General features: G+C 43.3%; 1 protein-coding gene across 1 annotated transcript; it reads left to right on the top strand.

Moving 5' to 3' along the window:
- The first annotated feature begins 23,307 nt into the window (after positions 1-23,307).
- LOC147422716 (uridine 5'-monophosphate synthase-like) lies at positions 23,308-69,353 on the top strand. Its single transcript, XM_086503217.1, has 6 exons — positions 23,308-24,219; positions 28,773-28,856; positions 28,957-29,039; positions 29,176-29,263; positions 29,351-29,605; positions 68,850-69,353. The coding sequence occupies exons 1-6, from the start codon at positions 23,413-23,415 to the stop codon at positions 68,979-68,981; spliced, it is 1,449 nt and encodes a 482-aa protein (XP_086359343.1). The 5' UTR covers positions 23,308-23,412; the 3' UTR covers positions 68,982-69,353.
- The last annotated feature ends 2,736 nt before the right edge of the window (positions 69,354-72,089 follow it).

Below are 72,089 nucleotides of genomic sequence, written 5' to 3'. Positions count from 1 at the left end.
TGATTAATCATAGAGAGTAGTGGAGTGAGTCTAACATAGCGAAGTTGCCGAGGGATAGCTCCTTTTGGACTTCTTATGGCTCAATAATGGTAAAGCCGTAGGCAAGTCTAAAAAGACTCCATTATTAAGACCAAAGCTCCCAAGGTGTGCACCATATCCCACATAGTGGGCTCAACAAAACCGATAATAGATCAAAGTCCCACTTACCCTAATATAATTAACAAAATCAACCATTAATAGGCTACTTAAGGACCTCTCTTCTTAAGCAAGAAAAGAGAAACCTAATGCTCTGATACCAATGTAATGGAAATGGCCTATGAACTTTGAGAGTAGCGGAATTAGGAAATTAGGTGAAGCACTTTTGAGAGATTACGTTGTGAGCATAGCGGGTGAACTTAATGGATGGTAGCAACATAAACATGGTACCTAGTTAGCTTGGCATGAACAATACTTTTGCAAGAGAGAGAGAGTTTAGAGAACATGACAATAGCTGAGGACCGGATTCATATGGAGGCGGTCCCCCCTCCAATAGGCATTTGTATTATAGTTTCTCCCATCAAGAGAGACTTGGTACAATAAAATCTTTGTGTTCCTTGTAACCTAGGTGATGCAGTGAAGATGGAAATCTTCATGCACCACAAGCATAACATAAAATTGAAGAAAGCATTAACTATCCCAAGCCTCAGTCCCAAGGCCTCAAACACCTTCGAAGGTGGAGAGAGCTAGCGAGGAATGAGGATAGGGAAGAGGAAGAAGAAACATTCCATAGGAGAAGAAATAGTTCCTCACTTATCATTACTCTTCTTGCTAGCATACATAATAGCATAGTAATGAAGATGGAGAAGATGGCAATCTTAAGCATTGAAGCATGACTCTTGGTTGGATTTGCATTCCATAGCCAAGAGTGTTGGTGTAGGATTTCACTCTTGGCTATGGGTTTGCATTCCATAGCCAAGAGTGTTGGTGTAGGATTTCACTCTCACAAGCTTGGAGAAGGGAGATGGTGTTCCTCAACTTTCACCAAGTGAGAATGGCCTCCCAATTGAGTGTGCGTGTGTGGAGTATATTCCCCTAGCACCCCCCCTCCTTGCGTTGGGCGAGTTGTGAGCTTTCTGCATGTTGCAATCTCATTGGACCCCTCCCCCTAGCCAATCACATGCAGCATGCAGTCAAGTACATGGGTAGTCTTTTGACAAGTGTCCTCCTTACCCCTTAGAGAGAGAGAGAGAGAGAGAGTTTGAAAATATCTAGATATTTGTTAGATAGAAGTAGAAGCTCATTGGACCCCTCTTTAGCCCAACCAATAGCATTCAAGGACACCATGTGGTTAAGCTTAGTGAGAGTCTGACATGTGTCCCATGTGCTCTTTTAGAATTCCCCTAACTTTGAGATTTTTATGCATAGGAAGTTTCTCAAGCAACTTCCTCATTAAGTGAGTAGGTTCTCTTTTTGACTCAAGCATCTTACCCCCATGCATAAGAAGCTTCTCAAGCAACTTCCTCATTAAATGTGACAAGTACCTCAAGTACCTTAGTCATCAAGCATGACAAGCACCTTAGGTGGGTTCCCACCTCAAACACAGCCTTAGCTTACTTAAGTTTAGGTCGGGTTCCCACCTCAAGCACAGCCCTAGCTTGCTTAAGTTTAGGTCGGGTTCCCACCTCAAGATCAGCCCTAGCTTGCTTAAGGTCAAAGGACTTTTAACACTAACCATTGGAGGTCTTTAATGAAGCTAACCCTAAGGTCTTTTAAGCTTCATTAGTTGCACATTGCTCTTTGATAGACTACCTCCTTTTGGACCCCTATTGAGATGTAACCATCTCTCCTCTTGGTCCCCTGCTGAGGTAAGTATAGAAGCACTTATTGCACATTGCTCTTTGATAGACCATCGCCTTTTGGACCCCTATTGAGATGCAACCATCTCTCCTTTTGGTCCCGCGTTGAGAGAGGTCTAGAAGCACATGTCTCTATTCTAACTCTTGTTCCCATTTATTCTCCCACATTAAATGATCAGTTTAATATTAGAAAATCATTTGATAAAGTTAGATATTATATTTTATGACACAAGAAAAAGTTCTCAAGGATAATCGTAAGCTTTTGTGCATCTTCTAAAGTGTGTGCTAGAAGCACTACATCATCTGCATACAACAAAAGCATGATTATTGCATTGCAAATAGTGACCTCTTCAATGACTTCTTCTTACATAAAGTCAAGTACCATTTGTTTCAATTAATCGATACATAGACCAAAGAGAGTTGGTGACAACGGACATCCTTGTTTAACCCCAATAGTGCTTACAAAAATTTCGGAAATTTCTCTTCCCATGCGCAATTGACAAGTCACCTTCTCATAGATTCAAGAAACCGCAAGCATTAACTTACTTGGCACTTAGAGTTCTTCCATCGTTCTCCACAAATTGTTACGTGGAATCATATCAAAGGCTTTCTTAAAGTCCACAAAACAACAATACAATCGCTTGCCTTTCAACCGACTTTCCTCCATGAGAACATGAAGAGTGACAAGATGATCAATGGTGCTATGGCATCGACGAAAACCCGCTTGTCCCTTTGCACGCCTGTTATTATCTTCATCCCAATCACTCAATTCATCTCCATTATGCACCCAAACAACTTTCCCATGAGAGATTCAATCATTATAGCACGGTAGTTGTTTACATTCTTTACATCCCCTCCTTTATGCAAAGGCTTAACCCAATTAGTACTCCAATCGTAAGGCATACCATGTTGAAGTGCAAGGTTGAACATATCACACATCCACTCATGGGTAAAATCTCCCGTCCAGATCATCTCCGGCTTGATACCTTGAAGATCTCCCGCTTTGCGAGTGGCCAACTTTTCAAGCCCACCGCATACATCCTCAATACTAAAAAAAAACCGGCATACATGGGAGTGAACCATAAAATGGCATTTTTTCAGCATTTGCTTGATCATATAATTGCCTACAATGTGTGTACATATCCACAAGGCTCAAGTTACCAAAATTCTCAACCCGCTTGCCCCTCAAGTTTTTCCAAAATCTTCCACATGCATGTGCCTTTTCTTGGACTTGAAAAAGTTGTTGCTTTACTTCCCATCTTCTTCTCTTCTTTTGAATCAATGCCTTGTATGTATGCAAATGACTTTGATAGTTGTCTTTGTCCATAGTTGCATCAAGCTTTATCAAGGACTTTCGAGCATCTTGACATTCTTTATCAAACCACCTTTTGCGTGATCTATCTTTGTTGATACTATGGAGATGCTTTATAGCAAAGCATTCTTCAGCACAAGAACAAAGAACTTTCTTGAAAGCTTCCCATTTAGTTCCAATGGTGCATCATATTGAAGCTTCTTCATCCATAAATTTTGCTCAACCATTTCAATGTACATTGGTGCCCGTTTGAAATCCATACATAGTGATAATTTCTCTTTCCTTTGGCTGAGATTATCATGCTTAGTTGCTTCTCCACATGAAAGGTCAACACATAAGGTGCGATGGTCGGATTCCGGGGTCCATTGGCCAAACATAAAACTCTTTATGCGATACATGATGGCTTCGAAGAGTAGCATATAGTCAATCACACTATCCCCATTATGTCTCCTACATGTAAATCTATTGGTTCCACTCCACAAAGATACACCATTGGCAATGAGCATACCCGTGCTATTACACATGTGTAAAAGTAACTTTCCATAGTGATCCGGCTCTTTCTCATCCATTGAAGAACGATCATACAAGTGAACTGCCTCCAACTCCCTTGAAATCTATGGCAAATCAAATTGTTGAGTATCATGTTGCAATGTTTTTGTGCGAGCATTCATATCCCCAAATACAATAACATCACCTTCAGCTTTGAAATAAGCAATGTCCTCTTCTAAATCAAAAAATGGTTGATCTCTATCCATGCAAGCATAAAAGGGAGAATCATGATGAGGAATGTAGCAACCGGCTACAAAAATGGGTGCCCTTTTTGGTGTCATAATTTTCAGCCATACATAACGATTGTACTTGTCATCTTTCACAATTGATACAAAATCTTCCAATCCTTTCTTAACCATGCTCCCTCCTTGTCCTCTTTGTTGCTTAAGATTCTTTGACCGCATCAATGAATGTACATTGTAATTCTCCAAGCCGTTAATCCTTTGTGTATCATGCTCCCAAGTTTCAACAAGAAGTACAACATCAGCTTTGCTTGTTAGTTCATCAATGCCAACCCCCGCATTCCATGGGTATCCATTACAATTCCAAAAGCATATTAACTCGGTCTCATAGGTCATGCATCCCTATTTGCTCGAGGGACTTGCCTCCTCCTTGGGCACATGTTCTTCATGAGAGACCTCCTTGTTTTACTTATTCTTTTTCTCATATGCCTTGCGACGCATATTTTGTTGCTTAATAGTGCGATCCTCACATACAAAACATTTTGTATCTCTCAAATAGATCCAACTATTATCAAGGATAATCTTTCGCTTGGTCTCATCCGGCATGGTTCATACAATTGGCCGTTCTCCCGAGCGAGAAGCTCCTTGCTTCCCCACTCTATGTGCTCCATAGACCATAACTCCAGACATGCGAAAGTGGGTTTTGGAGAAATCTTCAATAACAATGGCAAGATAAGGAGGTGTCTCTAGCTTCTCTTCGGGAATTCCACGAATAACGATGTTCTTGGAAAGTCGCTCCCGTTCCTTCAACTCCTCCACATCCACATTCTCAACATTCTTTGTTTGAGCCATATCTTGCATGAGTGAGGAATTAGCAACCACATTGCTACCACATACATCAGCCCAAGACTTGTTTGTGCATACATTTTTCATGTCGCATACATCCCGGCTCATGGTGTCAAATTTCTACTCTTTCAATACATGGTCATGCTCTACTTTGCTCATCCGCTCCTTCAAAGCATTCAAGTCCACAAGAGAGCGTTTACATTCCTTGGTTCCATCTCAAGTGTCCTATTGAGATTCTCATTCTGAACCACAAGTACCCTTAGTGTGCCATTCTTTATTGCAAGTGCTCGTAAGTCTTCGCCTTGTTTGTTTACGGTCTCTTGCAATGATACCAAGTATGTCATGATCATGGTTTCCGATGTTGTTGGTTGGGTGGTTGTGTTGCTATCTCTACACTTAGGAGATCTTGGATCATTTTCCACAATGATTGTGGACCTTGTTGAAGAAGAACCCTTGCGAGTGCCAAAAGACATTGTAAGTAAAATAAGAGATGAGAGTCAATTTTTGTGAACCTGTTCACTTCAGAAATGCTATTACAAAAACGCCTTCCATAACTCTGAAATTTTTTGTCTTTACATCAATGCATAGAGGGATTTGTGCTCTTTGATTGAGGCTATAGATCACCCAAATTGGAGTTCGGATGAAGAAGTTATGATCAAAAGAGTGAACTATTGTCTACTAGGTCAAAAAACGGCTACGTTTTGTGTGTGTGTGTGTGTGTGTGTGTGTGTGTGTGTGTGTGTGTGTGTGTGTGTGTGTGTGTGTGTGTGTGTGAGAGAGAGAGAGAGAGAGAGAGAGAGAGAGATAGAGGTTCCATCTCTTCAGCTTCCTCATTCGACCGTACCCCTGCAATGGTCGTTCCACGTGCACCGCTAGCAAAGAAATCTCCAAGAAGACATGCGCTGTGGATACTGCAATTGAAGGTGAAATGGCATGACCACACATGCGCACACACACAAAGGTCAGAGCTTGAAAGCTTCAATGGGGGTAATAGCTAGTTAGCTTTTAGGGGAGGGAGACGCCTGGGCGAAGAGTGCATAGAATGCGCAAATCTTGAGGTGTCTTTTATAAATTGACATGTTCTTGTGAGAGACACAGAGAGCACAGTCGCAAGAGAGAGAGAGAGAGAGAGAGAGAGAGAGAGAGAGAGAGAGAGAGAGAGAACGACACTTTTCCTCTGGACTAACTTAAGAAACCAATCACCAAAAAGTTAAAACCTTTTAATTTTTACAAACCGAACAACTTGGTCATGGAGGTTGCACGAGAAAAGCGGAGCTAGTTGCCAGACTCTAATTTCGAGCATATTCAATAATATAATCTTGAAAAAAATCTTACCTCGAGATCTTTTGAGAGAAACCCACTACTGCCACTCGTAGCATTCTGATGAGTGCTCACTACAATACTCACCAATCAAATTTTCATTTTTCACTATGTTTTTTTAAAAATACATATAAGATTTTTTGCTAACAAAAAGAGAACACATCGCTATGGCCTTAGCCCTTTGGGCAGGCCAAAAAATACATTCCTCCCTCTACTTGGCCGACACTAGCAAGAAGCAACTAGCCTTTCTATGCCAACACCTAATAACTAGCAGAGGTGACTCCCAAAATGAGCATTCACTTCATATTTCAAAACTCAAGACATGTTAATCATTAGATTTACATTCTTTATTTAAATGAGTGCCCACTATCATATTTCAACCAATCATCATTTTTGGCCTATCAAAAAATGCTTGAAAATACAACTCAACTTTTTTTTTTCTATTTTAGTCAGCAAAAAGAGAAGGCATCTCTATAGCGTTTGCCCTTTGGGCAGGCCAAAAAGCCACTTATTAAAATGATGCCCTACAAATATTTTGGTCCCCCCTTTTCACGTCTACCCAGGTCCAAGCTAGAGAGAGAGTGTGTGTGTGTGTTTTATGAAGGTGAGCTATGTGCACTTGGCTTAAATGCGCTACATCTACTTTGCTCTATCCTACAATCCCTCGCACGCAGCCTCCTCCTACCCTCTGGTTGCTTTAGCGCATACAGAGGAGTCAAGTGTTTAGAGGTAGCCACCGGTAACATGAGATGGCGCAAGTGCAAAATAGAGCACAAGAGGGCAGCGAGGTAGACAACGGAAGACAAGCTCGAGACTCCAAACTTGTTGTGTGAGCAAATAGCAAGCAAGAAAGTGGGAGAGAGAGCACTACATCACCCTTATGGTCCTACACCGAGCGGTGAGAGAAAGAGTGAGAAGTATGCTCTCTGTTGGAATTAGGGTTGCAAGGAAACGCACACAACTTGGAGAAGATGAACGAAGCTCAAGGCACACAATAGAGAGTGATGGGCGTATATACAATGCACGGGGGGTAAAACCTCCTAAAGAGGGAAAAAATGCCCCCGCGGTCCTAGCGTGTTCATGCACATCACTACCACGTGTATATGGTAACAAATCCTCCCTAGAGTGATGCAGTGAACGAGAGCTAGCACATGAGTAAAGGGAAGTGCCGTGCCCTGAGGACGGGATCAGTCCACAAAGGGGAGTAAGCCCAAAGCTTTGCAGAAAGCTTCAAGCTTCTCACGAGACAATGCCTTTGTGAAAAGATCTGCAAGGTTGTCCTGTGTTGGCACATAAGCCAAGCTGATCTCTCTTGTTGAGAGCCTCTCCCTGACATAGTGGTAATGCACCTCAATGTGCTTTATGCGAGCATGAAAAACTGGGTTCCTCGCAACTGCCAATGCACTCTGATTGTCAGTCTAGATAGTGTTAGTAGTGTCCTGTCCAACACCCAAATCAACCATAAGGCGCCTGAGCCATACACACTCAACCGTAGCTATGAAGACTTCCCTATACTCAGCCTCACAACTCCAAGTGGCCACAATAGGTTGCTTCTTGCTCAACCATGATATACATGAACTGCCAAGCATGAAACAAAAACCACTTGTGGACACTCGCTGCTGTCAAAACAACCAGCCCAATTTGAGTCTAAAAAAGCATGTAAGTCTGGTGGCAATGATCCCCCCTTGGGATAAAACAAGACAAGATGTAAAGTGCCACTAAGGTATCGGAAAATCCTCTTGACAGCCTGTCAATGCTTAGACCCTGGGCTATGCATAAATCTGCTGACCTATGAGACTGCAAAGTGAATATCTGGCCTCATGTTGCATACATAAACGAGGCATCCAAAACAGTTTGGTAAAGAGTGACATCTGCAAGATCACCAGCATCATGAAGACTCAATTTCAAACCTGTTTCCATGGGAGTGGCAATAGGTTTACAATCCTCAAGTCCAAAGTTACATAGCAATGTCTCTATGTAACTTTTCTGACACAAGGCAATACCACCATCACACTGCTTAAACTATATACCCAAGTAATGATGCAACAACCCCAAATCTTTCATCTTGAAAGTAGCATTCAAATCAACCTTAAATTCAGCAATATGTCTCTCATTTGGTCCACTGATCAACAAATCATCGACACAAAGAACCATGATGAGAAGTACATCACCCTCATGCTTTACATACAATGTGCTTTCTGTTGGATTGTATTACGAAAGCCTTGTTTGACAACTGAGTGTCAGCTTTTTGATACCACGCATGAGGAGATTGCTTCAACCCATACAAAGCCTTCTTACATTTGCACACTTTGTCCTCTTGTCCTTTCTTGACAAAACCGCAAGGCTGCGTTACATAAACTTCCTCAAATATGTCACCATTGAAGAAAGCAGTAACAATGTCTGATTGATGTACATCCCAACCAAAATCAACTGCCAATGCACATAGAAAATGCACAGTAGTCATACGACAAGTGGGAGCAAAAGTCTCTTCATAATCTATGCCTTTTTGTTGTGTATAACCCCAACAAGTCGAGCCTTATGGCGATCGATCTCACCATCCGGCTTGCATTTCAACTTGCAATGGACTTTGTACCAATGGCCTTTTTTCCAGGAGGCAAATCACATAAAGTCCACGTGTCATTTTCTATAAGTGCATCATATTCTGATTGCATGGCAGCCATTCAATTTTCTAAATTCTGTGCTTCATCAAAAGACAGAGGTTCATCGACATCATGTAAGCTAGACACTACCAAAGCATAACAATTTGATGCATAAGATGCATGGCGAGAGCCTGAATGAGTAGGACTAGACAAAGGTGCATCCAATTTATTGTCACGTAATGTATGCACCAGCCATTTTAGCATACCTCTAGCTTACTCATTTTCTGCCCTTTCCTTTTGCATCAGTAATAGGCTGATCTGTAACATTTTAAGAAACCCCCATAGGCTGTACATTTGCCTCATTGGACTTTACATTCGAACTTCCACCACTGAAAAGAGGCAACAAAGTGTCATACATGTCATGTGACCTTACATTACTGTCTCTAGTACATGACAGCAAGGGCTGAACAAAATTTTTCCACAAACACTACATCCCGTGAAACCAGAATATGCTTTGTTTGCGGATGATACAACCTGTAACCTTTGCTTTTAGCACTATAACCAACAAAAATACATTTGACAACCTTATCATCCAATTTTATGCGCTATGTTTGTGGCACCAAAGCATATGCCAAACAACCAAAAACACGCATGTGCTCAATAGAAGGCTTTCTATCATGCCATGCTTCATATGGAGTAATAGACTGCAAAGCTTTCGTAGGACACCTGTTAAGTATATAAGTGGCACGCATGATGGCCGCAAGCCAAAAAGAATGCGGCAAAGTTTGATTTTTGACCATACATCGTGCCATTTTCATAAGTGACCTGTTTTCCCTCTCAGCAACACCATTTTCATGAGACATATACTCCCCCCCTCGATCGGAACGGAGGTTGCCCATAGTATATTTCAAGACATTTTCAGCCATAACAAGAAATTGTTTGAAGCACATAAAAACTTCGGACTTTGCTTTAAGTAGAAATACCCATGCATGCCTGGAGTAATCATTAGTGAAAGTCACGAAGTAAAGGTAATTGCCCAAGGACAGAGTTTGCATGGGCCCACAAATATCGCTATGCACAAGCTGCAACATGCATGTGGCCCTAACTGAACCATCCTTTGGAAACTTCGAACGCTGCATCTTACCCAAAATACAACCTTCACAAACATGTTTGACAGGTGCTTCAAGAGGCGGCAAAGAAGCAACCATATCAGATTTCTGCAAACGCAGCAAACTGGAAAAATTCAGATGACCAAAACGTGCATGCCAAAGTTTTGCATCTAAAATAGCCCTTGAATCTGCAACAACATTTGCAAAATTTTGTCCACACTTGTCATACAAAGTGAGCTTATATAGCCCATGACAGAAAAGCCTAGATGCAACAATTTCATCACCAACACTGAGATCATGAATTGTACATCTGTCATCCACAAATTTGACTACAAGTCCAAGAGTCTAGCAAGTGCAGATACAGACAAAAGATTCTTCTTGATCCTAGGTACATAAAGTGCATCAAAAAGTGTGAAAGAACTGCCATTTGCAGCAGTAAGCACAATCTTTCCAACTCCTTGAACCGGATAAGAGGCATTGTTGGCACAAGTGACTGAATTCCCATAAGGGACAGACTCGAGAGAGGTGAACAATTCACGATGTGAGGTAATGTGCTTTGTAGCACCAATGTCGAAATACCACATATGTAAATCTGTAGCAACTGACATGCATGCATCATGGACAACAGGATTGTAAGTGCACTCTGCACTAAAAGCCCATTCTGCATCAACATTAGCATCACAGTCTCCTTTCATAGAAGACTCAACAATGGCTGCATTTGTAGTGGAACCACCCTCTTTCTTCCTAGCCTCTTTGGCCTTCAACTTAGGACACTGCTTGATCAAGTGATCATTAGCTTTACAATAACGGCAACGCATCTTCTTTTTGCCCTTATCACCAAAATTGCCAAACAAAGTGCTGCTAGCAGAAGCATTTGGAACATAAGTTTTACCACTCGCAGCAGAACCATAAGAAGTGGCTGCATTGTTGTTACAACCCTTTCTTTGAGAAGCAATAAAAGCATGTTCAACTACACGCTGCCTAGTCCTATTTTGAAAGTGACTCCTGCAACAACAATGGGCATAAAACATCAAACTTGACAACTTAAGGATTTCCTTGGGTCATAAGTCTCCAAGTACTAGCAAAAGTCTGGTAAGAATTTGGTTAGGCATCAAGAAAAGTCTGCACAAGGGAACTGTCTGAAATGACTTCACCTGTAGAAATAAGTTGCTCATTGATATCCTTGACACCAGCAAGGAAAGTGTCCATATCATCTTCCTCATGCATAATCTTTGACTCGAGCTCTTTACGTAGCAAAGCAATTTTAGCCTCATTGCGACTTGCATAAGGACCAACCAAAATATCCCAGGCCTGTTTTGTAGATTTTGTTAAACGAATGTGAGAACAATGGTGCGCTTCACAAACAACACAATCAATGCATGAGCCTACGCATCCTTTACATCGCAAGGAGATTGTTCTGCCGTAGGTAAAACAACTCTAATAGCAGCAATTCTTGCAGCAAGACCTGCAACATCCTCAACGTCGCCTGCATCCTCAGAACCAGCACGTACATCAATGCCTTGCACAATATTCCATACGCCTTTTGACACAAGAACATGTTGCATCATGTAAGCCCACATAGGGTAATTGTCCCCATCCAATCTGTCCTCAGCAGAAAACATCTTGAACACATCTGTGTTGTTGTCAGTCATGGTAAATGTTGCACCTAATGTGAAAGCTGTCTGAAAAGAGGAGAAACAAAGCGGAAACAACACGTGCTATATAGTACAAACCATAGAAGATTGTAAGGCACTTGTTATGCAAAAAACGGCACTGACAAAAATTCTACACAAAATGACAAAATAGCATGTGCAATACTGCATGTAGTGGAAACAGAGGCCGAAATGAGCTGGAATCAGAAATTTGAGCAGACTTAGTGTTACGAGCTATCCCGAAATATTTGTCGACCTGCGAACGCTCGGCAAAGCTCACTTAAATCGAAGAAAATGAGTAGGCGTGTGTTGGAGCTGCTGGCGACTAAGCCCGGGAGGACACAACCTGCTCTGATACAAATTGTTGGAATTAGGGTTGCAAGGAAACACAAACAGCTTGGAGAAGGTGAAGGAAGCTCAAGGCACACAATAGAGAGTGTATTACTAAGTGTGCAATGGAAAGATAGATAGCCCTAGAGTGATGGGTGTATATACAATGCACGGGGGGAAAAACCTCCTAAAGAGGGAAAAAATGCCCCGGCGGTCCTACTGTGTTCACACACATCACTACCACATGTATATGGTAACACTCTCTAGACGTCACGAGAATAGTACATGATGGGGGGGGGGGGGGGGGGGAGGAGAGAGAGAGAGAGAGAGAGAGAGAGAGCATTGGCATGGCACACCCATACATAATGTGTGCGCGCATACACACACACACACATAGAAGAGAGAGAGAGAGAATATCTCATTGCAATGAGATTCGCCCAATTTACCTTTTTTTGATATCGTGCACACATTATTGCGATGTCTGGTGCTATTGGCTTCGTCTCCATTATATTATTTTATTTGCAAGGTTCCTCCATCTCCCAACATTTCTTTATACCCCCCACACAATAATGGGTGCCTAATGCTATATAAAACAGCCCATCAATGATTCGAACTTCCTCCCTGCAATTTAAGTAGTTCACATGCATTGCTCTATGCTTGTCAAACTACAGTACGAGCTCGATGAAATGACACCATGTTATTAACATGAAACATCTCACCTAGTCCTGCCTTCTCACGGTCGCTCCAACCATGCAAAAACTTGCAATCCGTTGCCCCAATGCTAGCACCTAGTCTCTTTCCACTTACCCTTGTAGGTCTTGACTCTTATCCCTACACTCATATTTTTCTATTGGATTGTTGTTGGAATTAGGGTTGCAGAGAAACACACACAGCTTGGAGAAGACGAAGGAAGCTCAAGGCACACAATAGAGAGTGTGTTACTTAGTGTGCAATGGAAAAGATTGATAGCCCTCGAGTGATGGGCGTATATACAATGCACGGGGGGAAAAACCTCCTAAGAGGGAAAAAATGCCCCGGCGGTCCTAGTGTGTTCACACACATCACTACCACATGTATATGGTAACAAATCCCCCCTGGAGTGATGTGGTGAACGAGAGCTGGCACATGCGTAAAGGGAAGTGTCGTGCCCTGAGGACAGGATCAATCCACAAAGGGGAGTAAGCCCAAAGCTTTGCGGAAAGCTTCAAGCTTCTCACAAGACAATGCCTTTGTGAAAAGATCTGCAAGGTTATCCTATGTTGGCACATAAGCCAAGCCGATCTCTCCTGCTGAGAGCCTCTCCCTGACATAGTGGTAATGCACCTCAATGTGCTTTGTGCGAGCATGAAAAACTGGGTTCCTCGCAACTACCAATGCGCTCTGACTGTCAGTGTAGATAGTGTTGGCAGTGTGCTGTCCAACACCCAAATCAGCCATAAGGCGTCTAAGCCATACACACTCAACCGTAGCTGTGAAGACTGCCCTGTACTCAGCCTCACAACTCGAAGTGGCCACAATAGGTTGCTTCTTGCTCAACCATGATATACATGAGCTGCCAAGCATGAAACAAAAACCACTTGTGGACACTCGCGTGTCAAAACAACCAGCCCAATCTGAGTCCGAAAAAGAATGTAAGTCTGGCGGCAATGATCCCCCCTTGGGATAAAACAAGCCAAGATGTAAAGTGCCACTAAGGTAGCGGAAAATCCTCTTGACAGCCTGCCAATGCTTAGACCGTGGGCTTTGCATAAATCTGCTGACCTGTGAGACTACAAACTGAATATCCGTCCTCGTATTGCATACATAAATGAGGCAGCCAACAGCAGTTTGGTAAAGAGTGACATCAGCAGGATCGCCAACATCATGTAGACTTAACTTCAAACCTGTTTCCATGGGAGTGGCAATAGGTTTGCAATCCTCAAGTCCAAACTTACATAGCAATGTCCCTATGTAACTTTTCTGACACAAGGCAATACCACCATCACACTGCTTAAACTGTATACCCAAGTAATGATGCAACAGCCCCAAATATTTCATCTTGAAAGTAGCATTCAAATCAGCCTTAAATTCAGCAATATGTCTCTCATTTGGTCCAATGATCAGCAAATCATCAACATACATCACCCTCACGCTTTACATACAATGTGCTTTCTGTTGGACTGTTACGAAAGCCTTCTTTGACCAAATGAGTGTCAGCTTTCTCATACCAAGCACGAGGAGATTGCTTCAACCCATACAAAGCCTTGTTACATTTGCACACTTTGTCCTCTTGTCCTTTTATGACAAAACCGCGAGGCTGCGTTACATAAACTTCCTCAAATATGTCACCATTCAAGAAAGCAGTAACAATGTCTGATTGATGTACATCCCAACCAAAATGAGCTGCCAATGCACATAGAAAACGCACAGTAGTCATACGACAAGTGGGAGCAAAAGTCTCTTCATAATCTATGCCTTTTTACTGTGCATAACCCTTTTCAACAAGTCGAGCCTTATGGCGATCAATCTCACCATCCAGCTTGCATTTCAACTTGTAAACCCACTTCGTACCAATGGCCTTTTTGCCAGGAGGCAAATCACATAAAGTCCACGTGTCATTTTCTATAAGTGCATCATATTCTGATTGCATGGCAGCCATCCAATTTTCTGAATTCTGTGCTTCATCAAAAGATAGAGGCTCCTCAACATCATGTAAACTAGACACAGCCAAAGCATAACAATCTGATGCATAGGATGCATGGTGAGATCCTAAACGAGTACGACTAGACAAAGGTGCATCCAATTTACTGTCACGCAAAGTGTGCACCAGCCATTTTGGCATACCTCTAGCCTGCTCATTTTCGGCCCTTTCCTCATCAAGTACATCATGTACATCTGCATCAGTAATAGGCTGATCTAAAACATTTTTAGAAACCCCCATAGGCTGTACATTTGCCTCATTGGAACTTACATTCGTATTTCCACCACTGAAAAGAGGCAACAAAGTGTCATAAATGTCCTGTGAGCTTACATTACTATCTCTAGTACATGACAGCAAGGGCTGAACAGAATCTTCCACAAACACTATATCCTGAGAAACCAGAATACGTTTTGTTTGCGGATGATACAACCTGTAACCTTTGCTTTTAGCACTATAACCAACAAAAATACATTTGACAGCCTTATCATCCAATTTTCTGCGCTGCACTTGTGGCACCAAAGCATATGCCAAATAGCCAAAAACACGCATGTGCTCAATAGAAGGCTTTCTATCATGCCATGCTTCATATGGAGTAATAGACTGCAAAGCTTTCGTAGGACACCTGTTAAGTACATAAGTGGCACACATGATGGCCTCAAGCCAAAAAGAATGTGGTAAAGCTTGACTTTTGACCATACATCGTGCCATTTCCGTTAGTGACCTGTTTTTCCTCTCAGCAACACCATTTTTGTTGAGGCGTATAAGGCACTGTACATTGGTGTTTTATCCCACGACTAGCCAGAAATGCATTAAATTCATGAGACATATACTCCCCCCCTCGATTGGAACGGAGGGTGCCCATAGTACATTTCGAGACATTTTCAGCCATAGCCAGAAATTGTTTGAAGCACATAAAAACTTCGGACTTCGCTTTAAGCGGAAATACCCATGCATGCCTGGAGTAATCATCAATGAAAGTCACGAAGTATAGGTAATTGCCCAAGGACGGAGTTTGCATGGGCCCACAAACATCACTATGCACAAGCTGCAACCTGCATGTGGCCCGAACTGAACCATCCTTTGGAAACTTAGAACGCTGCATCTTACCCAAAATACAGCCTTCACAAACGTGTTTGACAGGTGCTTCAAGAGGCGGCAAAGAAGCAACCATATCAGATTTCTGCAAACGCAGTAAACTGGCAAAATTCAGATGACCAAAACGTGCATGCCAAAGTTTTGCATCTGAAATAGCCCTTGAATCTGCAACAACATTTGCAAAATTTTGTCCACACTTGTCATACAAAGTGAGCTTATACAGCCCACGGCACAAAAGGCCAGATGCAACAATTCCATCACCAAAACTGAGATCATGAACTGTACATCTGTCATCCACAAATTTGACTACAAGTCCAAGTCCAGCAAGTGCAGATACAGACAAGAGATTCTTCTTGATCCCAGGTACATACAGTGCATCAACAAGTGTGAAGGAGCTGCCATTAGCAGCAGTGAGCACAATCTTTCCAACTCCCTGAACTGGATAAGGGGCGTTGTTGGCACAAGTGACTGAATTCCCATGAGGGACAGACTCGAGAGAGAGGTAAGCAATTCACGATGTGAGGTAATGTGCTTTGTTGCACCACTGTCAAAATACCACACATGTGAATCTACAGCAACTGACAAGCATGCATCATGGACAGCAGGATTGTAAGTGCACTCTGCGCTAAATGCCCATTCTGCATCAACATCAGCAGGATTGTAAGTGCACTCTGCGCTAAATGCCCATTCTGCATCAACATCAGTAACACAGTCTCCTTTCACAGAAGACTCAACAATGGCTGCATTTGTAGTGGAACCAGCATTTGCAGTGGAACCACCCTCTTTCTTCTTAGCCTCTTTGGCCTTCAACTTAGGACACGACTTGATCAAGTGATCATTGGCTTTACAATAATGGCAACGCATCTTCTTTTTTCTCTTATCACCAGAATTGCCAGACGAAGTGCTGCTAGCAGAAGCATTAGGAACATAATTTTTGCCACTCGCACCAGAACCATAAGAAGTGGCTGCATTACTGTTACCACCCTTTCTTTGAGAAGCAATAAAAGCCTGTTCAACTGCACGCTGTCTAGTCCTGTTTTTTCTGGACAGTGACTCTTGCAATAGCAATGTGCATAATGCATCAAACTTGACAACTTCAGGATTTCCTTGGGTCATCAGTCTCCAAGTACTAGCAAAAGTCTGGTAGGAATCTGGTAAGGCATCAAGAACAGTCTGCACTAGGGAACTGTCTGAAATGACTTCACCTGCAGAAATGAGTTGCTCATTGATATCCTTGACACTAGCAAGGAAAGTGTCCATATCATCTTCCTCATGCATAATCTTCGACTCCAGCTCTTTACGCAACAAAGCAATTTTAGCCTCATTGCGGATTGCATAAAGACCTGCTAGAATATCCCAAGCTTGTTTTGCAGATTTTGCTGAACGGATGTGAGGAACAATGGTGCGCTTCACAGACAACGCAATCAATGCATGAGCCTGCGCATCCTTAACATCCCAACGAGCTTGTTCTGCCGTAGGCAAAACAACTCTAACAGCTGCAATCCTTGCAGCAAGACCTGCAACATCCTCAACATCGCCTACATCCTCAGAACCAGGACGTACATCAATGCCCTGCACAATGTTCCAGACACCTTTTGACACAAGAACATGTTGCATCATATAAGCCCACATAGGGTAGTTGTCCCCATCCAACCTTTCCTCAGCAGCAAACATCTTGAACACATCTGTGTTGTTGTTGTCAGCCATGGTAAATTCTGCACCTGATGTGAAAACTGCCCGAAAATAAAAGAAATGGAGCGGGAACAACCTGTGCTATATAGCACAAACCGTAGAAGACTATAAGGCACCTGTTATGCAGAAAACAGCACTGACAAAAATTCTGCACAAAATGACGAAATAGCCTGTGCAGTATTGCCTATAGTGGAAACGGAGGCCGAAATGAGCCCAAATCTAAATTCTGAGCAGACCAAGCTCGTCGAGCTTTCCCAAAAATTTTGTCGACCTGCGAACGCCTGCCAAAGCTCACTGAAATCAGAGAAAGTGAGCAGGCGTGTGCTGGAGCAGCTGGCGACTAAGCCCGGGAGGACGTGACCTGCTCTGATACCAATTGTTGGAATTAGGGTTGTAGAGAAACACACACAGCTTGGAGAAGACGAAGGAAGCTCAAGGCACACAATAGAGAGTGTGTTACTTAGTGTGCAATGGAAAAGATTGATAGCCCTAGAGTGATGGGCGTATATACAATGCACGAGGGAAAAAACCTCCTAAAGAGGGAAAAAATGCCCCGGTGGTCCTAGTGTGTTCACACACATCACTACCACATGTATATGGTAACAATTGTGAAGCCATCTATACTCCTTCCTCCCACAAATCTATGTAGAATCTCCTGGATAATGAATATGTATAGCAAGTATGTGCTACACATTTTGAAAATAGAAAGAGAGGAAAAAAATTCAATCAAATTCACTCTCTTACTTTCTATACACAAAAACGAAAACTGTCAAGGCGCATGAAGAGATGAGAGTCCTCTCTCTCTCTCTCTCTCTCTCTCTCTCTCTCTCTCTCTCTCTCTCTCTCTACATTTATGTCTCCACAATCTTTCTCGCTCTCGGTGTCTCACATGTAAAGGACGGTGCAAAGTGATTTTGGAGCCTTATAGGGGTGTTTCATGTATTGAGGACTTTAGGTTGAGCTTGTGGAGTGTTGCAGACAAGGTACTACTCCCCCTTGGCACGATCAAGACTTGCTAAGGAGAAAGTATGGTGGAGGGAGAGAGAGAGAGAGAGAGAGAGAGAGAGAGAGAGAGAGAGAGAGAGGACAAAGAAACACTGCATGTGATCCCAGATCCCCTATGCATCTATATTAGAGAAGCGGAGAAGAGAATATGGCTTTACACACACACACACACACACACACACACAGGACAAAGAAACACTGCATGTGATCCCAGATCCCCTATGCACCTAGATTAGAGAAGCGAAGAAGAGAATATGGCTTTACACACACACACACACACACACACAGCTGGAAGGAAATCCTCTCACAAATTGAAAGTTTCTTTTTTTGTTAGCTATACACAAACATTTAAAAGTATAGCACCCCGTTTGTCCACGTGTTCTGTTTTCCTATAAGGACACAAGTCCTGCGGGCAAGGCCATCGGCACGGCCGGACAGTGTGTACGCTAGAGGGAGGCTATAAGATATCATTGTTGGGTGGAGACTAGCACACGACATTACTCCCCTCCTTTCAGCGGTATCCGAGCTATTTCGGAAAAGGGGAAAAGCGGGTTGCATGTGCATGTGACGCACATCTCCTCTCCCACGATCCGTAGGCAACAAGTGGGAAAGACGACGGCCCACAACCCAACAAAAGAGAAGACAAGAACAACGCCCCGTGTGCAGCACGAGGGAACAGACAATGAGCAACAACATCCGCCCATCCACAAAATCCAACCAAGGCTACCGTCAATGGATCAAGGCAAACTTGACTAGCAACTCTACGGCACCAAGGCTCTGTTGATGTCATTGGTTGCATGCGTAGGAAGGCCCTCTAAACCATTGCATGAAGGAGGGTTGAACCCAACCCATGAGGGTAAGAGGCCAACACTCTGCCATCCAAGCTATCGAGACTTGTTGTATACATCAAGGAAAGATAGCATACTTGAGTTGACAAAGAAAGCTAGAAGGAAAGTAAAGCTATAAACTTCAAGGAAGTAGTTTCATCCTTCCTTTTCACTCCTTAGAGAAAGGCAAGTTTTGTTCCAAAATTCCTTCTTCTTCAAGAAAGAAGCTTCACAAGTGAACAAAAGCCTTCACAAAAAACGAGTTTTTGTGAAGAATCAACGAAGGTCTTACGAAGAACAAGACGTGAAGCGCTACAAATTTTGCAAGGCGAGGATTGCATCAACACAAAAGTTGTCGGGCATAAAAAACACAACAACTTCAAGCTTTACAAGGTACAAGTTGACATTTTTTTCTCTCTCTACATTAGCGTGTGTTTACCATGGCCGACAAGGATATCCCACAAACACACACTTTTGATTTTGAGCACGAACAACAAAATCCGGTAACCACGAGCACTACCAACACTAATATGCATGATGATGATGGTCTAGGAGATCATGGTCTTGTAGGTATGCTTTCTTTTAAGACTTTGGAAAATCACCAAAGCATACTTGAATGCAACCTCTCTGCATTAAATGCAAATGTTACAAACCTTAATGAGCTACTTATGAAATTTATGAATTCATAGATGGCTCAAGGAGCCCAAGCTGACATGGTTCAAGGAACCCAAGCTCACACGGTTCAAGGAAACCACGTTCGCACGACTCAAGGAGTCCATGAGGCAAGTGCTTCAGAAGATGCAAAGGGAACCTATGCATCACAAAGAATATCACCATTCCTGAGTTTCACGATGAAGAGCGTGATTGCAACAAGGATGTGGTCAATATGTTCTTACACAAATGGAGTGATATTCATAGGCTGAGACACACCCCATGTATTAAGACATCTGTGGAAACAAGTGTATCTCTTGAAGACAAGGCCTATAAGTGGTGGATGACATTTCCAATAGATGCTCGTCCTCAGTCTTGGAACGCGTTTCAAGCTTCTTTCTCCAAAGAGTTTTTGGACTCCAATGAAGAAGATAACAATTGGTTAGCATGGGATGCATGCCGCATGTTTGGCCTCTCTCTCACTCAGTATCTTTCTAAGTATTGAGAAATCATATTAAAACTAGAAGGTCCAGACGAATTTCAAAAGATATAGGGTTTCAATAGGGGTCTTGACAAATACTATCATCTTCATGTCAAGACCCAACATCCAAAAACTTTGGAAGAAGCCATCGCTCATGCCCAAATGTATGATGATGACCAAGAGAGGAAGGAAAATGTTCCTTACTCTAAGAATAATTTTGCTAAGAGCAATTCGGCTAAGAGCCAATGGCGAGGTAGATCTCTCACACGTTCTAAGAGGAACAAGAGACAATCTACCTCTCCACGCCCTCAAGAGGCTAAGAAGCCTAAGAAATCACAAGATACTCCATGTGGGTCTCTCAGCACTGCCAATTTTGAGCGTGCAAAGAAACACAATTTGTGTTTCAAACGTCTTTCGGACCAACATAACAAGAAGGATTGTCCTCTTTTGCAAGGCAAAGAAAAGGCCATGCACACGGTGCAATGCCTCACATTAGATTCATCTCCTAAATATTGTGTTGTAGAGGTTCTTCATATGGAACAAAAGCACAAGTGTTGTGTGCCTGCTTTAAAGTGGCAGCCCACCTTTGGCCCGCATGAGTTGATTCACATGCATGACACTATTAACGTGTTCGTATTTTAGTGAACGATGGTGCAACTCATAAGTTCTTGAACTATAAGCTAGTCAAGAAATTTAGGCTTACACAAACTCCCTCCCACAAGTATGTGGTAGAACATATGTCTAGAAATGATAAAGAAGTATAGGACACGGTAGTTCAAGGGGTTGAACTTATTGTTCAAGATCATACGAAGACCTAACACATTATCTTGGCCAGGCGTACATTATGATGTTCAAGAGTACGTACTAAACTGCCAACAATGCCAAGTTAATAAGGTAGAGCGCATCAATGTAGGTGGCCTTTTACATCTTTTTGAGATTCCACAAGGTGAGTGGAAGAGTATCTCTATGGATTTTGTAGTAGGATTACCTAATACAAATCGTGGCCATGATGCCATATGGGTAATTGTAGATCGTTTAACAAAGATCTGTCGATTCATTCCCACTAAAACTACGGTTAAGACACCGAAATTAGCATGAATATTTATAGAGTATATATATAGACTCTATGGTCTTTCAGCTAGTATCATTAGTGACAGAGATCGAAAGTTCAATAGAGTATATATATAGACTCTATGGTATTTCAGCTAGTATCATTAGTGACAGAGATCGAAAGTTCAATAATCACTTCTGGAGAGTTGTGTTCCAAAAGTTGGAAACTACACTTCATCCTAGTATGACCGATCATCCACAAACAGATGGTCAAACCGAAAGGGTTAATCAAGTGCTAGAGGATATGCTACAAGCGAACGTTAGCAAGAAGCAAACCAATTGGGAAGACTACATGCCTGTATTGAAATTTGCTTAAAATAGTTCAAAGCATGTGTCTATAGGGTTTAGTCCATTTATGCTTTTATATGGTTTTCAACCTAGATCACCCGTTACGGTGCAGTTGGCTACAGAGAAGATACAAAAAGTGAAGGATTTTCTCCAAGACATTTTGATATGATTCGAGTTGCTCTACAGAATGTTAAGCAAGCTCACGATCGATATAAGAAGCACGCAGATGAGCATTGCCGTCTTGCTACTTTCCAAGAAGGAGATAAGGTTTTTCTCAAAGTTTCGGAGCATTCAGAAAGTCTGAAGATAGGAAAAGTTGCTAAACTTTCACCATGATATTGTGGACCCTTTACTGTTCTTAAACATATAGGTCAAGTGGCATATAAATCAGCTCTTCCCGAGCACTCATGAGTTCATCTTGTTTTTCACGTTAGCCGTTTACGAAAACAACTAGGATAGAATGATAATGTCATTGACACATGTGTGTTAGTTGACATTATAGAACCGCCAAGCATACCTCATGAACGTGAAAAGATTGTGGATTCTCACGAGCTTCGCACCAGACATCATGTTAGACGATATGTGTTGGTAAAATGGCTAGATAGACCTGAAGAAGGTTCTACATGCGAGAATGTCTCCGCACTTAAGAAACGTTTTCCTATATTTATTTTCGAGGACGAAAATGATTCTCCAAGGGGGGGGGGGGGGGGTGGTAATGTAAGGACAGGGGTCCTATGGGCAAGGCCAACGACACAACCGGACAGTGTGTACGCTAGGGGGAGGCTATAAGATAACATAGTTGGGTGGAGACTAGCACACGGCATTACTCCTCTCCTTTCATTTCCAAATGACACCTTCACTATTTTTATTTCATTAGCAACGCGGAGAGATGATTTTTGGCACCATCAATATTTTTATCACTGTTTGTTGTTGTGCGCACTCGTTTTAAAGTAAAGCAAGTGCGTGCCTCTGATTTTTGAAAAATCTCCATCAAGGGGAATCTTGCAAGATCCTGCTTGAACTGGTGGGTAGGAGACGGCGACACGTAGGTCAAGCTGAGCTGCGGGAGGGAGACGGTGATGATGATGCGCATCAGAAGCAAGAGATGAGGACGCACAGGCAGGCTGAGGAACGTGAGGGAGATGGTGAAGCAACAGGAGTAGTGGTAAACGAGGGTTTAGGTTTTTTTTCTTGCAAATGACACTCACTTGTGAGCAATGTGAACTGCTAGCTTGCAAGTTGCAGGTGAGCCAATCATTTGCGTGCCTGGGTTCGAACATTGAAACTGCATTTCAGAGAAAACTAAGAGGCAAGGGAGCAAGAGAATATGTGGAGATTCCACTAAATAAAACGCTCGTAGGGTAAAAGCCCTCATAAGTGGATAGGCTCCTGTAAGAAAACATACCACCCCCCAGCAAGCATCAGCCTTTGTTTGAATTAGTGGACAAGGAAATCTGACTTGGAGCATTCCTATTCACAGGGAGGCTTGATCAAATCCAGTGCGCAACTGTCTTGTAAATGACTCCGGTGTGTGCTAAATCAATTATCTCCCTTTTTTTGCGTCAGGAGATGTGAACTGCTATCGCAAAACCTCCATCCTCCACCGCAAACGAAACCGCCTAGTTTGCAAGGAAGAGGATGATCCGCTGGACCTTTTGCGCATCTGCCAGTTAGTGTCGTCACAGTGTCGCTCTAGCAAGTGCCCGTGCGATTTCAGTGTCCTTACCCTAGGCTTTTACCCTAGGCAAGCTCGCACTTTTTACCACTTCAAGCTTTAGCTGGAGTGTCCAAAAACTCATTCGCGCTGCGCGCACCAACTCGCGCTTCCCTGCCCTCACTGTTCTGCGTATGGCTTCGCAGCAGGTGGAGAGCTTGATCTTGGCCCTGCACGACGCAGAGGCTGTGAAGTTCGGTAGCTTCAAGCTGAAAAGTGGAATAACCTCGCCGATCTACATCGACCTGCGGGTCATAGTCTCCTTCCCCCTTCTGCTGCAGCAGGTCGGCGAGGCCATTTGGGCAAAAGTTAGCTCCCTCAAGTTTGATGTTATCTGTGGTGTTCCCTACACTGCCCTCCCCATCGCCACATCCATTTCTCTCTCACATGGTGTACCCATGGTTATGCGGCGCAAAGAGGTCAAGGACTATGGTACCCGTAAAGCTATCGAGGGCATCTTTTCTGAGCGCCAGACATGCCTTGTGATCGAGGACCTTGTCACCAGTGGTGCCTCAGTATTTGAGACCGTTGCCCCCCTCCAGGAAGTGGGCCTTAAAGTTTCAGATGCTGTTGTTCTCATTGACCGCCAACAAGGTGGCGCAGCCAACCTTGCACAGAAAGGTGTCCAGCTACATTCAGCTCTTAACTTAACACAGATGGTTCAGGTTCTTGTGAAGCAAGGCAAGCTTACAGAGGATGTCGCTTCATCAGTTCAGCAATTTATTGCAGATAACCAGACTTCCCTTCCAGTTTCTGCCCCATCACTGCCACCACAAAGCTTACCAGCACATAAACAGAGATTATCTTATGGTGAGCGAGCTCATCTTGCACAGAATCCTACTGGAAGAAAGTTGTTTGAGATAATGGAGCACAAGAGAAGCAACTTGTCCCTGGCTGCAGATGTGAATACTGCCGCTGAATTGCTTGCCATTGCTGAAAAGGTATCATTGCGCTTTTTGAGTGTTAGTTGTTCTATGTCTGTAGTATCATGCACGCTTTCACACTCACACATCCCGTACAAAACATTTGTACGTAGTCACAGCTAGATGTACATTGTCTATATTATTTCATGCACTTATACAATGTTTCTCCTTCTCTTTCTCTTTCTGTTTCCTCTCTCTCTCTCTCTCTCCACACACACACACACACACACACACACACACACACATACTATCATACATATATTTAATATTTGTGTAACACCCTTGCAAAAATGGCATGCACGCACAAAAGAACATGCAAACATAGTGTTTTACATACGTGCGTATCAAACTCAAAGGTTTTGAACAAAAGAACTATGTTTTTTTAAGACAAGAATATGAGTGCTGTAGGTTTTGACAGGTGGGCATGTTTAGCTTTTTTATTGTTACAATATGTTTTTGTGGGTCTATATAACCAAAAACTGCAATGTAAAGAATACTTGAAAAAATGTTAGAACCTCAACATGCTTCAGGAGGGAGTCATTGTCTCTTGATGGCTTATCGTAAATAGAGTAGGTTTTATATCTAACACTTTAGATCACAAAATATCTAAATTGCTTAGGATAGTAGTTAGTCTAAGTGTTTTTAAATTTGACATGGATCACAACTGATAGGATCAGTGACACCTGCTATAAACATATTCAAAATGAATCGTCTGAATGTTTTACATGGATGCAAGTGAGAGTTCTATCCTTTCTTAAATGCACTTAGGGTAACTATTGTTCGACATTGAAGATGAAGACCAATGAGGTCTACTTTTGTGATTTTAAGTTCTTGATATATAGGAAAATTGGAATGCACCTCCATTCTTACTTTGAAGTATAAAATTTTGAAATACAAAAGGAGTTTTGTATTCACTGTCTTGAGGTTGGGAGTCGTGTCTTTTGAACATATAAAAGTGTTCTTTTGTGTTTAAGTAATACAATTGATCCAAAAACCTCACAATAGTACTTAGAAAGATCATTTCTTATATGGCGGTCACAAGATTACCATATTTTTTTTCCTTTTTTCAGTCTATTTTGTAAGTCGACGCCTAGCATTTTAGAATTTATTTGTGCCTTTCTTTTAGTTGCAACTCGGCTATGTACTGATTGTGTAGTTATTATGTGCACAACTAACCGTATGTGCATGTGAATAAGCTGTAATTCACATTTCTAGGGTTTAGAACAACCTAGGAAGTGTTCTAAACCCTTGTGAGCTTGTACGTAGGACGTGCATGTCCAGCCACTCTAGAGTAGCTGTATACTTTTGATTGCACATGAGCACAATTAGTGTCTGCTAGGTGTAGGCACTGGAGAGTGTTCCCATATAGTAGCATCAATATCTAAGCGTAGATAGTATGTGCATACGAAGCACCTCTTATTGATAAGTCATTTATTATTAAGTGCACGCTTGCTCATGCTCACTGTCCAAGGCTACCTTTCTTTCTTTGCGCTCGCAATCCAATATTGCTTTCCGTTCTTCGCGTTCGCAATCTAATTTTGCTTTTCTTTCTTCGTGCTCACGATCCAATTTTGCTTTTCTTTCTTCGCGCTAGCGATCCAAGATCGCTTCGCGCTCGCGCTCCAAGGTGACGCGTTGTGCTTCTTGCTGTAACATCATTTCCATCATCGTCTTGACCAAAGTCTCCATAGGATTTGGTGCAATCCTTGGCGTAGATGGGGAGGGGGGAGGGCCGGGAAAACCTTATGGTGGGGAAATTTCTTCTTCGCCACTTTCATGCTCATAACCTTCATGCGAACTATCCATTCCGCTTCGGGTGATGACCATACTTTGAAGTCTTGGGTTCTTAAGTTGACGAGGAACTTGGGTTCTTGTGGTTCTTGAGTTCTTGAGGTTCTTCTTTCGCTTGCAATTTGTGTTAGAGAAGGATCTTCTCTTACCCGAGCTCTACTCTTTCCTGCGGGCGCACCCCTTGGCGACCTTGCGCTCACACCAAGGTTGCTTTTTCCCACCTCACGTTGATTGGCCTGCCGCTAAGTGCACGGTCCGCTCTCAATGAGTGAAAAGAGGCACAAGGGGAGGTTGGACAAGCCCTTCTTTCTTGGGTTTCGTGTCACTCTTCAAAAACACGATCAGGAATCGACACCACGTCCAAGTGGACTTGGGTTATGTGCGACCGCAACAAGCAAAAAAAATTCTTGTGGTTCTTTCCTTGAGTGATATAGAACACTGCCAAAGCTGTGATACTGCTTGTAAGATGCAGCGGATGTGAATCTTGGACTTTGCTCAAGATGAGTGCTCCGAACTGTGCTCAAGGGTTCATTTTAATTACGGAAGGGAGAGCCTTCCGTTCCTTTAGTGAGAGAGTGCAAATGATCACAACAAAGTGGTGAACACTGTTAATGAAGGTGCTGAGACAGAGAGAGAGAATACGACACCAGAAATTTTTGTCAAACCCTCCTCCAAAGGCCCCACTCTCTATTTTGACTATGTCAGTGCCGATAGCGATGATGACGATGAAACCCTGAAAACGTAGATGCTGAAATTTGCGAATAGCGGGCTGAATCTGCAAATGTTGGCTGATCTGACCGTGCGGCGAGGATTTGCTGCGGGAAGGTGAGATCTGCGAGGTTTGAGAGCTGCGGTAACGGAGGCTAACTGCTGAAAACTGAAAACGCTGACGCAAATCTGGGATCTGCTGCGGCGAGGTGAAGATGTGTTGCGGGAAGGTGAGATCTGCGAGGTTTGGAGGCTGCGGCATGGAGGCTATCTGTTGAAAACTGAAAACGCTGATGCAAAGTTGGGATCTGTCGTCAAGGAACTGCAAATGCTAGGGTTGATCTGCAACTCCAAAAACGCTAGGGCTGATGGGACATCTGCTGCAAAAATGCCATGAATTCTGCTATTGCCAGGCTGATCTGCAAGTTGCAAAACGTTGGGACTGATCTGCACTTAAAGGAAAACGTTTTGGTGAACGCTATGTCCTCTTGCCACTCTTCAGATGGTGTCTGCTGCCTCTTCTGCCAGAAAACACTAGCGCTAGCTTTTCTTATATACCTGCTTGGTCAAATTGCCCTTCCCAGTTTCCCAACAAAGTCACTTATTAATAATAAGCGAAAAATGACTAAAATAGGGAAAATAGGTTTTTTGCGTTGTAAAATGCTTCTGATGGATTCTGATGGTATTGATGATGATCATGTTGTGTGCAACCAGAGGATATGCATCTACTCTAAGTGCGTGGACATGCATGGTCTGCGAACAGACTCACAAAAGTGCCAGAACACTTCCTAAGCTAGGCTGTCTGAACCCTTGTCATGAAGTAGCTTGTCCACATGCACATAGGGTTAGATGTGCACGTGACAGTGCTTGGATAGCCAACGGGCTCATCGAGATGATCTTGGCAGCCATCTCGGGAGTCTCTATATGATAGTATCCTCGCCTGAAAAGCTGGATGTCAATGATCTTCCCCACCTTCGCTAAAAGGCAGTCTTGCTCCACAATTGGGACGGATGCCAATAATCTTGTAGATGACAGAGGTGAAGTGAAGGCGCTCCACCTCTGCTGCGAGGCTCCTTGCTGTGCTGGCGACAAAGCAAGTCGGATGGTGGGCTTGGCAGGGTTGGACGAGGGGGACTTCATTGGAGTCCCTTTGAGGCGGAGCACGAGCTTCCATCTATGTTCGCCACTTCAAGTAAGGGCGAAGAAGAGAAGGCGTTCTCGTGCTGGACCGAAAACGCCAAGCAAAACTGTTGAGATGTTGATTGAAATCCGACAAACAGAACTTTGGGGGGGTTTGGTCGGGGGAGCGGGATGGGGCAGCAAAGGGAGGGCGCGGCTGTGTGATGATGATGATGATTTTGTCTGCAACCGCGAGCCAACTTCCTCTCAAGACCGGGAGCACCTTTGACAATGTCTGCCTCTTGATTCAAATTTGAACATTCTTTTTTCACATAGGTGGGTCTCTTGATTATTGATTATGTGTTCCAGATAGTGTGTGTGCCCTTCTTATATTTTGTTGGTGAAGATGCCTTGTTGATCCTATGAACTTTAAAGTTATAAGCTTATATTTACAATTCAAAGCTGAAGGGGATGATTAGGTGGAGGACTTCCTTGTATAAGTATATTTCTATGAAATTGATTAGTGTTTTAGTATGCTAGCAATGCAAGCTAAAGTCCTAAGCCATGAAATGTTTCAGAAGGGGTTAAACAATTTAAATACTGTCTCACATGATTTAGCTGAATGTCAATTTGGGAAGTGCATGACTTTATGGGAAACTAGAGGTAATACATTTTGTCGCCAACATTCTCAAACGCCAGACATGGTTGAAAGCTACATTATTTGGAAACTTTTCCAATAAGGGGAGTTGACCTTAGATCATGTATATTGAACTGGTGGCTACGACGACAAAGGACATCTTTCATAGCATCCTATATCCTTAACATTGATTTTCTGTGCTTTTGTCAGGGTTATTCCCAGGCTTGACAAACTTTTCGAGTTGTTCAATTATCTGCATGGGATTCGAAACATGACTCTGGATGGACTGATGTTGCATAGTGGTTGAATTGCTCAGGTGGGACCTGAGATTTGTTTGCTGAAGACTCATGTTGACATATATCCAGATTTCACTCCTGAATTTGGTGCAAAGCTTAGGCTGGTATTATGGACTGCTTTTGTTCTATTGACTTTTTATTTCGAGTTGTAGCATGAGAATAGAGGGCTTCATTATTTTATGTTTGGTGGTGATCGTATAACAGATTGCAGAGAAGCACAATTTTTTGATCTTTGAAGATCGAAAATTTGCTGACATTGGGAACACAGTTAGCATGCAGTATGAAGGGTATAATTGTTGCTCTCTCTCTCTCTCTCTCTCTCTCTCTCTCTCTCTCTCTCTCTCTCTCTCTGTGTGACTAAACTAGAGTTGCTTTTGTAGGAAGTTGCCTGTTAAAACATGGCTTTAATTTAATTGTCTGCAGTGGTCTTTTCAAGATTTCAGAGTGGGCAGACATTGTAAATGCACACATTATCCCAGGCCCGGGTATCATAGATGGGCTGAAATGTAAAGTAGGTACCTCCTTTTGATTATGGTAACTTCTTTGAATGGAAGGTTTATTAAGCTCTTATTTTGAAAAAATTATATATATTTTTCAGGGCCTGCAACGTGATCGGGGATTGTTGCTTCTTGCAGAAATGAGCTGTAAGGGTACATTGGCAAAGGGAGACTATACAGCAGCAGCAGCAAAAATTGCCTCAGAGCATTTAGATTTTGTGATTGGCTTTATTTCTATTAATCCTGCTGCATGGCCCATGGGACCAGGAAATCAAGCTCTAATACACATGACTCCTGGTGTACAAATAGGTGGTGGTGGAGATTCTTTGGGTCAGCAGTACAATGCACCCGATAGTGTAAGTTTATACTATGTCCTTTATCTAACTGCCACACTATCTGCATTGAGTACAATGCACCTGATAGTGTAAGTTTATACTATGTCCTTTATCTAACTGCCACACTATCTGCATTGAGTACAGAGTGTGGAGATGATGGTGCATGCTTGTTTTCTTTGCCATCTGTTTTTTTGAGGAAAGCACACCATAAAATGAATGTCTATTTGGAGGTATTTTAGACCCAAATCATTGAGTAAGGAGAAATCAATCCGTACACCCTTCTAGATTAATCATTTCTCCCCCTTACTGAGGGTCGAGTACTTCTTCCTATTCTGTATGAGCTTCCATCGTGCCTATTCATTAGAGGTCAGCAGGTGATCCTCGTTTTTGAGGGCCATCTCCTGAGTTTCGTGCTTAGACCTAGGGAGACAGGGCTTCTTTGTGGCTTTGCCGTCTTTGTGAGGTTCATCTCTTGTGTATGTGGCTGTAACCACAGTGTGTACGGCCACCCACTTTTTAGGCCATTTATGTCAGAGGCCTATTTAAGGGCATATGTCTCTCATTCTCCACATTTATGGATCATAGGGGGAGTTGAATAGTTGGGCAGCCCATGAGTGAACCTTTAATGATGTAGCGCCTTCAGTTATGTATCCTTGTTAAAGAAGCTTTGCATCCTGTTGCGCTTGTCCTAATCTCTCTCTCTCTCTCTCTCTCTCTCTCTCTACATCAGAGAATTCGGATCACTTTGGCCCGGCATGCATGACTCCCAATCAGACTACTGATCATGGATGAGATCTGCCAGCGACTGATGCTGGATCTCCTGTGATTTAGCTCTTTTTGAGGATATACCTACATTGTGTTGTCTTAGCCCCCAACTCACTCCATCCCCTACCCCCTACTCATATCCTACACAAGCCCAACTAGTTGCTTATCTCACATCTAGCAACTTAGGATTCTGTTGAATTTTTATTTTGTTACTCAGACTTTGTATCAGATCCACCACATTGTAACTTTCTGGTCTCATAGGTCACTTTGGCCTTTTGAAGACGTTAATATAACATTTCATTTCGTTTCATTTCTCTCCCCCCTTAAAGTATCGTGTAATCATCTCGAGGGCACATTCCCAGATAAAGCTGACTGATAGAGGAGTAATCTAATAAATCTGGATACATCCAACTAAAAGCAAGATTAATTCTCGTTTTTAAGCCTCTCAGATCTCCTAACATATACAATCTGATCAGATACAAGAGGCAGAAAGTTCTCATACTATGTCATCAACATAGCAAGAGGAATCTCTTCTTTGTTAGGGCTATTCAAGGTCGTAGAAACAAGGGGTATGCCATCAGGCCCTGGAGGATAAAGTAGCCATGGAATTTTGAAACAAGAAGTTTCAAATTGTTTTTTAGAGGTTTTGGGAGGTTTCAGTCAATGCCTGAAACGCCATCTAGGTTTCATAGAAAACTTCAAGACAAATGATCACCTAGTTCCTAAGTTCGTAAAAGTGCTCGTTAGAAATTTCCAGTCATTTATGGGTCGCGATCATTGATAATCGTTCTGGGCATGCGATGGTGCTTAAAAATCTGGGCGAGAAAGATCTTGTCCATGTGATCAGCTTTAATGCTCTTTCTTACCGGGATGAAATGAGCTTGTTTACTGAGTTTGTCTATGATAGTGTAGATTGCATCATTTGCATTCGGAGTTTGTGGCAAATCCATTATGAAATCTACGACAATACTTTCCTAGGGTACTCGAGGTACCGGTAGGGGATTGAAGCAAGCCAGCAGCTCGTAGTGTTGGCCCATAAAAATATCTTTATAGGCCGTGTGTTGTGGACATTATACCTCTGTGTCCTGCGTAAGGAGAAGCATGTGCTTCATCCATCACCTTTGTTCTAAGTGGACGCAGCACATAAAGAAGGTAACCATCTTTAATAGAGAAGGGAAAAATTTATGTACCAATTTGAAAGTGTTGCCAGATTTCACCGAAATTAGGGTCGTCAGTGTACATCTCGATAGAGATTCCAACTGTTGATGATGTATACTCGTTATAGCATTTACTTGGGGCCATCGAGAGAGAGCATCTACCACCACTAGAAGTGTGTAGAATTTGGAAGTGAAACATGGAAGGAAAATTGGCCCACCTCATCTGCTTTTCAGACAAATTACGTTGAGAGAGAAAATATCGAAGACTTTGATGATCCATCTTGATTGTATAATCTGCTCCTAGAAGGTAGTGTTTCCAAACTGAGAGAGAGCATGAATAATTGCCTTGAGTTCCTTCTCATAGCTGGAAGCATGAAGCTCCGCATCACGAAGTCGTCTACTTTCATAAGCTATTGCGTGGCCTTCTTGATTTAAAACTAAGCCAATGCAATCGCCTGAAGCATCACAATGCACTTCAAATGGTTTCCAAAGGTCAAGTACAATGAGGATGGGTCCATAGGTGAGAAGGTACTTAAGCTTTTTAAAATCTTCCTTCTGTTTAGCCCCCCATACAAAAGATATCTAATTCCTTGTGAGATCATGGAGAGGTGCAAGTTGCAGATTTTAGCCCCTATCATTAGCGTTTTCAGTTTCAACATTGTCGACGTTAAATCAGCCTATGGTTGCAAATCCAAGCCAATCTATATAGTGTTTTTAGATTTCAGCCCGCGGCCTTGGAGGGGGGATGGGACCCCATCCGGTGTTAGTCTTCTTTCTCTTCCTATCACTCATAGTATCTCTCTCTTCTCTCTCTAGTCTATTGCACACATCTCATGAAATAAAAGGATCCTTGAGTACGCAATTGTCACGTGACACATCCAACCCCATGTGTCCGTGGACAAGCTACATCATGATCAGGGTTCAGTCAGTCCAGTCAGTCTAGATTTAGAAGTGATCTAGCACTTTTGTGAGTCTATTCGTAGACCGTGCATGCCTAGTCACTTAGTATAGATGCATATCCTCTAGTTGCACAGCATGATCATCGGTATTCCCTTCATAATCCATCAGATTCAGTCAAGGGAATTTTCCAGTGCATTTAGCCTATATTCCCTATTTTTGGTATTTTCACTTAAGTGACTTTCCAACAAAGTAGGTAGGGCAATTTTGCTAAGTTAATATATAAGCAAATCCAAGTTAGCACTTTCTGGCAGAAGAGGTAGCAGGAGCTTCCCGCTCAACAGGCAACTTCTCAGTAGTACCCCCTCAGCACTCTGGCGTTTTTGGATTTCCCCATCCATCGCCTACTCGAAGACTTGGCGTTTTCCAACAGTGATCGCCAGTCTCCCAGCATTGCCTAGCGACTGTAGATCCCCATCATCGCCATCAAGTTCCAGTTGCTAGCGTTTTCTCAAATAAGCCCCATCAGCGTTTTGACTTTCCGGCCTAGATCAGCCTAGCGTTTTTGCCTAGCAGCAAGGGTGCCTCAGCGTTTTTGGTTTTCAGCCCAACACGCATCGGAACCACAGCGTTTTCAGCCTATAGCAATGTAGCAGATACATCCCAAGTTGCTTGCAGAAGTTCCCCCAATTTCAGCCATGAAAACGCAGCCAAAACAGTCATTTTCAGCCACCGAAACAGTCCCGAATTTCAGCAGTTAGAAGATCTCAGATTTCAGCCATCAAGTCGTCGTCGTCATCGGCATAGTCCAAGTTGCATCAGTCCATTGCATACGCATTGTACCACTTTGTGCAATCAAAAAGTAGACCACTCTCGCCGACGAGAGTGGGGCCTTCGGAGGAGGGTTTTACATCGTCTCTGGTGTCGTATCTCTCTTCTCTCTCTATCTCTCAGTCTCATACACTTGCACGCACATTGTCCATTCACTTTGTTCGTGATCATAGCATTTTCCACTAAGAACGGAAGGCTCTCCCTTCCATAAGAACTAAAAGGAACCTTGAGCACAGTTCGGAGCACTCATCTTGAGCAAAGCGCAAACAATCATTTCGTTGCACCTAACAGCAATGACTACTCATCCTGAATATCACCATAAATCACTTCCGTTGCACATTACACTCTGATAGATGAGCTTGGGAGCCTTGCAGAGAGGAGAGACCAACGTCAAGTTGTACTTGGTGATCAAGCAATAAGAAAAGACACCAGTCTTGGAAGCCAGTGATTTTGGGGCGAAACTCTGCTGCTTTGTGTCGACTCTCCTCTTCTTTCTTTATTCAAGTGCAATTGTTGCAATTTTTGTTCATGTGTTGCATTGATTTCTCGTTTGGTGTCCAAGCCTGTTATAGATAACCCTAGGCGTATTTGCTTCGGAGATACACCCCTAGCCACAAAGTTTCCTAAGCCACCAAGAAGCAATAAAGTAGCCATCTCCTTTGCCGCCTGTCACAAACGGGAGCGCGTAACAATATAAAATACATTCGGATAAATAGATTCTATCACTTATTACTGAAGCCAAAGGATATAGAGAGAAATAGATAGAGAGAAAGATAGACAGTGAGAAGATCGACACAGTACTGGGGACCAGAAGATGGGCTGGTCCCCCCCCCCTCGTAATAGTATCTTTATTAGTGAGGAGAAGTCTATACAAGCACTTGAACAGAACGTATTACCACGTTCGTTCTAGAATAAGACTTGATGGTTCCTAGAAGCCTTAGCTTCCGATTCCTAGGGGAAAACCCTATTCCAAGGAACTTCCGTTCCTTATTCCAAATCCTTGAGAACCAAGGTTCTCGCCTCTGGATCTCACCTTCCAGACTCAGGGCATGACATCCCTACAACTCTTTTCTAACTCTGTTTCCAGAGTCCTCTTCCTGCAGATTAACTCCGCTTTCCTGGACACGAAGTCCTTCCCTTGGGAATTTCAACTTCTGGATTACATCTCGAGAGTCTACCTCTCTTCGATCCGTGGATCTGCTTCCCAAACTTGGGTACGAAACCCTTGGGCTGATCTGGCTCTAGTTCCTCAGAGCGCTTTTCTCGTGCAGAGGCTCATGCCTTCCTCTGCTCCTCCCTCACGAAGAGGAAGTACACCTGCAATCAAATACTCAGAGATCATAACATGAAAATCGTTACCTTCAAAGTCTCGATGCTCGAAACGCAACTCGGTTCTCGAAAAACAATTCCCCGGAAGAGATCTCTACATAGAAAATCCTCTCTTCCAATCTTACGCACAGAAGAGGTTTGTTCTCGGGTTCCTTTTTGTAAATCAGCCCCATCTACGACGTTTATGGGCTGAAAACAGAGAAACACAACAACTTCTCGCGATGGAAACACGCTCCGTAGGCACTTCTTTGCGAGGGAACTCGCGCATTGGGTCTTGGCAACATTTGGTACACTTGGGGCAGCCATGGGCATCACCGGCAACGTCTTCTTTACGGCTGAAATCTGTAGCAACATCTCCTCCTTGCAAAGATTGGTCTTTTTCCTCTGAGTGAGGGCATGTGATGCTTTTATAGCTCCTAGCCACGGGCACGAATAACTGCTCGCGTAGAGATCGCGGCCGGTTTTTTTTTTTTTCGATTTTTTTTTTTTTTTTTGGGTTGTTCTGCCAGAAAAAGAGAGAGAGAAAACGCTGGCTGATCCGTTGCCTTATTTATCAGATGGCTGCCCACTTATTAAGTGGGCGGCCGACGTATTTTAAAAATTGTCTGAACCTGCCCAAAAACTCAATAAAACCTTATAAGTTAAAAACAATGCTTTCACAGCACTTCCCAGGCGTCCCTGGATGCAATCACATGCACAGTTGCAATGCAGACATAGACTTCCTCGCGGGAAAGCATCTGCTTCCCCGAAAAGCAATCCCGCTTTCTCAGAAAGCATCTGTTTTTCCTCAAAGTTTTCTCTGAACCCATCTTCATTCAAGTGCTTGCTTTTCCTTGTGCACAATTCCAACACAGTTCGGAATTTCCTCCCGTCCCTTTCAGATGCACCCGTCACCCACCTTGTGACGCATCAGGAATACCCATCACCTAGTCCTTTCCTACCAAACTTACGGTACAATCTCCTTCACGATGCTCTATGTCACCCATTCTATGACGCATCAGAGATGTCCGTTCCCGGATGGTCGGATACTTCTTCCCGATGCTCCCTGTCACCCATCCGATGTGACGCATCAAAAGTACCCGTTCCTGGTGGCCTTCAGATATTCCCTTTCATTGTGCTCCCGTCATTACTCTGAATGACGCACTAGGAATATTCTGTACTCGGATGTCTCCAGTGAGAAAAACCCTCTCACTTAAAATTCCAAAAATTCATTTAGAATTATTTTTCCTTGGTATTAACTCAATTCCACCTTCTCAATCCCGAGAAGAATAATCCTCCTAGAAATCAATCTAGGTCTATGTCCTTGCGCATAACCTTGCGCTATTAGTCCTGAGGATATTAAACCTCTTGTGTCCTCCCGCATAGGGCATGTCGAGAGCATTAAGCTCATGTGAATCTTCCTGTGGCAGACAAATTGTGCCACCTTACCAAAGTAAGTTCTTATTCCGGGCCTTTGCTTTGGGTAGGCCAATTGTTATGATCCAAAGTTTCGTTATCCGAGACTCTGTTAACTTGATTCCGTCTTCTCAAATTCGAGAAGAATAATCTTCCTAGAAGTCAATCTAGGTATCTGTCCTTGCGCATAATCCTGCGCTGTTAGCCTAGAGGGTATTAAACCTCTTGTGTCCTCCCACATAGGGAATGCCCAAGTCATAGAGCATTAAGCTCGATGTCTTTCTTTCACAAACAGAGTTTGCGATAACATTAAAAAAGGTTCTTGTTTCGGGCTGTCGCTCAACGTAGGTGGACGGTTCCAATCCGAAGATTCCTTTTGCATGGTCGCACTTCCTTCCAATCTTTTCCTCCTGCGAGTTATTATACCACCAGCAGTTTTTTCAGACGCCCAATAGAGTCTCTTCCTTACAATATCATAAAAAATGATTCACCTTGCGAGCATCAATGACTCCTTGCAAAATCTCAGGCAGATAGGATTCTAGCCATAGCATTTTCTGAACGTAGGTTCAAACCTCGTTCACAATAGAGCGAGCCCTCTTTGATTCTCAGGGATGTTCTCCCATATGTAATTCTTACCATTTTGAAACGGTTGGTGAACTATATTCTTACGAACATAATAGTTGGAATTTATTTCAGCAGCGCGTAAATGCTACTTGACCTGCTCATGGAGAAACATATACTGCAACCAAAAGTTGCTACTGTAATGGTAAAGGCACACAGCGTACTCAATGATCAACGACCATCAGAAAACCTCTTCTCCGTAGAGAAACTCAAATTCCTTCTATCATACACATCTCAAATAGAGATTCTCGTGTCAGAATATCCTTGCGCGCAAAGAGGCGCTCAAGAGAGTATAGCAAACTCCTGTCCATTTCCTTAGCATAGGTCTGCATCTTCGTGTGTTATCCATGTACACAAAGGTGTACATAGTTTTAAAGCTGTGTTAGAGTTTAGGTAAACCTGGGAAATTTCCTTCCCTTTGTAAGATCCTTATAGCGAAGACGCTCAACCTGACGATCCCTTGGCTCAATTTCTAAGCAAAACGCGCTCATCAAATAAACTAGGATTTTAATCCTTGGAGTCCTCGAGCACACGCCGTAGACGTCGCTTGTTCCTTTCCTCATAAAGAGAGTGTTCATTCACTTGTGCGAAAAGCACTACCATGTCTTCCCTTACCGGGTAGGGAGTGTTGGTTCGTAAGGTACTTAAGCTTGATAAAAGTTGTTCTTTGCTTGAAAGCTCAGAATGGTTCCTTCATAATTTCCTACCCGCACTAGCAGGCAATTTGTTGGAGAACTACCGGATACCAGATCAATCATGGACCTTCCGGATGGTTAAGCAAAGCAGTTCATCGTATAAAACAATGTTCTGACTCAACCCTACTCTCATAAACACTCGAGAGTGATTGTCTTGGTTAGACACGTGCATATGTCATGCATAAAAGCAATACGCATTTTATGAGTTTCTCAAAGATTTAACTTTGATCAAAGACCTTTCCTCTCACTTAAAGTTTGAGGGTCAAAAATTCAGGAGTTAGATTGAATTCCCTTACTCCAAACTTTCTTCGGATAGCAATGTATCCTTCAAGGAGAGGTAACAAAAATTCGTTGTTTCTGTGTTCAATGGTTCTCGTCCCATTGCGGGGATTGTATTCTATGTACATCAAGATGTACACTTCAACTTTTATTGCTGACTCCACCATCTGCTGCAAAGTATCTTGCAGATGGGTTTACAAAATTCGGGCAAAAGTCCTTTGTTGAATTTGTTCATCTTTCCTTCCTCAGAGAGGATCAAGAATGCAGCTACCTTGGCAAGAGTGAACCACTACTTGCTATGACTCGCTCATGTTCCTATTGGGCAAACCAATCCCAATCTTCTTGAATGCCTTCCTCAAAGTGTAGAGGAAAAAAATTTGTCGAAAAATTCAGCCTTGAATTGAATCCAAGTCTTGTTGTAGGTTCCTTGCAAAGCTTTGGTATACCACCAAGTACTTGCAATTCCCCTTGAGGTGTTTGGTCACATGCCTCACCTTCGACGATTTTCAGAAATTGCCGCTTGCAAAGGCAACTTCAAACTGTCGAATGAAAGCGTTAGCTTTTGGGACATCTTCCCATCCGTCAAAAGTATCAAACTTGACCGGAAGTGTTCCTAGGTCTAGAGACCTTCTTCATATCCTTCCCGAAATGGCGGGATTTCATGGATATAGTTCTGGATTGACGTTCATGGATATTTTCTGGATTCTGAAAGATCTCGAGCATTCCGCTCCTTGGATTCTCTAGGTTCTTGAGCATCATGCTCTTGTCGCCTTCTTAGAGAATCCCAAGTCTTGTGTCGACTTCTTGCAGAGAGAAAAAAAAAATTCCAACTCTGCGAGCTTTTCCTTGCAGGACTTCAGGTTCCGCCTGCTTACTTCTCTCTTGGCTTGTCATGGCTTCTTCCCGTATCTTCACAGAATCGTCCTCCTTTACAGAGAAAGAGAGGAGACCATGCTCTGATACCACTGTCACAAACGGGAGCGCATAACAATATAAAATACATTCGGATAAATAGATTCTATCACTTATTACTGAAGCCAAAGGATATAGAGAGAAATAGATAGAGAGAAAGATAGACAGTGAGAAGATCGACACAGTACTGGGGACCAGAAGATGGGCTGGTCCCCCCCCCCCCCCGTAATAGTATCTTTATTACTGAGGAGAAGTCTATACAAGCACTTGAACCGAATGTATTACCACGTTCGTTCTAGAATAAGACTTGATGGTTCCTAGAAGCCTTAGCTTCCGATTCCTAGGGGAAAACCCTATTCCAAGGAACTTCCGTTCCTTATTCCAAATCCTTGAGAACCAAGGTTCTCGCCTTTGGATCTCACCTTCAGACTCAGGGCATGACATCCTTGCAACTCTTTTCTAACTCTGTTTCCAGAGTCCTCTTCTTGCAGATTAACTCCGCTTTCCTGGACACGAAGTCCTTCCCTTGGGAATTTCAACTTCTGGATTACATCTCGAGAGTCTACCTCTCTTCGATCCGTGGATCTGCTTCCCAAACTTGGGTACGAAACCCTTGGGCTGATCTGGCTCTAGTTCCTCAGAGCGCTTTTCTCGTGCAGAGGCTCATGCCTTCCTCTGCTCCTCCCTCACGAAGAGGAAGTACACCTGCAATCAAATACTCAGAGATCATAACATGAAAATCGTTACCTTCAAAGTCTCGATGCTCGAAACGCAACTCGGTTCTCGAAAAACAATTTCCCGGAAGAGATCTCTACATAGAAAATCCTCTCTTCCAATCTTACGCACAAAAGAGGTGTGTTCTCGGGTTCCTTCTTGTAAATCAGCCCCGTCTACGGCGTTTATGGGCTGAAAACAGAGAAAAACAGCAACTTCTCGCGATGGAAACACGCTCCGTAGGCACTTCTTCGCGAGGGAACTCGCGCACTGGGTCTTGGCAACATTTGGTACACTTGGGGCAGCCATGGGCATCACCGGCAAAGTCTTCTTTACGGCTGAAATCTGCAGCAACATCTCCTCCTTGCAAAGATTGGTCTTTTTCCTCTGAGTGAGGGCATGTGATGCTTTTATAGCTCCTAGCCACGGGCACGAATAGCTGCTCGCATAGAGATCGCGGCTGTTTTTTTTTTTTTTTTGGATTTTTTTTTCCTCTTTTTTTTTGCTGTTCTGCCAGAAAAAGAGAGAGAGAAAACGTTGGCTGATCCGTTGCCTTATTTATCAGATGGCTGCCCACTTATTAAGTGGGCGGCCTGTGTATTTTAAAAATAGTATGAACCTGCCCATAAATGTGGGGGAGCAGGAGAGAGAGCCCACTTGCTGTCCTATGCAATGAGAGTGAAGGAGAAGGGGAGAGAGGCGCTGAGGATGCTCACGCAGAGAAAACGTGAGAGAGAGAGAGAGCTCGTTTGATTTGGGAAAAAGCCACGCTGGTGTATTTTTGGGCTTCACATTTGAGTATATGAGTAAGTGACTAGGGGGCCATTCACACTTGGGCCCCCTCACTTATAAGTCTTTTTAACTTATAAGTTATAAGTACAAGGCACTTAGGCCTTTATTCCGTAACAACCTCCCACCTAAAGGCAATGTACCTTGGGAGATCAAAGAATCAGCTAACTATGATACAACAGCTGATCATGCACTTACTCATCCAACAACCATCATCTGACGGCAATATGCAAACCGCTCTGCTGGAAGACTCTTGGTCAAAAGATCTGCAGGATTGTCATTTGTGTGCACCTTGACAAGTGTAATGCTCTTGTCATCAAGCACACTCCTGATAAAATGGTACTTCACCTCTATGTGCTTTGTCTTGGCATGAAAAACAGGATTCCTTGCAAGCATAATAGCACTCTGACTATCACAGTGTAGCACAGGAACCGGTGACTTAATGCCAAGCTCTTCTACCAAACGCATGAGCCACAAAGCTTCTTTGCATGCCTCAGTGGCAGCCACATACTCAGCCTCAGTGGTGGACAAAGCAACACATTTTTGCAGTCTAGAAATCCAAGAAACTGCACCTCCTGTGAATGTAAACACATATCCAGAGGTAGACTTTCTGCAATCTGGATGTCCAGCAAAATCTGCATCTGTAAAGCCATGCACAGATGTCTCACTCTTCCCAAAACAAATGCACAAGTCTTTAGTGCCTTTCAAGTATCTCAAGATACACTTCACTGCTTCCCAATGCTTTTTGCCAGGATTGCTCATGTACCTGCTTACCACTCCCATCGCAAATGCAATGTCCGGACGTGTAGCAACCATAGCATACATCAAACTGCCAACGGCTGATGCATAAGGAACCTTGGCCATTTCAGCCCGCATATCATCTGTGTTTGGGCAGTCATGTGCAGTCAGTTTTACATATGGAGGCAGCGGAGTACCAAGTGCCTTTCCCCCATCCATATGAAAACGATGGAGCACCTTATTAACATAATCTCGTTGAGATAGATACAGACGCCTGTTAGGTCTATCTCGAGAGATACGCCTGCCCAAAATATGATTAGCATTACCAAGATCCTTCATGTCAAAGCGATTCTTTAAGCTTTGCTGTAGTGCATCCAACTCCGTGACATTGTTACCCGCAATAAGCATGTCATCAACATACAAAATCAGCAATAGAAGAGATCCATCACTTGCCGTTTTGATATACAAACAGTGATCAGAATTACTTCTTTTGTATCCTTGAGACCTCATGAATGTATCAAACTTATGATACCATGCACGGGGAGACTGTTTCAAACCATACAAGCTCTTCAAGAGTTTACATACTTTCTTCTCTTGCCCCTTTGACACAAAACCTTCTGGCTGCATCATATAGATAATCTCAAGCAAATCGCCATGCAAAAACGCTGTTTTGACATCCATTTGCTTTAACTCCATATCTTCAGAAGCAACCAGGCCTAAAACAAGACGTAATGTGGCAAGCTTTACAACAGGAGAAAAAATCTCATCAAAATCCACACCATGCTTTTGCTTGTACCCTTTAGCAACCAAACGTGCCTTGTACTTAGAAGAAGCATCAGATGTGACCTTGGTCTTGTAAACCCATTTACATGGCAGAGCCTTATGCCCTTTAGGCAAATCAACCAAGTCCCATGTATGGTTTTTCTCCAAAGACTGCATTTCCGAAACCATTGCTTTGAACCATTTCTTACTGTCTTCCCGTTGCATAGCCTCTTTATAGCAAGACGGCTCACCACAATCAGTAAGCATGACATAGTCCAAAGACGGTTCATATCTATCGGGGGGCCTTGTCACCCGAGTAGACCTACGCACCCAATGATCCATAACAGGTGGATTTTCAGCCCGTAAACCATCAAAAACAGCAGGCTGTTCAGCCGGTTGCATCGCAACAACGGGCGGTCTAGGAGCATCAACCTGTTCCTCTACCTGTGGTGCATCAATGGCAACTTGTTGGGGCTGATTTTCAGCAGCTAATGGCTGATTTTCAGCACCATTTTCAGCATGTAAAGGCTGCTGAACATTGGGCCTTCTTGGCTGTCCATATGTAACATCTTCACGAAAAACAACCCGGCGCACTTCCTCGACCTTTGTGGGCTGTTTGTGCATGCAATTCTCATTGAAGATGACATCATTGCTGCGTATGATTTTCCGTAATGCGGGATCCCATAATCTATACCCCATTTCACCATCCTCACCATATCCTAGGAAAATGCATTTATGAGACTTTGGTTCTAGTTTGGTGCACAGTTCACTCCGGATGTGAACATAGGCCTCACAACCAAACACTCTTAAATGTGCATATGAGGGTGGCTTGCCAGACCACACCTCCTCAGGCACCTTTCCACCCAAAGCCTTGCTAGGTGAGCGATTAATCAAGTGAATAGCTGTTTGCACAGCTTCTGCCCAAAAACCATGAGGTAATGCAGCATGTGACAGCATACTCCGAACTTTCTCTTGGATAGTCCGGTTCAACCTCTCTGCAACTCCATTCTGAGAGGGATTAAAAGGAGCCGTGAGCTCTCTTTTAATACCTTTAGTAGCACAAAAGTCAATAAATGCTTTTGATATATACTCCCCCCCATTGTCTGAGCGCAAAGACCTAAGCTTCTTGTCAGTTTGATTCTCAACAAACGCAAGAAACTTCTTGAAAGTATCCAAAACATCGCTTTTAGCACGTATTGGATACACCCACACCTTACGTGTAGCATCATCGATAAACGAGACAAAATATTTCTTTCCCCCTAAGGACAACTGTGGCATTTCACATACATCGGAATGCACTAAGTCTAACCTATCAGACTTCAAAGAGAGAGACCTTTTGTGCGGTGTTTGACTGTGCTTACCATAAATACAGTGCTCACAATGAGAAAAATCAGCATACCTCAAACACGGCAAATAACCACAGCGAGACAGAGTTTTCATTCCTCTTTTACTCATGTGTCCCAACCGGCCATGCCACAAAGAAACACTTGGCTGCTCGGTTACGGCGACAACATGGTCACGCACACTAGATACATGCAAAGGATACAAAGTGTCCGCTTTATAACCCTTGGCTACAATCCGGGCCCCTTTACAAATTTTCCACTTGCTATCACCAAAAGTGGTGTGATAGCTTGCATCATCTAGCTGCCTTGTACTAATCAAACTCTTCTTGAGTTGTGGCACATGGCGCACTTTGTGCAAAACAAAAGTCATACCATCAGCAAAGGAAAACTGGACACTGCCAATACCTGCAATGTCACATGCATAGTTATCTCCCAAATAAACAGTGCCCTGCACCTCACCTGAGTACTGTGTAAACCAATCCCTATGAGGTGTTACATGAAAGGAGGCACCTGAATCAAGAATCCAAGTATGCATGTCCACATCAAAACCCATAGCAAGGGTATATGCATCCACAGAAGAGGCATTGAGTACATCAGTGCTGCTGTCACTGTCACAACTACTAGCAACATTGATTTCTTCAATCAACACAGTGCTGTTCTTGGCATTTCCCTTGTCCTTTGCATCAGTTTCAGCACCCTTGTTCTTCTCTTTCTTCCACTCATAGCATTCCCGTTTATAATGCCCTTTCTTTCCACAATGATGACACACAACATCTTTCCTACGAGATTTGCTGCGTGCCCTGTCCTTACTGTCAGATTTCTCCCTCTGTTGAGACCTGCCTCTCAAGTGCAATGCATTAGAAGACCCACCTGTGGTGTTCTTCCTGTTCATCTCTTCCATCAAGAGAGAACTCTCTACATCTGCATACTTAAGTGACGCACTTGAGTTACTAAGAGCTGTCCGGAATACATCCCAACTCTCGGGCAATGTGCATAGCAGAAAAGTAGCTTTGAACTCCTCATCAATCGTGAATTTCAGCTCTGTCAGTTGGCTGAAAATAGAATTGAATTCATTGAGGTGCACTGACATGTGCGTGCCCTCCTTCATGCGGAGATCCATAAGCTTCTTAAGCCAATACACTTTACTGGCAGCACTCTGCTGTGCATACAACTCGTCTAAACGCTTCCACATGCCCCATGCTGTCTGCTCATTCTCTACATTGAAGAGTAAATTGTCAGACACCGAAAGCATGATCGTGGAGCGAGCCAACTCGTCCACTTCTTCCCATTCTTCAACCTCCATATCAACCGGTTTCACACCGTGTAACTTAATAGGTTTCGCCTGTTTCTTCTGCAACATCACATTATAACATTGCTTCTTCCATATAGCAAAGTTATGGGCACCTTCAAGCTTGCGAATGTGCAACAAATTGCCACTTTCACTGCTAGAAGCCATTCTGAGTGATTGCAAACACAGAAACCCTGTTTTGCCGACCTAAACACGCCCAAATGTGCGCAATCGGGCAAAAAACAGCTTGCTGTTACAGAAAAACAGCGAGCAAATTTCACGCGAAATCACCCCAAAACGGCGTACATTCACTGCCAAACCCTTACCAAAGGTTTCCACAAGGTGTATACATCATTTGCTTGCTGAAATTCCCTGTTTTAGGGCAAAAATCAGACCTGTAAACACCTGTTTTGCTGAATTTTCAGAACCTCGTTGGTGGAAACACCTGTAAGATTGACCTGTGAGACTTGCCCTAATGAAATTGCATCAAATGGACCCCGAAATTGGTCAATTTCAGCAGAAATAGGCTGCTGTTCGCCAGTTTTTGAAACCCTAATTTTGGGGAAACTGTCACCGGAGGTCGATTCTGCACGGTGAGAGGATCCCTTCGCGACAGAGTTGATCGAAAACGGTTGAATATCCTTCCCGCAGCGAGCAAAAACAGAATTCTGATCTGTGTTACGAAGATGGCTCTCTTGGAAACCCTAAAGCTCTGATACCATGTGTGGGGGAGCAGGAGAGAGAGCCCACTTGCTGTCCTATGCAATGAGAGTGAAGGAGAAGGGGAGAGAGGCGCTGAGGATGCTCACGCAGAGAAAACGTGAGAGAGAGAGAGAGCTCGTTGGATTTGGGAAAAAGCCACGTTGGTGTATTTTTGGGCTTCACATTTGAGTATATGAGTAAGTGACTAGGGGGCCATTCACACTTGGGTCCCCTCACTTATAAGTCTTTTTAACTTATAAGTTATAAGTACAAGGCACTTAGGCCTTTATTCCCTAACAATAAACTCAATAAAACCTTATAAGTTAAAAACAATGCTTTCACAGCACGTCCCAGGCGTCCCTGGATGCAATCACATGCATAGTTGCAATGCAGACATAGACTTCCTTGCGGGAAACCATCTGCTTTCCCGAAAAGCAATCTCGCTTTCTCAGAAGGCATCTGTTTTTCCTCAAAGTTTCCTCTGAACCCATCTTCATTCAAGTGCTTGCTTTTCCTTGTGCACAATTCCAACACAGTTCAGAATTTCCTCCCGACTATGGATATTCCCTTTCAGATGCACCTGTCACCCACCTTGTGACGCATCAGGAATACCCATCACCTAGTCCTTTCCTACCGAACTTACGGTACAATCTCCTTCACGATGCTCTATGTCACCCATCCTATGATGCATCAGAGATGTCCGTTCCCGGATGGTCGGATACTTCTTCCCGATGCTCCCTGTCACCCATCCGATGTGACACATCAGAAGTACCCGTTCCTGGTGGCCTTCAGATATTCCCTTTCACAGTGCTCCCGTGATTACTCTGAATGACGCACTAGGAATATTTTGTACTCGGATGTCTTCAATGAGAAAAACCCTCACTTAGAATTCCAAAAATTCATTTAGAATTATTTTTCCTTGGTGTTCCAAGCGAGAAAACCCTCACTTATAATCCAATAATTCATTTAGAATAATTTTTCTGTCAAATAAAGCCAATTTCGCAACACCGCCCTAGAGGTGGATGATGCACGTCTAGAGGTCATGTCAGATCTAGAACAACCAAGCGTTTAGGTTAAGGTTGGTCTTGGGATCTTATAGAAGCCTGTTGCAAAAGATCTTAACATTTTGACAAGTCCAACTCCATGATCTATTTTGCCTCTGTCACAAATTTCGGAGCGCTATGATTGCTATCGTTTAGTCCATGTATCCGAGGGCAAGTACTAGTGGAGGACATCTCCCTATGTCTTCAAAGTGTGTATTTGATGAAGGAAAAAAGTTCCAAGAGCTTTCATTAACTATTTTGATTTCATTCCATGTCAATTGTGAGGTCGAAATGCGAGGATGAAGTTAAACAAGGATTATCAGTCTTGGCTAAAGAGAAAAACTCCATAGATATCTCTAACTGAGCGCCAAGGCACAAATTAGTCATGCTAAAGAAGTTGTGGAGCATTCAAAAGCTGCAAGATAATTTTCTCAGAATCTCTAGACTAAAGTGTTAGGTTTAATGGCCATGTGGCCGACCGCCCATCACTAACTGCTACTAATCCTAAGTGTACAACTAGACACTTGTGTGAGCCACTAACACTAAGTACAATGTGTATTGTGCCTTAGTGCATAAGATAGAGAAGAAAGAAAGGGGGCATACAGTACGTTGGCTCTCCCTCTTCAACCTGTGTGTGTGTGGCTATGGTGGTGTGTGTGAGTGTGTGCGTGCGTATTCCTCTTCTGTTGTGCTCCTACTCCTCCCCTTCATTTGGTATCAGAGCGGTCTCATTTCTGAAATCATTTCCGCGCGCGTGCGCACTTTCAAGAGTGCAAACAGGATTCCGATTTCGGCATCGGCAAATTTAGCTTTCCGGGAGCGTGTCCTCCAGGTGTCCTTGCATTTTACCCTCCTTTCGGAGCCATTCGAGCTATCAGAAACACCATTCGAGCTACGGTTCAGGAGCTGAAATTTTCAGCCCTCTTTTGGTAGTTTGTGCTGCAGAGCTTCCATAGCCAATTGCAGTCTCTTCTATCTACGAGAGCCCACGACTCATTCGGGAGTATGTAGCCTCTTTCAGAGTGGCCTCATACACACACATAGAGTGAGAGTTTGACGACATTGTCTTCTTCGACTACAGGTACATAGAGCGGCTTTGTTAGATTTCTCTGTACTTCTCGGCCTTGATCTCGGCTTCGTCTACAACATCGACATCATCTCACAGGCTACAAGCTTCAGTGCTTGCGATACTCTTGTTCCAGTGGGAGCAGTTGTTTATGCGTACATGCATATGTTGACACTTTTGATAGTGTTTGAGCTCTTTTGTGAGCGGTTTGACTCCCCGCAGGGATGTTTATTTGCATGCACATGCTTTTGACACCTCTTTGAGCGTCTTGACAGACTTGTACGCCTTTGTGGATACTGCCATTGTACGCTTTTGTGGAGCCATCTTTTGGCTAGTACGGTAGTCCCGGCGATTTCTGAGACTGGTGTTCGGAAGATAGCCATTTCTAAGACTTGGCTATACGTTTTGTTATATAACCTACGTTGTTGAGGATCGATAGCGTGAAGTTTTCATTGAGTTGCGGTATTCTCAAATGTGGAGATATCTTCGGTGATACAGGTAGCTGGAGCATCCCGTACGAGGCTTCGCCATAGGACATGTATAGAGTGGTATAGGTGCTTTTGACACCGAGTTGGCGGTCTATGGTCAGTTTGACAATTTATGCGTCTCAATTGATCTCTGTACAGTGTGTTTTTGAGAGGCATTGCTCTCTTTTATGCTTTGTGAGTGATATACTTGGTCATTTTGTCTCGTATTTTGGTTGACATAGTCCCAAATACAAAGGAGACTTTGTCGAAAATTTTTCAAAATCTTTTGGTAGTTTTGTCACCATGTCTACTAGCAAAGAACGTGACATTTATGACATAAAGAAGTTTGACGGCACTAATTTTCAGCTTTGGAAGAACCAAATGCATGATGTGCTTGTCCAAAAGAAGCAAAAGTTGCCTATTACTTATGCGGTTAGAACTGAAGATATGCACATGACTCAGTTTCAGTGGGAGGAGCTGGATGATCTATGCAGGTCTACGATTAGACTGCACCTTGGAGAGTCGGTGTACTTTTCAGTGTTAGAATGTGAGATTGCTCATGCTTTATGACAGAAGTTATGCAACACTTACGAAAAGGATACGGCTAGCAATAAGCTTTTCTTGATACGCAAACTTTTCAACCTTCGTATGAAGGAATTAGCTAGCGTTGCCAGCTATATCAATGATTTTGATTCTCTTTTTGTCCAAATCCGTGCACAGCGCACGACCATTGATGATGAGATGAAAGCAATCTTTTTGCTTTGTTCGTTGCCACCCTCTTGGGATATCTTTTGCACAGCTGTTAGTAACTGCTCCTAATGGTACGCTAAAGTACGATGATGTTACCGGTGCACTTTTGTCAGAGGAGATGCGTCGGAAGACCATGACTAGCTCGCATCATGGCGAAGCTCATTATGTGCAAAGGGATGATAAGCAACGTAAGGGCCGTTCTTCGCAATGTGAGTCCAAGAAAGAGGACAATAGAGATGCATCAAATGGTAGATCAAAGTCTCATGGTCGCTGCAATGTTCAACGCCATTATTGTGATAAGTTTGGTCACATAAAGAAGGATTGTTATACTTGGAAGCGTGACAAAGAGAAGGGTAAAAGTAAAGGCAAAGATTATGATGATAAAGAGGAGAAACCAAAGAGTTCGGTTAAGATTGAAGAAGTGAACATAGTTCATGATGACAATGACGCGCAAGACATTAATATGTTGGCTGAAAACAATGATGTCTTTTGTGATGCACAGGAAACTTTATCTTTGCAGAGTTCTATGCCAGCTGAACTCCTTGTTAGTGGTGAAGTATCCTATATATGGATTCTTGATTTGGGTGCCTCTTTGCATGTCACACCTCATAGGCATTGGTTTATTACATACGAGGAAACCATTGGCTCTGTTACACTTGGCGAAAGTTACTCTTGTGACATTGTTGGCGTAGGTGATATTTCCATGGTTATGGCAAACGGGGTGAAGTTTATCATCCATAATGTGTGTCATGTTTCAGCCTTGATACGCAATCTGATTTCGGTTGGACGTCTTGATGACTTGGGTTACAAAGTCACTTTTCATCAGCAGTCTTCACGTGTTGCAAAGGGTCACCTTATTATAGCCCATGTTTCTAAAGTTAGTTCACTTTATCCTCTTTATGTATCTGATAAAAACAGTGTTCTTTTTGTAACCGAGCTGCTAACCATTGCTTTGTGGCATAGCTGGTTAGGACATATGTCAAAGAAGGGAATGGAAACACTCTCTCGTTTGGGCTACTTACCATTTTTCTCATTTTTAGATTTTCCCTTTTGTGAGCATTGTCAATATGGAAAGCAAACACGGACACATCGTACACATTCCTTTGACAAAGAAAGAAAACCCTTAGAGCTTGTGCACAGTGATTTATGTGGGCCTATGCCTTCTAAATCCCATGGTGGTGCGTCGTCCTATTATGTTACATTCATTGACGATGCAACACGACATGTTCGGGTCTACGCCATGAAGTCTAAAGATGAGACCTTTTCTTGCTTCAAGAAGTTCTTATCTAGTGTTGAAACTCAGTATGAAGATAAGTTGAAAGCTTTGCGCTCAGATAATGGTGGAGAATATGTCTCCAAAGAGTTTAATGACTTTTGTTCAAGTAGGGGAATTAAGTGTGAGTTTACAACTCCTTATACCCCTACACAAAATGGTGTTGCAGAACGAATGAATAGGACCATCCAAGGAGGATTATGTCTATGCTATCACAGGCTAACTTACCGCAAGCGTTTTGGGTTGAAGCATTATACACAGTCGTATACTTGATCAATAGATCACCACATGCTTCATTACAATTTCGTGTACCTTTGGAGTTATGGTCAGGACATAAATTGTCTTATGAAAAACTCCGCACATTTGGTTGTGAAGCTTATGCACATGTACCCAAGGAGTTGCGTGCTAAGCTAGATCCTAAGTCAAGGAAATGCATCTTCATTGGCTATGGTGTAGATGGTTAATTTGGCTATCGTTTATGGGATCCGGAAAGTCGATCAGTGATCCGTAGTAGTGATGTTGTCTTTAATGAGACTAAGATGCATAGACAGCCAATGAAAGAGGTTGAATTCCAGAAAGTGACATTTTCCGATGTATCACCTCCTGTCCAGACAGCTCCCGAGCCAATTGCTACACAGGCTAGTACGAGTTCTGATCAACCGCGGAGACCTCAAAGAGTCTCATATCCGTCAGAATGTTTTGTTCTGGGCGTGGATTTTGTTTTGTTGATAGATAGTGGTGAGCCTTCTTGTTACAAAGAGGCTATGTTAGCCAATGATAAGGTTCAGTGGGAACATGCTATGAAGAGGGAGATGTCCAGTATTGCAAAGAACAAAAGATGGGAACTTATTCCATTGCCGAAAGTAGGAAAGCATTGCCTTGTGAATGGAACATGCTATGAAGAGGGAGATGTCCAGTATTGCAAAGAACAAAACATGGGAACTTGTTCCATTGCCAAACGGTAGGAAAGCATTGCCTTGTGAATGGGTCTACAAGAAGAAGATTGACAATTACAAAGCTCGTTTAGTGGCCAAAGGTTTTAAGCAAGAATATGGTGTCGATTCCAGGAAATCTTTTCTCCAGTGGTCAAGATGACCACACTGAGAATGTTGCTTGCTTTGGTTGCCACTGAAGATATAGAGCTTGATCAAATGGATGTCATTACAGCTTTCTTACATGGTGATCTTGAGGAAGAGATTTATCTGCAGCAACCTGAAGGGTTTGTGATAAAGGGCAAGGAATATTTGGTCTGTAAGTTTTTGAAAAGTCTCTATGGCTTGAAGCAATCATCCAGACAATGGTATCAAAAGTTTGATGCATTTATGCGTTCCCTAAGCTATAAGCGCTGTAATGAAGATCTATGTCTTTACGTGAAAAGACAACCAAATGGACAACTTATTATGCTTATCATTTATGTAGATGACATGCTTATAGCTGGTCATTCCAAGGACATTGCTGACTTGAAAACCAAGCTGCAAAGTCAATTTGACATGAAAGATTTGGGTAAAGCCAATCACATTTTGGGTATGCGCATTACTCGTGACCGTAAGAAGAGGTTGTTGTACCTTTCTCAAAAAGAGTATGTGCACAAGGTTCTTGATCGTTTCAACATGTAGAAGGGGAAGGCTTTGAGTATTCCATTGCCTGCATATTTGAGACTTAGCAAGAACGATTATCCCAAATCTGTTGAGGAAAAAGCTGCGATGGCTAAGGTTCCCTATGCTTCAGCTTGTGGTAGTCTCATGTATGCCATGGTGGCTACAAGACCTGACAATGCACATGCAGTGGGAGTTGTCAGCAGATTTATGTCTAACCCTGGTAAAAAGCATTGGGATGCTGCCAAGTCGATTCTTAGATACTTGAGTGGCATTGCAGATAGACAGTTATGCTATGGTCGTGGAGAGTCATGCATTCAGGGATTTGTCTAACCCTGGTAAAAAGCATTGGGATGCTGTCAAGTCGATTCTTAGATACTTGAGTGGCATTGCAGATAGACAGTTATGCTATGGTCGTGGAGAGTCATGCATTCAGGGATTTGTAGACAGTGATTATGCAGGTTGTGTTGACAGTCGTAAATCAACAACAGGTTGGAGTTACACATTTGCTGGTTCTTGGTTAGGTGTTTTATAATTTACATCTATTGCCACCAGTCTAGAGAAACAACAAAAGATAGTCAGGTTTAATGGCCATGTGGCCGACCGCCCATCACTAACTGCTACTAACTCTAAGTGTACAGCTATACACTTGTGTGAGCCACTAACACTAAGTAAATGTGTATTGTGCCTTAGTGCATAAGATAGAGAAGGAAGAAAGGGGGCATAGAGTACGTTGGCTCTCCCCCTTCAACCTGTGTGTGAGTGTGTGCGCGCGTACGCCGTATTCCTCTTCCGCTGTGCTCCCAGCTCCTCCCCTTCATAAAGCGGCCCAGAAAAAGCCTCAAAATGTGACTCTCTCTCCAGAATTGGTGGCTCATAAGCCTAAGTTTGGGTTAGACCCAAAAGCCCAAGAAAAATCAACCCAAGCTTGGGGAATTGCATTAGGGCTCCAAGAAGATTTTCTGGACTGAAAGAGATGAAAAATGACCCAAAAAAGGGATTTTTTCTCTTTAGCCTCACGAAAGTGGAGAGATGAGAGCAAATGTTTTATATGTTTTGTTTTGCTGTTTTGGGACAGTTCATTTTGTTTTGTTTCAAAGGCTAGCTGTGGCCTATGTGCAAGAAAAGAAGCTATAACATGCTATGAGTTCAAGAGTCCTTGTTAGCATCAAACCAATCCATTCACCAGAGGTTGCTAATCGTCTTGAAGCAACATTTACGCAAGATAAGTTACACTTAGCCTTGCTTGCTCTTGGTAGATGGTGTTCATCTGGCTGGGATGGTCTCACAGTTGAATTCTTCATCTCTTTCTGGGATTTTCTTAAGGAGCCTTTGCTTCTCATGATGAATGCCACATGGGACACACAACATCTACCAGGATCTTGGAAAGAGGGTCTTCTTGTATTGCTACCTAAACACAAACTCTGAGCGAGCAATTTTCCCATTGGTGGCCTATTACCCTTATGCCTGTCACTTATAAGATTTTAGCCAAGATGATAGTTTTCATCAAAGATTTCCTTTTATAGGTCTTCGTCAGGCGTAGTACTGATTTATCCCTCGTTGCCAAATAATGGATAATTTGGCCAACATCCTAGTGGGTATGGAATTTGCTAAGTATACACAACAGGATGTGCTTGTGATGGCTTTTGACACTGTCCACTAAGATTACATTGCGGATGTCATGTGGTGCTTGGATTTGGCTCAAAGTTAGGGTATATTGTGTATTTTTTATATGCTCACAGTACGACCTCAAGGATCCTTGCAAGCGAAGAAATCGATTCTTGGTCTCTTGGATGCTCAGTTTGACAAGGCTTCCCGCTTAGTGCTCTTTTATTTGCCATTGCTATCCACCCTTTGATTTTACACTTGGATCACTTGATCTCCCAAGGACACCTTCATGGATTACATTTGCCTTTTGGTTAGAATTTCATTGGGCAGGCCTATACAAATGATTCCTTGTTCACGTTGAGGAATACTCTAGATGATATGCGCGAAATTATACATGCATTGGACTTGTATGGTCTTGCTGATGGTCTTAAAGTTAACTTCTACAAGTCTAATCTCTTGCCTCTTCATGCACATGCTTGGCATTAGCTTTTGTGGCCCGGAAAGATTGTGCCTCTGCATGAAATTACCCGACATTTGGGATATCCTATTGGCTGGCATGTTGCTGGCACAACAGATTGAATGGGTTATGCCTCGCCTCAATATCGAACTCCACTATTGGAAATTGTGTACTTGGCCACTACATGTCAGACTCCGCATTGTACAGAGCATCATGATGGCATATGTTCAGTTCTATTTGCCCTTGTTGCCTCAACCGCAACACCGACTTACCATGAGGATAGAAAGGGCAAGAAACGACGAACGGACTATACATTTTATTAAAAAAGGAAGCACTTTTACAGAGCTAATCAATATGATTTTCTCGAGGACAAGGGAAAAAAGGCCAAGAAATTCAAAGAGGGTAGACAAGCAATAAAGTTTGAAACCTTTTCAGGGTTTTGAGATGCTCTTTATCCAACAGTGATATAGCATTTTCTGGAGGCCGCCATACAGAGCACTCAAAGATTAGACGGGCAACATCCTTTTTGAAAGGCAATGCACGGACATGGTGGTCCACTCTTTTTTTAAGAAAAGAAGCACCGACAGAGTGACTGAAATTCAAGAAACTTTTTATTTCTTCATGGCTCACTCAAGAGTACGAACGAGATGTGAGAACCAATCACCTTCGGATGATCAAGGGTGACACTTTGGATGATTACTGTGAAAGATTTTGGGATACGTTCCTTCCGACCTCTTCTTTCAAGAAGATCAATTTTAAGAAGCAGATTGAGAGGACTCCCTAAAGAAATTTGAGACTACTGCCTTCAGAAGAAGTCAGAGTCCATTCAACAATTGATGGGACATGCTAAGCAGGGATTCGTGATGCATTCGGGTAACTTGACTTACCCACCAGATGAACCTTCGACAAGTCAGAACAGAAACATACGAGAGACAAATACATGAACTCGACTGACAGAAGAACAAAAAGATGTACGATCTCGACAGATGGAAGATCAGAAAGATGAATATTTCAAAACAGGACAATGTTTTGAATGTGGAGAACAAGGACGTATCATTGCACGGTGCCCCAACAAGGCACAAGAATAAGGATGACTGACAGATTGAAAATACAGTGGGACGAGAAGATACTCGTTCCAAAACAGATTTTAGATAGAACATTATGGATGAATTAGCATTATTGTGCGGTATGAATTTTTGAAATAAGACTTTTTAGAAGAAGATAATGAATTTTTAGATGAAACCAATGTTTGTAATATATGCATTTTATTCTCAATAGGCTAGTGGACTTTGCGTCCAAAGATGTCACCGTTAGCACCCATGATATTTGTGAGGAGACAGTGACATTCACAAGACAATAGCTTGCTCTTATGGTGAAAGGGGCTGGAATGGAGTTGACAAAGGTTAAAGAAAACATGGAGGCAAAGCTCGTAGAGAAAGAGCAAGAAGCAGTTAGACTATCGCAAGCACAGACCCCTCTCCTGACTAGCACAAGGGTTGAAGTGCAACTTAACCAGCTTAGTCAAGATGTGCAGGGCCTTTCTCAATGTTTAAATCCTATATGCGAGGGCAATCACATCTCCCACTCTTTAACGCATCCTGAGGTTGTGGGCGTCTCAGATGTGGCTAGAAGTTCCTCCACCAACCAATGTTCCCTATGCTACAAAGTCTTCAACGGTTGGAGCAGCCATTATATGTTGCCATGTGGACACTATTCCCATCTTATATGCTTGGTGAGGCAAATGCAAAGAACATGTTATTTGTGAGTATATAACACGATTATGAATGAGATGATGACTTTGGAGCACAAATAGCTTCCGGATGAGCTTGAATTGAAAAAGAGCTACTGGCTTTCCAAGACAGGAAAGAGAAAGGTAAAGTGAACGGTGGTTCTTAGTTAAGAACCATTCGGCATTAAATGCAAATTGGATGGAGGAGAACCTAGCAGATACTCCTCAGATTTGGAACTTTACCTCGATGCTTTTGGTCTAGTTGTGGCTATTCCAAGAGTTCCCACAGATCAGTGGGTTGAATCTAGTGCAGGTGGGAGTGCACAAGAGGGGAGTTACTCCGCTCCTTTGTCACAGATTACCTGGATGGAATAAAGTCACTGATTTCCCTTTGGGTTCCAGGGATACTGATGTGCTGACAATATTCTATTGAATGACTTTATGAGAGTAGTACTTCAAAATGGGATCCTCGAAAATGATTACTTGCACACGATAGTGCTTGAGTGGAATGATTGACCAAATGACTGCAGCCTTTTTGGTCGGTTAAATCGACATCAGTGAGGTCTGGTGCGGATCTAGATGCGATTGTTGAATACGTCGCTAGGAATCACGGTCCTAGATTCTACGTGATGTGAATGTGAATGTGACCTGATGTGATGTGAGTGTCGTCTTTGTACAAGTACTAGATGTGTGTGGTCTAGTGCGTCGGTACTTAAGAGTCAGTGTCTACTGAATTGGTTTATGGCCTCTGTCTGCTTTGCAGGCGTAATCGAGGGCGATTACAATTCTTTCAAGCGGGGGGTATGTCACAAACTGTTGACGTGGTGGTACACACAATAGATGACATGGCAAGTCGTAGACAGCTTGCTGACGTGGCAGAACAATACGGGCCCCTGATTTTGCGTTGACTGATGATGTGGCAAAACAGTACAGATTTCGGAGATTTGCGTTGACAACGTTGACATGACAATTTGTACGGATTTCTGCAATTTGCGTTGGTGCTTTTTGTTGGCAAGTTTTTTTTTTTCCCAAAAAAAGATCCTTCTATTAGTTAATGAAGCTGTCCATAGGGCTACAACGACCTCTACAAGAGAGGGCTACAATAAACATGATTGGGAGACTCTCCCGATGAAAAAACAACATATGTACAATGAGGCTAAATGAAGAGATGGGAGGAGGGAAAAGCCACACAGGTGGACGGTAGTGCCATCTGAGCACACCGTGGACCATGGTGAAGAAAGGCCCAGGGCGCCAGAGTCGAAGGAAAGCCTCTCTGTGCTCTCTCATGCAATCGGAGCTGCCCTGGAGTCTCTCGAACTGTCCTCTGAGAGTATGGATCAGCTCTAGCCAAAAATTTCGAACAGTCTCTGTTGGTGGTACTGGGCGAGCCTCGAAGATGCGGAAGCAGTGGGCCCGCCACAAGGTGGAAAGGTACGGAGTGTATGGTACGTAATCAGTACGTAAGGTACGTACTTCTGTACGGATCGGCCTTTAAGGTACATGACCAGTACGTAACATTTGTAACAACAAAAAGAATAGTGACTTTAGTCTTTTTCAGCCTATACGTACTAGGAACTACATAGAGTCTAGACATTGATACTACTTCAAACATCCATTAGATACTGCTTCAATCTGGTTCCTAAAAACAATCCCAACGGCTGTGTAACGCACAACAACGTTTTCTTCATCAAGTAGCCATCCCGAATGGAATATCCCGCTACTACCTCTCCATTTTGTATTCGATTGAATACGTCTAAAATCTAGATACTAATGGCAAGATGTCCCAAAAAAACCCAAAAAAAAAAGACAAAATAAAATTTGTGGGGGAAGAGGAAAAAAAAAAAACCCGTACACTACCTATCTGTACGTACGGAATCGTATTGTACGGCTGTACCGTACTGTACGGATCCGTACGTACGTACGGATGCAACCTTGGCCCGCTAGATGAACCAAAGTGTCAGGCCGCAGATGAGCTCCCAACACTCCTCTCTCTCGTTGCACCACTCCTGAGAGGTAAGCTTTGTAGCAGACTGGAGTGTAGGTCGACCCCCTTGCATCACTACATCCTGTTGGTGGAGGATAACTCAAACTGAAGTGCCGGGCCCATGAGAGTGGACCAAGCAACTGCCCCCCACGTGTACTGTTGAGCAGTGGAAAGAGCTGGCAGTCCCAAAGACAGTGCCGTTGACTCTCCACAAGATGGTCACAAGCTGCACATGCTGCCGATAGACCACTATGTACCAGCCAGCTCCCAACTGCTGTAGCTCGATGTGCGACCAACCATCGGAATAGTGTGTCTCGCCTCTGCTGGATGGAGTCCCACAACCTCTCCCAAAAAGCTGCCAAGCACTCAGTTGTGAGACCCTCCTCCTGCCAATGAGGTGCTGTAGCAGGACGAGCCTCTCTCTGCGCTGCCAATATGTGACGTCCCAACCGAACAGTGTACTGAAAGAATGGGACACCTGGATGATTTGCTGAGGAGAAGGGGTCCCTCCAAAACCACTCTCCAAGGTCCCACTGCACCCGTGTCAGTGGACAACTCTCCCAAGCCCACAGTCTCTAGTGTCCAGTTGTAAGAGCTGTTGGGTCAAGATCAATGACGCAAGTCCTACCACAGATGCCCACCACTCGGATCCTCTGAAAACAACACTCTGCCACCTGTGGGGCCTCTACTGCAACTCGGTGTAAGCGTCCCCCACCCTGTAGCTCGAAGAACAAGGAGGGTATAGTCTCTGAGCAAGCCCTAATTGAGAAGAGAGCCTCCAGTCGTGTGAAGGCCCCCATCCATCTGGGCGCTGCCGACTCGAGAGGTGTGAGCCACTTAGCAGGTACTACCTCTGAGATGTCCTGACACATGCTCTGCACCCCTCTCATGCCCTGTAGCTGGATGCCTTGAAGCTCCTCTGACAAGCCTGAAAACTGAAGCCAATCACCTGAAGTGCGTGTTGGACCCTCTGCCATGGGACCCCAGGAAACATGAGGCCTACTACCAACCAAGTGGCCTTTCTGAGTGCTAATCATGGGGTTCCAAACAAGGGGCTGTCTCAGGCGCTCCTCCATGCAAGTAGGCTGCTGCTGCTCTAGGCCTTTCCGTAGCTGCTCCCAAGATCGGAGCAGACTCACAGCAAAGCGATCCTCCTGTCTCTTGTTCAAGCCAACTCTGCGCATCTTTGTGAAAATCCATCTGGTCGAAGGTCGCCAGGGGCCTCCAGCCTGAGGCACTCTAGCACTAAGCCGCTGCAACAAGAACTCCTAGGGCTCCTCTCCTGGAAGGAGTCCTCTGACGATGAACTTCCCAAAAGGGCTCTGCTGTGCTGTGCTGGGTTTATGATCCCCAGCCCTCCCTGAGAACAAGGAAGGATGATGACCTACCATGCCACTTTGGCCCAAGCTATCTGAGTGTCACGCCCTGACCAAAGGAAGTTCCTGATCAGCCTCTCTATTTGGCTGATGCAAGAACTCGAAAAGATCCAACAAGAAGTGATGTACCACATATTAGCCAACAACACCTCGTTGGCCACTACAACTTTGCTTGCCAAAGAAAGTCATGCGGAGCTCCAATGTACAACTTCCTCATGATGGACAAGAGGAGGGGAGCAATCTACTACTCGGGAGACAAGTCCAAGCCGACCTGACAGCCCAAGTAATGAACTGCAGTCCCTGGGGTATCCATCTGAAACCCTCACCTCGCATCCAATCAGGCGTAGGAGCACTACCAACCGAGAAAGCCACAGTCTTTCTCTAGTTGATCTGTGCGCCTGATGCACAACAAAAGGTCTCAAGAGCCTGCTCACACCTGTGTAGCTTGGCTTCTTGGCCATCTAAGTACAGGGCTGAGTCGTTTGCAAACTCAGCGTCCAGTAGCTCATCTCCCCGAATAGGGAGCGCTAAGCCTCGTAAACCAACCTGTTGTGATTTGCTGGCAGATTTTGGGAACAATTGCTTTTGGAACTCTTTGCTTTTGAGTTTAATCTTTTGGGGCTTTGCTTTTGGCAACCCTTGTAAGAATATAAGGACCCTAGGAGCCTCACTTCTCAAAGCATATGGACGCAGAGTCTGAGAGCTGAGGACTTGCGGGAGTTGTACTTTGCTCAAAGATTAATACAAAAAGAAATACCGAAAGGGGCGCCAGTCTTTGGGGCCAATCTCTCTTGGCACGGAACTACACCGGGCCGTGTCGACTCAATTGTGAAACTATAATAAAGTTTTGAAGTATTTGAAGTGATTCTGTCGTGTCTCGTGTCAGATTCCCGACTTGGGGTGTCCAAGCTTGTGACCAACGGATGCGACCGGCACGTGAAACGAATCCGAAACAGTAAACTACAGCCTGCTGTCTATAATTGCAGGTTTAGGGTTTTGACCCTAACTGATCCCTAATACCCCCAGGAGCTAGGGGATCACTATACAGGTGTTCTGGTGCATTTTCGGGGCAGAAAACAGAGAATTCAGTGTGCTACAGATTCTTGCCAGGTTTGGAAATTGCTTGAATGCGCCGGGAAAGTTACCTTTTGCACGGGGATTTTGTCTGTGAACCCTCCTATTGTGGTTATGTTGCCGCAATCGGGCTAGAGTAGGCTATTTTCAGCCCGGTTAAAGCGGGACAACTCATAGGAATTTGCAGGTTTTCTCCCAAGTTTGATAAGAGTAAAGAATACCGAAAGGGCGCCAATCTTTGGGGCCTACAGGGTGTCATTGTCTACTTGAAAGCACTTTAGCTCCCAGGCCGTGTTTTTTTGAAGTGTAATTTTCTAGTCAGAGGCTTATTTGTGAAGCTTCTCTGTGTCATAAAGTCTATAGTGTAAAGATCGGGTGAAAGCTAAAGTCTATTGCCCTATGGGCCGGTTTCATGGTTCCGTTGCTGGGACATAATCACTTTTTCCTTAAAGAGTGAGCCTTGGTTGGTTTTTGGTGAGGACAGAGAGCATAGGAACTTGAAATTACACCATGGCTAATAGAGTAAATGACACCAAGGAACCGAGTGTGGCGAAAGTTCGCGGCGACTCGTGTTTGTACCTTTTGTTGATTTGAATGCTCCACAAGATGAGGATGCGTTCATGACACAATTGTTTGCTGTTGTGAATGTGTTTTCTCGGTTGGTGCAGAATCCTAGGTTTATGGAATGGAATTTTTGCAAGCGCCATCAGTGTCACAGTAGACAAGGCAAGTTTCTCATGCAGGAGGCCGTTGAGGCTCAAACCTAGGTTTATGCATCTCATCAGGGCATGCATCACTCACATGTTGCGGAGTCAGTTGGGGCTCCAAGACAAATTCCTTCTGTCCACGAATAGGTGGTTAGGACACTGATTGCACAGGTTTCCCAGTTCAGCCAACCACCTTTCAGAGTCCAAATGTTGCATTAAATGGATAGGGAACCGGTTTCCAAGCTATGCAACAGGTTCTTCAAGGGTGGATCTGTGTTTCAAAGCATGGCTGGTTATGTGCCTAGAAATGAGCAATATATGTATAATGTCTGTACAGTTTCCGAGGGTATGCAAGGCATGATGCCAAACCCCATGTATGGTAATATTGGCATGCAACAAGGGTTTCAGTGCAATCAAGGGCCAATTTGGGGTGACACAAGGCAATTTTGGCATGGCTGGTTTTTTCGAACAGCAGGCAAATATGGCACTAGTGACTCAGGATGTCAATGGCCAAGGGGCACCGATGATCGCTTTTACAATCCCATGTTGCAGACGCTTCCCTATGATAATTTGGGAACATTGGAAAAGCCAAATCCATACAAAGAAGGTGGCGCAGTTGTGAAGGTTGATACTTTCAGCTGATTTGAGGATAAGACAAAGGCTCTTACTTTCTTCTAGCAGTTTGATAGTGCTTATGCAGGGGGGAATTTTACAGAAGCCTCCAAGGTCAGGAAAGCTGCCACTTTCTTGAAAGGTAATGCGCGTACATGGTGGACGACACTGTTGATGCAAGGACAGGCACCCGCCACATAGGTTTACTTCAAGCAAATGTTTGCATCTATGTGGCCGATGTCATGATAGATTGGCACCAACTCACTGCGGCTACTTGCAAAAGCCAAGAGGAGTATAATCGAAGGTTTTGTAAAGCGTTGCTCTGAGTAACCTCCTACAGGTTTGACAGAGTAGATTGAGAAGTATTGTTGTGGGTTGCCTAAAGGGCTTCGAAACTACTGTACAAAGAACATAGTGGCTACCCTTACTCAGCTTATGGAAGCTGCCAACATTGGTCATGCCTTGTTGAAGGGAGAGGACAATGGGTTTCAAGGCAACGTGAAAGGGGTCAACAAAAGAAAAATTCAGCAAAGAAGCCCTTTGTGAGAGTGACTCCTGAAGTGTCTCAGGGGTTTGAAAAGACATGGAAAGCTAAGGACTCAGCGGAGACGTTTGAAGGGCAGGCTAAGAAAAAGAAAAGGAAGCCTTTTGTGCACAAGTCATTCGAAGAGAAGAAGGCTTTAATGGCTAAGAACAAATGTTTTATATGCGAGTAGCCTGGTCATTTTGCTACAGATTGTCCCGAGAGGAGGAGGCCAGCTGACTCAAAGGACAAAGAGGAGAGGAAAGGGAAGAAGCCCAAACCCATGGCCGGGTTAGTGCTAGATATGGCGGGTGATAGGCCAAACTCAGATGCCAGTGAGTTATGGAGAGCGTGGGTTAAAGTCAGGGATCAGATATCACTTATCTTCTTTGATCTAGGTGCTAAAGCGGACTTTATCTCACCAGAGTTGGCTATCAAGTTGGGCATCAGTGCTGAAGAGATGGGGTACTTAGCAGAGGCAGGGTTGGCATGTCTTGGCCACTCAGAGTGTGTTACTCCTATCATTGGAAAGCTGCGTCTGCATATTCAGTTATACGTGGATAGAGAGGAATTTTATATCATGCCACTGGAAGGATGCGATGCGTTGTTTGGAATCCCGTGGATGTTCAGTATACATGGAGTGTTGGATGTCTTCAACAAAAAGATCCCTCTTCAGTATAGGGGCAAAACTCAAATCGTTGATGTAGAGCTTAAAGGGGAGTTTGTCTCTATTGTATTTGCTTCGGCTATCACTTTTATATTAAGAATCATCTTTCTAGGTACTTAGTTTTTGCACGTGATGTTTCAGATAATTGTCAGTCAAATTTATTTGTGTTGGAGTCTATCTCTATTGTATTTGCTTCGGCTATCACTTTTATAATTAAGAATCATCTTTCTAGGTACTTAATTTCTGCACATGATGTTTCAGATAATTGTCAGTCAAATTTATCTGTGTTAGATAAAGAAAGTTCAACATTTTTGCGAGAGTTTAGTGACTGTTTTTTTGATTCATTATCGTCTCGGTTGCCATCGAAGAGGCCTGAGGATCATGCAATATATTTGGTGCCAGGTTGTAGCCCACCAAATAGGCCTCCCTACAGGGTTAGTGCGGCTCAACAAAAAGAGATTATGGGCCAAGTAGAGGAGTTGTTAGAAAAAGGGTCGATTCAACCTAGTTCTTTACCCTTTTGCTCCCCAACACTTTTAGTGCATAAGAAGGATGGCTCTTGGCGCATGTGTATCGATTACCGTGCATGGAATAAGAACACCATCAAGAACAAGTTTCCTATTCCAAGGATTGATGATATTTTTGATCGACTAGAGGGTGCTGCAATTTTCAGCAGGATAGACCTCTAGAGTGGGTACCGTCAGATTCGTATCAAGCCAGAGGATTGCACAAGACTACGTTTAGGACAACATGTGGTCTGTATGAGTTCTTAGTGATGCCGTTTGGTCTTACAAATGCTCTTGCTACGTTCAATAGGATGATGGATCGGATTTACCGCCCACATCAAAAGTTTGTCTGTATGAGCTCTGGCCCATGAGGGTGTTTGAAGCTCGTAGGGCTTGTAGTTATTGCGTACGGTGCGGTCTCGCCTAACATGGTCCTGGGGCTTTCCGAGCGGGCCTTGGTGACCATGGTTGGCCGGATCAGGATGCCTCCTTTGAGCCGACGCCCACTTTGGGTATGGCAGTCCTACCGGACATCCGCTGGACGGGGGCCTTTTTCTACCAGGCGAAAATCCTGGAGTACCTGGGCAGGATTCAACACGGTCTGTGAGTTACAAGGGTCTGTTCCTCTCTCTCAGCCTTGGTCCTTAAATGCATCACTGAATTCGTTTGGTGATTTCCCGACGTTACCCTCGGGTGGCGTGACTAACAAGGGAACATGGACTGATTAACATGGCATGAAAAGACTTTTTACTCCCCCGAGGGGGAAACCTGCTTCCATTCCCCGTTGACATGTCACGATACGGCATGGAGGCGCTTTTCCCCTTGTCGGCAAGTCCGCAAGATAACTTGTCTTTGACTCGTTTGCGTGCACGCGAAGCAAAGGCAGTTCCTTGCTGGCTTGCCGGCTCTAGCCCAAAAAAGTAAAAAGTAAAAAGTAAAAATCAGAAGTTTGTCGGCACATTCTTTGATGACATGATAGTCTATTCAAAGAATGAAGAGGAGCATAGGCATCACCTGAACATTGTGTTCAAAGAGCTACGCAGTCACACAGGTGCTTGCCAATCCAAAGAAAAGTGAATTCTTCTTGGAAGAGATCCACTTTCTTGACCACATAGTGTCAAAGGATGGTGTCCGAATGGATCGTGCCAAGGTTGAAGCAATCAGGACATGGCCAGATTTGAAGACTATGCACGATGTACGCAGCTTCTTGGGCTTATGCTCTTACTACTGAAGGTTTATCAGGAACTTTGCCGAGATTGTTTCACCCCTACATGCTCTACAAAAGAAAGAGGTCACGTTCAAGTGGACACAAAAAGAGATTTCAGCTTTTAATCTCTTGAAGTAAAAGATGACTTCGGATCCAATAATTGTCTTCAAGATCTCATGAAGTCATTTGTGGTCCAGTGTGATGCGTGTGGCAATAGTATTGGGGTAGTGTTAATGCAAGATGGTCGGGTAGTAGCTTATGAAAGTAGAATCTTGCAGGGGCCGGAAAAGACTATGCAAATCTATGAGAAAGAGCTACTGGCCGTGATTCATGCGGATTTTGTTGAAACACTATTTGTTAGATGTTGATTTTGTTGTCCAAACAGATCATAAGAACTTGCGATACTTCTTGGCACAGTCAAAGTTATCGGAAAAGCAACATTCTTTCCATGTTCTACTTTCAAATTGTGAATGTGGAAGGCAAGAAGAATATTTTGGTTGATGCGTTATCAAGAAAGCCACAAATTTCACCTGTGTCCATTCCTTATCATCATGAGCTTGATGACTTGAAGGAACAATATGCTACTGATGAAGATTTTGCAAGGATCGTTGAACAGTTGCAAGATGGGCAATGCCATGAGCACCACCTCCTCAAGGTTGGTTTTATGATGATGCATGTTAGACTATGTGTCACTAGGCCATTGCAACATAAGGTTATAGTAGAAAGCCATGTTCCACTGTATGCAGGTCATCGTGATATAGATGTGACAGTGAAAGCGGTTGAGACATTCTTTTATTGGCCTATTTTGAGGAGAGACGTGGATGCCTTTTTGTGAGCATGCCTGATTTGCCAAAAGGTCAAGTTTGACAGGCAAAAGGCACCAGGATTGTTACAACCACTGCCTATTCCAGATAATCCATGGGAAAGTATAACTATGGATTTTATCTTTGATCTTCCAAGAACGCCGACAAGGAATGATGGTACATGGACCATTATTTGCTGGTTCAACAAGCAGGTCCATTTTGTTCCTGTCAGGAAGAAGATAAAATCTAATTAGATGGCACGATTGTTCATGTACAATGTGTTCAAGTGGTTTGGATGAAAATATGAAGACTACAGAGAAGTTTTCTTCCTCATTTCATCCACAAATTGATAGACAGTCAGAAGAGGCTAATTTTACTGTCTTAGATCTGTTGAAATGTTATGCGTCAGATAAAACCATATAAGTACCCAATCACCAGGTGAAAACAACAATTCACGTGATGACGATCAGCAACCCTTTTGTGCTTTGCTTGAGTCTTTTCCAAGGCAAGCTTGATTTTCTTATACATTTCATCCATGTTCTCAACATATTGGTATGTTTTGAAACTCTTGTCCTTTGTGTGCAAAATGGGAGGAACCTTTTTGCCACCTTCAACAATCTCAAAAGGTGCCTTGCCTATTGACGAATGCACTGTATTGTTGTACGCATACTCAAGCATGGGTAGATATTGTTCCTACTTGCTTTTACTCTTTTGAACACGTTGAGTTGGGGCATATGTAGGTTGTAACCCAAAAGCCTCGAGGTAAAGCTGCAATACATTCGATGACTCTAGGAGTTCACTCTTCCATCCACTTTGCATCCATAGGTGGATAGTTCCTGAACTTCACCAAATAACGTTGTGCAACTTTTTCCTTAACTTTTCTTTTCGTATGTGCCAAAATCTGCTGAGGTACCAAGATCTCATCAAGTTCCTCAACTTCTGGTTGATCCTCATCTGGCATATCTTCTGGCACATCACCCACAAAGGGTGTTAGAAGACTCACGTGAAACACATTATGAATCTTCCGAGTGTCTGGCAATTTCAGCCTATAAGCAACATCGTTGATCTTGTCAAGTACTTGAAAAGGCCCATAGTAATGCATATTGAGCTTAGGAAACAACCGTTCCTTGCCCTTCATCTTCTTTAACCTTGCCTTTTCAAGGGGTAATGATGGAGCTAGCACATCAAATGTACACACGGACTCAGTGCAATAGAAGTGTACATTGCTCTACAAATGCTAAAGGTATAAAGTTCACTTCTATCGTAGATAGAAATGGCAAAAGTATGAAGGTTTCATTAAGTCATTTGTATTTATGCTTTATGAGCTTTCTTGCGGATACATGTGATCATAAAAGGGTGTTGATCACACCAAATCATTTATGGCATGTATATATGGCATGCAATCGAGGACGTTTGAGGAGGGTATGTCACGAGGCTTTGGCAACCACTAACCTAGTTGGTTTCTTTCCCTTGATTTTTATTTAATTTTTGGGACCCTCTTTTTGAAGTCACAAATGGCCGGACATTGTATGGCGAGTGAAAAACGGCCAACCGTCGAGAGTTTCACGTGGAGAAATAAAGGTCAGGTCGCCATGAGTAGGAAATTAACTCAATAGAGGCAAAGTGGACACATGGCGGCACCAAATCGGTTTGCCAAACTCATCTGAAGAAGGGGCGCTCATTTTTGAGAGATGAGGTTGTTTCTTCTTCATTAAGTGAACTCTAGTGTGTATGAGTAGTGGATGCAGGTGATCACAGCTCTAATGGAAAGCTTGCCTTCTCCCGGTCTTATGTAGCACGATGATTCCGCTCTCGTGCAAACGTGATGCCTTGCTCGAGGGCTTTTCATCTGTATGTACAGTTGCCGAGGCAAGAGCCTCTTGCACAGATACGGGATTAGCTAATTGCTAATCCCCCGTAGGTACATGTGAACTCGGAGAGATTTCACGCGAGAAATCTCACCCGATTCAAAGGGCAAGTAGCCCTACAAGTGCGGGAGCTCGAGGGCTTGCTATGGATGCGACGGGTACGCGAAACGGAGCCCGAAACAGTAAATTACAGCCTGCTGTGTATTTTTGCAGGTTTAGGGTGCTGACCCTAATAGGTCCCTAATACCCCTAGGAGCTTTGTGGAAGCTAGGGGATCACTGTATAGGTGTTCTGGTGCATTTTCGGGGCAAAAAACAGAGAATTCAGCGTGCTGCAGATTCTTGCCAGGTTTGGAAATTGCTCGAATGTGCCTGGGAAGTTACCTTTTGCACCGGGATTTTGTCTATGAAGCCTCCTATTGCGGTTCTGTTACCGAAATCGCACTAGAGTAGGCCATTTTCAGCCCGGTAAAAGCGGGACCGCTCATAGGGATTTGCAGGTTTTCTCCCGAGTTTGATAAGAAAAAAGAAATACTGAAAGGGGTGCCAGTCTTTGGGATCTATAGGGTGTCGCTGTCTGCTTGGAAGCACTCCATCTCTCCTGCCGTGTTTTGTTTGAAGTGTAATTTGCCAGTCGCTGGCTTAATCATGAAGTTCCTCTGTGTCATAAAGTCTACAGTGTAAAGATTGGGTGAAGGCAAATGTCTACCGCCCTACGGGCCGGTTTCACTGTCTCCATCCTGCGTGCACTTCGATAGAGATAACCTTCCAAGCTAATGATGGGCTTGAGGGTTCAAGCTTAGGCCGATGTACATCAAGGGGGCATGTGTGAGGAGTGCAAGGTGAAGCATTCAGGGAATGCGTAATGCCAAGTGATGTGACCCTGGTCTATGTTGAAGAATACAAGACCACTGTTTCAGGAACGAGCGGTGACTCTCCTCCCGTACCCTAGAGGAGCCTGCTGATGTATCCCATCGACTACGCAAAGTATGCACAAGCTTTGACCATGGAAGTCCACCAAAGTATCAAATACAGTCAAAAGCATGACCACCGAAGCCTGTTGCAAGCTTTACCTTAAACCCACCAAATGGTAAAGAATTAGACGTAGTCAAACATTTCACTTAAGACGTGCTCAACAAGACTTCCAAATAATGCAACAAATTCTAACAAACACCATGTTGTTCTGGTCTTTATCAAGATCATGTTCAGTGGAAGGAAGCTCATCCAAAGTGCCCCGTCAATAGCCTAAATCTGTAAGCATGAACATAGGGCTGCCAAATCAAATGACCATGGGGATAGACATAGAAGCAGTGTCTCAATGACTCATCAGTCTGCAAAGAACAGCACTGACTAAGTGGATCATGCCCAGCCTGTGCTGCCTAACTGCCAACAGGTGGACCACCTCACACCAGCATCGACATGAAATATGAGATTGTTCTGCTGATCGTGAGTCCCCATATGCATGACGAGAATCAGGAAAGGAAAGCAGGAGAAATCTTCTGCTGAAGCCAATCCGCATGTAATGAGGCCGATGAGGTACAGGATCAAGTTAGGGTAAAATGATTGAATCCAGGTTTTCTTGGTGTAGGGAAAGGACCTCTAGTGTCCTTTCCTGGTGACCGCGACCACATGACGACTGACGGAGACGGGAGCCATGGTGGCAGCAGTTATTACAGGGAAAAGGACACTAGAGATCCTTTCCCAGCTGTTAAGAGTCCACGGGAGGGGGGCGGAATATCATTCCGCTTGCTGACTTGTCAGGCTGACCCTGGCAGGCGAGAGCAGGGAAATTATTTTATTCTGGATGCTGACCTGTCAGCCGCACAGGGGCTCTGTTGTCACCATCGTTGTTCCAGCTGCCGATGTGTCACATGCTGAAAAACCGTACATTTGCAAAGTTTCCTGCTGCTGATGTGGCAGTGATGCAAACTGCTGCAATGGGGATTACTTATAGGAATGGACAGTGGATGAACGGTCCAGATTCACTGCCGCCCGACCGTGGATCTTGAAGGAATTATAAAATAGCATGCTCATGTCTAAGAGTTCCCTTGTTTGCACCAATTGTAGAGTTGTAATTGGTCTTGTTTAGATAAGCTCAGTTAGTAGAGTCACACTCATGGGATATTGCTGTTAAAAGCTTTATTGTCATGTATCTAAATGGGGAAAGCAAAGGCTGCTGGTTGTACGTGGTTTTGACCATCATGACTGCGGTTTTAATTCCCTGTGTGATAAAGAAACAAGGGTCTGCTGCTTAAAAGTTAAAATATATAAGGAAGCAAGCCCCAACAGTCCAGGTGCACAGATTAGCTGAGTTGGGCTCTGTTATTATTCCAGTAATGTTTTCCATTCGTGTTCTGGAAAGAAAAAACATGCTACGTATAAACCCAACTGGCCATATGATAATTGCATCAATGAGGAAAAACCTTGGAAGTATTGTAAAGAAAGTCTGTGCAAGGCATTGATCTTGAATTTATGATGGATTATGTATTGAATGTACGATTTTTTAATCCTCCATCCCCTGATAGCAATATGGGGGCACTTGGCAGCTATAATTAGAAAGCTCAAAAGTTTATTGAATGTAGGCTTCCTGTTAAACTTGAGGGTGGATGAATAAAGGCATTTTTAACTCTCCTGTTAATAACAGCTTATCTGCTTGAAGGAAAGGTTTTTGTCTGTGATTGTCCAGTCTTTCAGGTTCATTTTGGACTAGCTAACTTTAACTCTTTGTAATCAGGTTATAGGGGAGAGGGGCAGTGATGTTATCATCGTTGGACGAGGCATTCTAAAGGCAAGCGATCCATTGTCTACTGCTCGACAATATCGCTTGGCTGGATGGGAGGCATATGAAAAAAGTCTGCATTCTTAAATATGGATCTGAATTACGAATATAGCTGTATGGTCATGTTTTGCTCTTGAGCTGAATTTGGTTAGATGGTCATGAACTAGGTGTATAGCCTTATGAAATCATGTGTCTGGCGGGCTGTGATCGTTTCAACATACGAATTAAATAAGCAAATAAGGTGTAAATCTTTTGACAAGAGTATTCTGGAGTATCAGACTCCGTATGAAAACAACATACAAAGCTGATAGTCTACACTATAGAATGTCTCGAGAAACTACAGTCAAAGCTTGTTTTCAGTGCTTTGTTTCAACTTGGTGGACACCAATGCAATGCTGCAGTTAATATCGACAGAGTTTTGTCCAAATTTGCTGAAATAAAGCTTTAAATTGAGTCGTAGCACTTTGCTATGTGTATAAGGAGTGTGCAGATGTATGCGTGTTTTAGAGCGTGAGTTGATTTAGATAGATAATCACAACTCCTTGATGAAAGCTGTTTTGGCTTGTGCTGAGCAAAAGTGTCTTTGAGATATAGCGTTGGTTTAAGGAGAAAATAATTGAATAAGCCTACTTTAACATTTATAGTTTGAGATGAGGGCAGTTAAAGGATTACATTATAAGAGCTTAAAGAAAACTACACAGAGCATTCTCGGATGTATACTAAAGATACTCTGGAAGTAGTTATGACTTAATGTAAACCTCACGTTATATACTTTGTGCACTAGGTCACTTACTTTTTCAAAGGATCTTGCTTGAACCAGAGAATAGTGCAAAGGACTTTGATTCCAAGCTCACGCTCGGCTTCTTTTGATGTGACAAATTGTCTTCACAAGGGTATTGTCGATCTGACCAAGCACTTCTTGGAAGGCCCTGCACCTTTACAAGTGAATTTACAATCTTGGAAGCTCATCTAGCCAAAACCCTCGGAACACAATCATCGGAAATGCAAGCTTACCTGATTGAATGTGGCGTGTGCCATCACTTAGTGTCAACTCTGAAAACAACACTGTGCTTCACATGCATACATCTGCAAACATCCACGAAGCTTGATGGACGCTACGGAGGTAGAGTGAACTTTCTTGTTGGCATGCTAGTGGTGGTTAAGCTCAACAGACTACATAGAAACACAACTATGGTGCATTTGCCATGTAAATCTGAGGTCTTGTGACTTATCCGGGGCTAAATTCACCATAAAACTATATGGGATAGCACCATGGTCCTGCGAGGACCATATATCATGTGGTGAAAGCCATCCATGGGTGTATTGTGGGAAGAACCACAATAAGCATTCCCCACAATTTAGAGCATTGCAGGAATTGCAACAAAACCTTCCTTCCTTGACGGAAGCATCCGAATTGGCACCCTGCATGAAAACTTATGGAGCCAATATGTGCATCTATCGTCCACATAGTCGGTGAAGCCACCATTGTTACTGCCTTTGCTATGGCACCTCCTACTCAACACTCTTTCTGTCCAGCCCAACAAGCATGGCATTCTGTCTTCTGCCTCAGTGCCTTGAAGATTGAGGGTTCAAGCTAGGAAACTGTTCTCTTCAAATTAAGAGCAACAATCTCTGTAGTATTTTTTCAAAGAGGAAGTATTTCAGAAAATACAATAAGAGGTTATATACCATTTTGGTTATGACAAAAAATCAGCATTTTGATGAAGCAACTAGCAAAAACAATCATCACGCGTTTAATCTCAACATGAAAATCTCAGACCATTCTTTTTGAAGTTTTTATTTCGCAAAAATAGAGGAATGCCATTAAGCATTGTCTCTAAATTGTACCATGTTATAATAGTACAAAGCTCATAACGTTTGCCAAAAATTTCCTTCTCTCATTTAGCTCAAGTCAAGTTTAACCTCATATGGTAGTGCAAATCTGTACTTTGTGTGCATGCTGGACAAAAAAAAGAAAATTAAGCATTTGTATGTATGACCATAAAGGTTATGGATAAGATTGCAAAAGAGGAGGACGAATGATGACAAGAATGGTATGCAAACAGTGGGGAAGAGGAAATGTCAAAGACCATGGGGAGTTACCAGACTCATAATGGCACACGCAATCATGCTCTAAGGAGTGAGTGGAAGGTAAGGTAGCTACAACAAGAATCATGGGACTAAGATGTGCACATATGAAGGTGCAATATAAAACTGAGAGTGCAAGGAGGTCCTCAACCACCATTGCATAAGTATGCAAGGAATCACTAGTCTCACCAAAAAATGAAAGGAATTTGTGCCTAAGAGTGTTGTAGCTACAAGCTTGTCATATTTTTTCCTCCAGTAAGCCTTTTTGTTGTGTTTCTAGGTCTGAGAGCAAGGTCTTGTTAGGCATTAACATTTATTACAATCAAAGGTGTGAGCCCCATGCTTACCTAAGGGTTAATTGCCGACATGCTAGAGTTATATGGAAACAAATATGTAAGGAGTTTTACTCGGAGGGAAGAGATGCATGAATCTAAAAGCATTGTAGAATGTTGACTTTACGTCTTCACACATCTGAATAGAAAAAGGGTTGGCCAAGAGCATGAGCGTTGGGCGTATTCTTCACCTGATGTTACATATATCTGAAAATCAGGACAGAGAAATTGAGTTGGATGAAAAATCTACACGATGTGAGTGCTTTGCTTACTATTCCATAGAGCCAAAAATGGTGGCATATCCTCTATGTGATATCCTATCCACATCCAAAATAGACCAAACATCTCTTGCTTGGAGTTGGTTCTTCTCATAAAATTGTTGAGTAGCTTAGTGATGATCTTGCCATGGCATTTGCCACTTCTAGTTAATGTCACATAGTCTTCTCTCCCTTTGGCAAAGAACGAGTGTTGTCTACTTTGTTCTTAGCATCTTGGCCTTCTTCTTAAGCTTTGGGGTCGTTTCCTTGTTGCTCTTGTGTTTCTTCGCACATTGTTCCACAATTTGATATGCAAGCACTTATTTGGTGACAACCAATATCTTTCTAAAATAGTAGTGCCTTGTTTCCGGCCTCTACATTCTTGGTGTAGGCATATATATATGCCAGTGTAGCCATCTCAAACGAAGTTTGCAAGTGAAGTGGTATCTATATATGCTAGTGTAGCCATCTCAAACAAAGTTTGCAAGTGAAGTGGTACCTTTTGAAAGGTGGTAGGG

This window comes from Adiantum capillus-veneris, chromosome 27 (genome assembly GCF_014529385.1).
Source record: "Adiantum capillus-veneris isolate H3 chromosome 27, ASM1452938v2, whole genome shotgun sequence".
NCBI classification, from domain to species: Eukaryota; Viridiplantae; Streptophyta; class Polypodiopsida; order Polypodiales; family Pteridaceae; genus Adiantum; species Adiantum capillus-veneris.
Note: the sequence above shows the minus strand (reverse complement) of the source record. Positions and strands in the feature narration are given on the sequence as shown.

Coding starts and splice junctions, on each gene's coding strand:
- LOC147422716 (XM_086503217.1), top strand. CDS start 23,413: ATGGCTTCGCAGCAGGTGGAGAGCTTGATCTTGGCCCTGCACGACGCA. Junction 29,264..29,350: donor TAGATGGGCTGAAATGTAAA/GTAGGTACCTCC, acceptor TATATTTTTCAG/GGCCTGCAACGTGATCGGGG. Junction 29,606..68,849: donor AGTACAATGCACCCGATAGT/GTAAGTTTATAC, acceptor CTTTGTAATCAG/GTTATAGGGGAGAGGGGCAG.